This window comes from Anarhichas minor, unplaced genomic scaffold (assembly GCF_050575085.1).
Source record: "Anarhichas minor isolate MPS153535 unplaced genomic scaffold, ASM5057508v1 ptg000136l, whole genome shotgun sequence".
NCBI lineage: Eukaryota > Metazoa > Chordata > Actinopteri > Perciformes > Anarhichadidae > Anarhichas > Anarhichas minor.
The window spans coordinates 9,052,785-9,123,392 of NW_027466582.1; the positions used below are offsets into that span (position 1 = coordinate 9,052,785).

Here is a 70,608-nt window from a genome sequence, read left to right on the forward strand (position 1 = left end):
TTGACACTTTCACTTTTCCTATTGGCTTTCCAGCCCAAATGGGACAATGACAGCTTGTGTAGAGCAAACAGCTAAGGCAGTTCACATCAGGGAACAATTGTGGGACAGCTTCGCAAGGCAGAGAATAGTCTGGAGCCGAGGAATGTGATGACAAAGCTGCAAGGGTTTGGGAGGGAGGCAGAGAAGAGATTGCAGGGATTTCTCTGCAGCATCTTAACGGCCCCACTGGTGTGTTCATCTGAGGACCCAGAGCCCCCGTCCCGGTCACCGTGGGGTCCGTCTGACCTTAGATCAAGCGCTTGGGTCCATGATCACAGTCCACTCGTTCACTTATTCACTCGTAGTCACACAAAGCCACACACGCTACCAAAACACATACTAGGCACAACTACCTACAACTGTTTCCCTCCATTTAGCTCTCTTTTTCCTCACTTGCGTCTCTTCCGTGTTTTTCTTACATTCAGTTTATTTGCTTTACTGAATAATTTCATCCAACTTTATTAAGAACTAACTTGTTTTAATCCCTTTTTTTACACCGGGGCTACATTCATAAATGATATTATTCATATTAACTGCATACCTCCTGAAGTACAAGTACCCGTCTGGTTACTGGTTATTGAGTTACCTCCATCCAACCAGCTTTACATCCTCTGTCGGTACTTTTACAGTGTGTCTAGGCCATAACTTGAATCAGTAGCTTAAGAATTGAGTATGCGATAAGCACATACTTCCACAATAACTGTGTATCCGTGTGTTTGATGAAATACAAACAAAACAATCTTCTTTGTAGCAATTGAAAGTTCTTTCTGATCAAAATGTGTAAAAACAAGGTAGTATTGTGGACATTCCTTACGTGCCTGATGGAGACTGAAAGTGGGATGAACCACAAAGTTGCATATATTTCACTGTCAGATTGTTTCATGAAATAGTTTTGTAGGAAAGAGCGCCAGAAACAGAGCTGGGAGAAAGAAGAACGACAGATTTCAGAGTGAGAGTTCAACTCAGTCGCAAAATTTCTCTTTCTTCCCTTTCAGAGGTTAAAGAAACTTTATCCCGAGTGAGTTCCATCTTTTTTTGCGAGTTGTGGAAGAGGGACATCACTTTTGGCAAACTTGAACTTTTACAGAGCAAACGCAGGCCACATTTAGACAAACCATCGTCTTATAAACGGGCAGACTTGTTTTTAAAGGCTGGCAGTGTCTCCCAAATGAAACTGCTCAAGTTCGTCTATACTTGTATTCATGGTTCTGGTAAATTTGAAGCAATTCTTTGTCGTTTATTCCAAAAGCTGGATGAAAGCAATTTGTCGTTAATCTGTCTGGGTTCACACAGGCTTTTGGCTGCAGCTGGTTTCTGCCACATGAGTAGTATTTTAGAATGCAAGTCCCAAAAGGCCTGCAGGTCAGATTCAACAATCAATATCCATGTAACAATAGAGTCAAGCTGCAACCAATATGTGATAATTAACTGGTGCATTTGCAAAGCGAAAATCAAATTTTCTTATTGATCAGTAACTTCATTCAGTTCGACAATCCCAACCATCATGACACACAACCTAACAACCAAAAGGGTGCCGATTCCAGTCTCACAATTGGAGTCCGGTCACCATGCGCTTCAACTAACTCCCGGCATCCACTGGAAACCAGCTCCAGGAACAGGGAGAGGTCTTTGAAATTGGCACTGGCAAACTGGTCAGTCCTAATCACTAACAGGAAGAGCGACATCACTTGGAGGAGCGAAGACGAACCAGCTGGAAGCTATTTCTTCAGTCAAAGTTCAGTTTTTATTTTTTTTTTTTGAACATGAAACTCATAAATCACACGCGGTGTAACGCTAAAGCCCTTTGAAATCTACCGTAGGTTGTATGGACAAAGAGGTGATTGTCTTTTGAAAGTCTGTTCGAGCCAGTGGCACGATATACAACTTATATATTCATCATTTTAATGCACTTGATAATAGTTTTTTTTGCTGAGAAAAATGTGCGTACAACTTAATGTGTTGTTCAGATCATCTACAGCAGAATAACTTGGGATACACTGCCCTCTTTTGGCAACACTGCAGGGAAGCAGGGCGGATCATACGGGATGAACTATGTGACCAAAAACTATTTATTCAAGTCTGATGTGTCAGCTCAGACAGGTTCATGAGGTTTAAGCCATCTTTGCTAGATAGTGTTGAATGTTCTCCAAACACAAGTGTGCACACACACACACCTCATAAAGAGTTGACTTTATCAGCAGGGCTGTGGTTTCTCAGCGAGCACCGTGTTGTTGTTTTTTTGATTGGACTGAAACCAAATTGACGTCCTGGAGAAACAAAAATCTGAAAAAAAAGTGGAAAACCTAATTTTTTATATCCATTATGTAGCAACACACGAGATAAAAGCTGAGGATTAAAGCCAGGAAGAGCTCTTTGAAGTAGACTGGTTTCTAAATGTCTTACATTCCTCACCAAGTGTGGGGAAAAAAAGCACCGATGCTTGCATCCAAAGTCCGTAGTTTTGTTTTATTATTTTTAAATTGATCCCAGTTTAACAGCCAACAGTGATCGTTGTTGCTATATCGTCTATGCTGGTCAGCGCTGCGACGACAACAACCATGTTTTATTTTCTCTGTCACCCTTCTGACATTAATGATTCTCCATTAACAGCTCTAAAGATAATCCTAGTGTTTTATCCATCACAGTACATAGAAACAGAATAAAGCCCCAATTATCAAGCCTGTACAATTGAAATATATCTTTATTATAATACATCAAAAGCATAGACTTGCAATAACATCGTCTGATTTTAGTGCGGCGAAACTCACTGAATGTGCACTCTGGTTAACGGACACCTAGTTCACAGGAATGGGAGCCAATATTTGGTTGAGATTAACAGCAGCCGGCCTTGATGTGAAAGGAGGCCAGTTTGTGCGCTTTAAAGAAGAAGTAGTCAGGAACAGACCTGAGACAAGAAGCACTTGCAAATCATTTTCTAAGTTTGCTCTAAACTGTGCGAGTGCAGGGCTTTAAGTTTGCCACGAAGGCAAAATTATCTGGACCGACGTAGGAAATATTTTAAAGTTAATTTAATCAACTTTAATGTAGCTGATCATATGAAAGGCTGTTTACAATCTGAATACAGAAAACCCCACAGCTCAAGTGCTCCATGCAATGGAAAACTGAACATTAATTGAAACTACTATTTTACTCAGGTCAGGATGAAAAGGGACTATTTGAAGATCGGGTTCTACTTTTTGGCCGACTGAAGACGCTCGCTCACATTCTCCCAGTTGACGACATTCCAGATGGCCTTAACGTAGTCTGGCCGCACATTTTTGTACTGAAGGTAGTAGGCATGCTCCCATACGTCGATACCGAGGAGGGGGATGAGACCTGAGGGTCAGAGACACTGGAGGTAAAGATCAGGCACTTATGACACAAAGCCAATCAAAGTGGTTTTCAACAGACCTGTAGTCCCATGCAGGGGGTCCTGGTTAGCACAAGCAGCGATACGAAGTCTTTCGCTCTCCTTGTCGTAGCCCAGCCAGCCCCAGCCAGAGCCCTGCACTGCCACTGTAGCAGCAGACATCTTCTCCTTCATCTTCTGCAAGGAGCCAAAGTCCCGCTTAATGGCCTCCAGCAGCTCCCCTACAAGAAGAGACAGACGGATGCTACTTCTAAAAGCAAAAGGCTAAATCAAAAAGCATTTTCAGGAAACTTAATTCGACACAGTTTATAGACCTTTTGCCTGCACGCATATTCTGTATTATCTGGAAGAGAGATGCTGCGTCAGCCTCATACTATTCTTAAAAAACAATAATGAAAAAAGCACAATTTAATTTGAGGACGTCTCCACATAACCCAACTAGGCAGCTTCTTTGACCACTAGGGGGCAGAATGATAAAAGGAAACCACCAAAGTGTAACACAATGTAGAGATTCCCACAGCCAAGCACAGTGTTTGTAAGGGGTTATAAACCGAAAACAATGAGCTTAAAGCTGCACAGAGTGCACCTCTGCAGCTTTAAGCTCTGTTGGCTGTTCACTCAGTGGGCCCAGCACTACTAGCAAGCCTTTCATATTACAGAGTCACGTGTGCAGGTTTACGTTAACTACAAAATAAAGCAGTTTAGGAAAAATGAGACGACGAGCTGTTGGGAGTTTTAAAAGCCTTACCCTGTGGTTCACCGCCACCATTTGGGGAGAGGTTCGTCCAGAAAATAGTGTGATTTATGTGGCCTCCACCGTTGAACTTCAGAGCAGGCTGGAGGGCAATCTGAGCCGTCACATCTCCTAAAATACAAGTCAAATACATGCACTTAAATACAGAGACGCATCTGTTAAATGTGACTGATGTGGATAGAACTACAAAGACACCTTGAGATGTATATGTAGTTCATTCTTTCTTATACAAAAGCAATGTACCGATTAGTGTGGAGTTTGCGTTGCGTACCCTTTGCTAGTGCCTCCTGATATTTCTCCTCTGTAACGTTGAGGTTGTTCACATATGTGGCGTGATGCTTGCTGTGGTGCAGCTGCATGATCTCTGCATTGATGTGGGGCTCCAGGGCACCATAGTCGTAGGTCAGGTCAGGGAGCGTGTGCTTCTGCCTCGATGCAGCTACCTGGCTTATAGTTTGGCTGAGGCTGGCTGCACACCTGACAAAAAGCAGAGGACAAACTTACCAAACTTTGGAACTAAAATAGAGCCGTTAGTCTGGTTTAGAGGAGCCGACATGAAAGGGAAATTGGCACATGACTGGTTTTAAAAAGGGTAACTAGACTCTCTGAAATTCAAAAAAATAGAGCCCTAAAAACATTCTGTGGGTCCACAAAATCAGTCTCCCAATAATGGTCCATGGAGGAGCTTCAAACTTTATACTTAAAAAGCAACAAAAGTTTGAGACTGACTTTGAGTAAAAGTATCTTGTGTTCTCAATTAGCTACTGATTGGACTTCCCAAAACAAACATTTTGGGATTCTTAATGCAAGTGGTGCTCCTCTTTAGCAATTATATCTTTCCAAATATACAGAGGTACAATAATAACTAAGCTGACAGTGGTGCCTGTCTGATTAAAGTATTAGCCCAAGATAGCCTGGCACAGTCGGGTCTAAGAGCTCGACAAGCCTGATAGTCAGGTGTTGATTGTAGATCAAGGTAAGTTAACTAACCTATGAGCTGATGGCACCAGGTTAGCTCTTTATAACAAAGAGTGTCCAAATATAACAGCATTAAATTATCAGTCCATGACATCACATACGAGTACAGGACTATGCAATAAGTCAAAATCCTTCATTGTGTGCGCCACAAGCCTCACTGAGCTGCTAAACCAAGTTAGCATCCAGGCTAGCTGCATGTTAGCTCTGAATAAACAACCGTCACAAGTTCAGGAACCATCGCTGCTAGCATGAGTCCTAACTCCTTGTGCTCGTTGAGCAGGAAAAGGACACTTAATAGTAGATTGGTATCAGTTTTACCTGCGAACTTGTCCAACTCTGCACAGCATGGTCATGATAGAGCTCACAGGGCAGAGCAGACAAATTAGTAACTGCCCTTGAAATGAGCTATTTCAACTTGACAGCGCAGCCGACCGTACCATTATCTTCACGTGGGGGTGTTGAGGGGAGTGCGCAGGAGTGACATAAACCTCAACTGAAGCCAACTCTCCTCTCAGAAACGTTGATAGTCTATATATGATAACATGTGGGATGGAAATATGGTATTTCTGAATGAATCTAAACACAATAGATTATGGAGATACCTCACACAAAAAAGTGCTTATGTAGTTATAGAACTACTCTACGTGTCTGTGACTTATATTCTGTTTCAGTTTTGGAACATACAATGTCAGAGTAAATAAATCATACATAATAAAATGAAATACAGTCATAATAATTGTAAATAATTTGCACAATTTAGCACAATTATCAAAACTAACAGGATCACGTGAACGCATCTTCTCCCACAGCGGAGGCAACGCCAGAGATCGTCTATATTAAGACAAATGAATCACTCAGCGGAAAACAACGACACCTCAGTATCTTTGATTGGTGGGTCCACAAAGACAGAATAACTACCTAAGAATGCATCTGGACTACAGACTTTCATATTATGGACCAATAAGTTAATGTTGTCACGCAACAATTTTCTGCTGGCCTGCTCGAACGCCAAAATAAAAGCAGGATGCCCAGACCTCCTCACATCTCATTCATAAATGTCTCACACTAACAATACAACACAAATGTTATCATTCAAAAATCAGTGAACACCAGGGAAAGGGAAGCCTCAACTCATAATTGATGATAAACTAAAAAAATGTATTTAGAATCCCAGCCCAGCACAATACACTACACAAAGACTGTTACTATTATAGATGTAGCTTATAAAATATCATTTAAAACTGTAAAATCAGTCACATTTTCCCAGGGCTCAAGGATGTTGTTAAATGGCTTGTTTCGTCCAATAAACAGTCTAAAATCAAAAGACATTAAATGTATTATGATAATAAACTAAGAAAACAAGCAAATATTTACAATTAAGAGGCTGGAACTAGACTCATTGATTCTCAAGATATACAGTTGTTATTAATGAATCAAGTAATTGTTTCAGCTCTCATGTACACAGCTTTCAAACATGCTCATGTATGAAGAGAACCATACATTAGATAGAGATAGATAGATAGTTACTTTACTAATCCAATAACCAGCAATTATGGTACATGTAAACAATATATAATGCACAATATATACAATGAAATAGAATAATATTAAATTAACTAACTAAACAGTAGTGCAAAGATTTACCCAAACAACAAACAAACAACAGAGTAACGGTGTTGTAGTTTTGTGATTGATTTGGCTATTACAAACCGGAACTTACAATAAAGTAGAAATAAGAGCATGAATAAATACCATATCCTATTAATTTATTCGAAGTAAATAACCATTGTTTTTATTGTTACTTTATTCTGAATTTATTGATGCACGAGGAGCGTTTTTTCTCCCCCTTAGTCCTGTTTTGTATTCTGTAAACATCTGCGGAGTGAGAGCTCCGTTTGTTTCTCCGGTCTCTGGTTGTGCTCTGCAGCAACGCGAGTGCAGCAGCTCGGCCACTGTTCTCCCGTCAGTGACGAAGATGATGGTGATTACGCAGAAGCGAGCCAACTACACATAAATCCACAGCTAGTTTTAAACACACTTTGCACATTTTTGCCACTTTTGTGAAGAATCCGTGAAGCCGAGGGGATCCAGAAACGTCGAAAGAAACCGGGCCTGGGTATGTGCTTCGATGACTTGGAAGGCCCGAAAATCTGCAGCTAAGAGCCCGCTAGTTTCAGGAAAAGGAGCGCAAGGGAGGGAGTCGTTTCCTTCACCGCCATTTTGTGATAACAAGGAGCCGAAAACAGAGCAAATAATTGCATGCTGCCAGGCTGAACATAAAGGAAATATTGTTGCCTCGCGTTGTAATTTCACAGCCTTTATTTATATTTGGTCGTGAATGCTAAATGTTATTAGCACCGCAGAGTTAACCTCGGTTCGCTTATTTCTGGTCCCTCGGCATCGTTGCTGCCACACCAGCTAACAGTGGGCACGACAGCTCTTATTGACCGGTAACGTTAACTTTTACTCGGTCCACCGTGTGGTTCACGTGAGCTGCATGTATTGCTCGTACACCGAAGCATTCTTCGCAAGTTTGCAAACTTACCCTACATGTCATATTTTAGTGCGACGCGTTATTGCTTTAAAAAAGATGTTGCAGCGGCTTCTACACGCGACACCAAGCTGTGCTTTAATCACCATTTCTCTCTCATACTTGTAGAGTTCACAATGACCAACGAGGAGCCTCTACCCAAGAAGGTGATTGTCCTTTTCTAGTGTATTCACCATGTGTGTCACGAGCCCCTTCATGTCTAAACAGGAGCTTAATTGCTTCTTTTATTGAACCAGTTCTCGTTTGTTTTCGCTTACAGGTTCGCCTCAGTGAGTCTGACATGAAGACCCTGACCAGAGAGGAGTTGTGCACGAGGTAGATGACAGCTCCACACCTGCAGCTTTATTATTCTGTGTGTGTGTGTGGGGGGGGGGGGGGGCTTGATCTATTTAGGTTGAGCTGGTAATGTTTACACTTGTCCTGCTCCTCTCAGGTGGAAACAGCATGAAGCATATGTCCAGGTCCTGGAGGCAAAATATACAGAGCTATGTTGTAAGTACATCTGCACACATCATGTCTCTAGCCAGCAATAAACACTATATTTGGCTGCTTGTGAAGTGGACGTGTCTCCTGATGGATCTTTTTTTCTTCTCCCCCCCCCCCCCCCCCCTTCACCGTCTTAGCCAATGATGTGACGGTGCTGAAGGAGTCCGAGGAGAAGCTCAAGCAGCAGCAGCAGCAGGAGTCTGCGCGCAGGGAGAACATCTTGGTCATGAGGCTTGCCACCAAGGAGCAGGAAATGCAAGAATGCACCGTATGTATCTATTCCTCCACGTTCTTAATCTTGAATCATCTCATTTGTTCTGTTTACTTATCCATTAATTGACGTACTTCCAGCTCTACACTATGCCTTTTATTCATTAGTTATCATGGTATGTAGGCTAAAGGTAAATAGTGTCACGCGGGGCATCTGTAGCTCTTATCTTTAGACTGACAGCTCAGTGGATCACCCAGTGGCTTTAAGGAAGCACATGCCATTCTGACGAGAACACAACACACACATAGAGGTTTGTTTTCCTGAGTTATAATGGTTAGATTCCTAGCTTTGAGGCTTATTGGTTACGCCCTTTGCCTCTCATGTAAATATATCCAATAAGATCTGTTAACTCTATCATAGCTGTGACTGTGGCAGTTTTTCTTGTCTGGTCTTACTTTGGGTGTGTCCAGGAAAGCAACTCATATCCAACAAAAGCTTTTGATAGAGATTTAAAGTGGCTTTGGTGTAATATAGGATGAATCTTAATAGCTATGACTATGACTCTAGATGCTGTTTAAAATTGACCATACTGTTTGAAGAGGCCTTATCTTAAGTATACTCTAGGGGCCCACTTTATTCTCCCGAGGCTCGGGATTGAAAAGTTGTCAATAATCCTAAAAACGTAGAACCAGAACATTTTAGTGCTTCTGATTTTGGGGGGAAATGTGTCTCCGTCGACTGAAGATCAGCAAAGCTAAAGGACTGGTACTCATAACAGTCAAAAGTTCTTCATCAGTAGTGGTATACGCCGCCTTACTGGTCAGTAACGCCCGTTTGTTTCGTCCTGCAGACCCAGATCCAGTACCTCAAGCAAGTCCAGCAGCCGAGTGCAGCCCAGCTGCGGTCGTCCATGGTGGACCCCGCCATCAACTTGTTTTTCCTCAAAATGAAGGCTGAACTAGAACAGACTAAAGACAAACTGGAGCAGGCCCAAAATGAACTGAGTGCCTGGAAATTTACACCTGATAGGTAAAGACAATCAAAAATCAAAATAACCCCCCCCCCCTCCCAAAAAAAACAGTCAAGACTTCCTCATGCCCCCCCACCCTCACTGCAGGCATGCAGGGACTATGGTGGGGGGGGAAGGCTGACAAATGCTGTACTCGCCCACGAGGCTCAGACTTTACAGAGAAGCCAGTCACTGCAAAACCAAAGTGTTTTTGTACTCTTGCACTCTTGCCAGCTACATATCACATAACCTAAAGACAGTATGGTCAGGTGACACTTGTGTTTCAGCTCTCTCCCCTCGTGTCCCCTCACCGTCCAAGGGCCTGAAGGAGTCCGGACTGTTCCCGAAGAGGTGGTCTCTCACTTCCCAACACGGATATGCCACCCCACCGCCCCCTCAGCTCAAACCAGACAGTTCACTTATTTAATAGGGGGGGCTATGGTGGAGGTTGAGTCAGGCAGGGAGCATCCCTAGCCTAAAAAAAACAAAACAAAGCAATTGAACATTTTACAGACAATTCCCCATACTCGGTTTATAAAGACATTTAACTGTGGATTACACCACACACATACCCTGTAGTCGGCCTGAGAAAGACTTTTTTTGGACAGTCTAGATACATTGCAGTAACGTGAGGAAAGCTTCTAGGATTAACAGTAAGACTTTGGCGGGGGGGGGAGAGCCACTAGAAATGGTGTTAAGACTGTCAGCGGAGCCAGATCCTCGGTACACGGAGGACGAGGGTCCAGTCGCCCGTGTCTTTGAACACGGGCCCACTCACGGTAGAGTGTATTTACATGTTTTATTTTGTGACTTGTTTCTTTTGATTGCCATTTCATTTTGATCTTTCTCCTGTTTCTCCAAAACAAGCACTTACTGCAGTGTGTGTGAAGCATGATTTGGCTTTGATTGTTTACACTTGTGTACGTTATTTGCACTTTTATGATGAATTAAGCTTTGCTTAATTTTGTCAGATTCGTACTGAAACACACTGCTGTAGGTGCACTGAGTCCTGTTTTCAAGTTGTGAATGCAAATGTCCTTTTTAAAAAAAAAATCATGTTCTGAGTTGATGAGAATGTATTTATTGTATTTTTGTATATTTCTGTGATTGACCTCACGATCTTTCCCTCAGCTCATTATAACCTTTACTCTCACCTGTGTGGCACCGGTCTCTGGCCACTGTACTCAGAATGAAACACGTGGGGTCTGTTGTGTGTTTTCCTGTCTTAAAAAACTAAGTTACACTCCGGTCGCTCACACTAATGTGAGCTGGCAGTGTATACACAGCATGTCTCCCCAGTCCTCTAAGGACATGAGTTGTTATGATAATCACCAACTGAGAAGAAACGCAGTTAACTAATTAACTTTCAGTGCACAGTTGCATTATTATGACAAGTAAGAATACTACAGTGAGCTGTTACCACTGTGATGACTTCTTCTCGGGTACAGCTGCTGAGTTACTTGCTGTTGCTTTTAATATTTCCTTTTTCCTTCTGGCCAGACTTCTTACGGCATCTGTAGACTAAATCCATGGCAGTTAGTTCTGGTTTTACATAACATGTATGCCTGTCATTTGTTCTCAAATTTGGCTTCTTGATTATGGCTTTTTGTGAAGCATAGCCACAGATGCAGCTAATGTAAATCTATCTGGTGTGCTGGACTGTTGAGAAAGCAGCCTTAAGCTCTTTTACTGCTGAAATACTTGCTCCTGTGTGTTTTTTAAAGTGATGACTACACAAAACCAGTGCCTGCTTCTGCAGTGAATATTTCCTATTTTGCGACTTGATATTTAAATTTTAGGGTTTCTTGTAGCGTGTCAATCTAATATTACACTGTTACATTGTTTTATTCTGCTTTGTGTTCACACACGGTGATGTCGCGGGTGCGTTTTGAATTTGGTTGCTCCAGAATTGCCATCGTTTTTAAAGTGCTCTCTTTTCTTCAATATGCAACATGGTGAGTTAAGTTACCGTTAAAGAATGGATGCATCAGTTCACACAGGTAGCTTGTTTTTTTTGGGTTTCAGCGACAATGAGCAACTTATATTGTTCATACATAGTCATAATTTAGCCTTTAATTCAGCTAGAGAGAGAGAATGTTTGTACAGATACAAGAAAATCATTTGACATTCATTTGTACAGAACCGGTTTGTGTCAGTAATTTCATATTGCATTGGAATCTAATGAATCTAGACAATCCTGTTGTGAGTGATTCAGGGCCGGGCCAGGTTAGAGAGATAGCTGGGAACAGAGCAATGGCATCACTTCACCTTGTTGTGTTTGTCTCCTGGTTCACTGCGTGATGTGACACTTGTTTCCCTTACAGCCAGACGGGGAAGAAACTGATGGCCAAGTGTCGAATGCTGATTCAGGAAAACCAGGAGCTGGGTCGGCAGATGTCCCAGGGACGCATCGCCCAGCTGGAGGCCGAGTTGGCCCTGCAGAAGAAGTACAGCGAGGAGCTCAAGAGCAGCCAAGAAGGTGAGAACATCTCACAACCCCGGCCTTTTGTTTCTTTACCAAATGTGACCGCTGGTCATATGTACGTCTTTTTAACGTTCTGCTGTGGATTTGTTGTTTCCTGATCTCTGTCCCTCCCAGAGCTGAATGACTTCATCATCCAGCTAGACGAGGAGGTGGAGGGGATGCAGAGCACCATCCTCGTCCTGCAGCAGCAGTTGAAAGACTCCCGTCAGCAGCTGACTCAGACCCAGGGGGCGTTGAGCGGAGCCGGGCCCAGCAGGACTTCACCCGCCGCCTCCTGCTCGTCCGCCGAACCGTCCGCCCAGCCCGAGCAGGCCAGCACGCCTTCCGAACCGATGGGCAAAGACTACGGGAGGGTCTCCAACGGACCGAGCAATGGCAACTCGTCCCAGAGAAGCGAGACCACCACGCCCAGCCTGTACCGGGAGGTCAGCAGCACCGAGGAAGACTTTCCCATGTCCCCCGTGGTTTCCAGCCCCGGCGAGACCGAGACCAAACTGTCCAACCACTCGGAGGAGGCGTCAGGGAGTCAGACCGCCGCCGGGAGAGTTGGAGGACCTGTGGGTTTCGGGAGCCAGCTGAGCGCAGGGTACGAGAGCGTGGACTCTCCGACAGGCAGCGAGACGTCATTGACTCAGCACTCGAACGACACAGACTCCACCGCCGACACCCACGAGGACAAGGCCGCCCTGGTGACCAAGGGCACCAGGACTGCAGGGTCACGGCACACTCAGAACGGCCTGGACTCCAGCACGAGCGACAGCGCGGTTTTGTAATGTACTTTGACATGTACTGTCTTTTCCTTTTTCTTTTTTTTTTTATACAATATACAAAACAAGGCAACAAATGCATAGTCGGTAACACAGCGCGGCTGTCCCAAGACATTTTGTTTCCCCCTCCTCCCCTCGCCTATCGTGATGCCTCTGTCACATTTGTGTTGCTAAACAGGGATATAACCGGTATGGGTTAATGTTAGATTTGAATTGAGTGGATGTATGATTTAAAGCTAGTACGTTTCATTCTGCTGTTTCTTTGAGCATGTCTATGCTGTTCTCGTTTGAGCTCTTGACACTGAAATCAGGCATCTGGTGTTTGTAACTCATCGTCAAAAGTCAGTAAGTATCACTGAATTACAGTAGCTTCGCAATATTCACGGTCCTTTTTAGATGTTGGCCTGTGTTGTTTTTGTTTTTTTCTTTTTTAATGCAATTTTAATTTTTCATTGACAAAAAAATTCTGTTCAAAAGACTGTTGAATTGTGAGTAGTTTATTTGCGATGTTCATATTATTCTGACTTCAGTCCTTTTCATGTACTGACCAAATACCAATAAAGATTTTTAATACTACAGAGTGAAACCCATTATTACTACCCATCAATATACTAATATGGAAACTTAATACTTACACAACATATTGGCACATCTGAAGCATGAATATTTAAAGACCTCATCATATAATCCACCCCACTGGGCCTGCAAGGCTCCTGTAAGTTTGAATAAGAGTATTATACTTTTGTCTTTTTTCAAAGTTACTATATAATGAGAGGACGATGTATACAAATAAAAGGTGTTTTGCTTGTGTTGTTACTTAGTCTTAAATAACATAATTTGGGTGACACAAAATAAGGCTAAATTTAAGTAATTGCAGAGGTTGAAAAGAACAGGATACAGATGAAGTCATTAAAATACACATATGTAGATAAATCAAAAGCTATGTAAAGTTTGTTACCCGGACCAATGTGGTATGGCAAATACAAGCATAATATGAAAAATAACTAAAATAGAAAATGGGCATTGTGATGAATTGGACAGTCCCCCTCCCAAACTCGTGGGGGCGCTGTGGTGCGTTCCTCCAGCAGTTACACACGTCCTACTCAGAGCAGGTTTGAAGTGGTCACAACAGTCAACAGAGCGAAGTGCAGTCAGTGTTGACGGGACAGACAACAACTATTGCAAAGCGAGCGCTCCAGCTTCAACCAGCCGTCCATCAAAATGAACACCGAGCCTGTGGTCGTGGTCTCTGCCGCGCGCACACCAATAGGTGAGATTAAACATCCCACTTAGTGCCAAACACGTTCAATTCAAACAGTTCGCTAACGTGCAACTCTGCTGCGGTGGTCACATTAACTGTTGTGGGTGTTAATGTATGAATGTAGCCATCATGTTTCTTTGTTTATACCTTGTTTAATTTGGCAAAGTGGTTGATGTCATTCGTTTACGCACGTCGAGTCTTGCAGAGCTCTGATTGGCTCGCTCGTGTGTTCGGAGTGGTCCTGTGGCCAGTGATTGGCTGGCTGGTCATAGTGCCACGGAGCACGAGCGTCCTACCATTGGTTAACCACCAACGTGTTGAGGCTAGTTGGGCGTGTTCTCTCTCCAAGATGCGTCAGGACCACAATCGATAACTTCTATTAGTGTGTGTTGTGTCCACCTCAGCTGCCCTGTTAGCCAATTTACCTTGAGCCTACATACTATGTTAACTAATTAACACAAAGTATAGTGCAGGGCTGAAATGATGTCAATTAATAAATGAGTCAGCTGAGAGAACAGATGATTCAATATAATGAATGAGTTTCCTCTCCATGTAAATTGTTGGATTAATGGCGTTCCAGTGGGTCCCTGATTATGTGCTCATGCTACTACATCTTTCTTCACAGGGTCCTTGAACGGTGCTCTGTCCACAGTGCCTCTGCCTGACCTCTGTTCAGTGGTGATCAAGGATGTCCTGAAGCGGGCCGGGGTGAAGCCAGAGGAGGTCTCCGAGGTTATCATGGGACACGTCCTAACAGCAGGTGAAAGCTCAACGTGTGGATGAGATAAGAGACGGCTTCTCTTTCTTGTCTTATTTGGTGTTCACCTCTCCGATGTGTTTGTCCCTTGAGGTCAGGGGCAGAACCCGGCGCGTCAGGCCAGCGTTGGGGCAGGCATCCCCTACCCGGTCCCGGCTTGGAGCTGCCAGATGGTGTGCGGCTCTGGGCTGAAGGCTGTGTGTCTGGGAGCTCAGTCCATCCAGACGGGAGAGTCTACTGTGGTGGTGGCGGGGGGCATGGAGAGTATGAGCAGGGTAGGCAATGACACGGATAGGGAACTGCAATCACATCACATGGATAATGGAGCGTGTGGGTATCTTCTTTAAAAGACTATTATAATTAAACCTATTCATTTGTAAAAGAAATGCAGAGTTATTTTCTTTACTTGCTCTGCTTGTGTGTGTGTTCAACATTTACTATTTGAGAACTATAGGTCTTGTAGTAAACTTAAAAAAAACAGAATATTTCTCAAATTAAGGGATACAATCTTTTCAGTATCGGCACCAAAATCTGTGTATACAAATGAATCTAGTATTGTAATTGATATTTTGAAAAGATACCCACTCATAGATGTAAATTCTTTAGTTATGCGAGTGCATATGCAAGAACGTATGTCTCTCGTATGGTTCAGGCGTGTTGTGTGAGTCATTGATTGCCTCACAAGTAAGAGTCTTAATAAGAGCCTAAATCAAATATTAAACAAAGACAAACTTAATGCATAATTACACATATACAGTATAATATTCTGTTATTCTGACATCTTAGCATCTAATTTCTTGTCAGAACAGCTGCTATAAACAGCGGGACTTGAAGCTCTGCAGATTAAAATTCTTCTTTTTACTCTTGCATGACATTTTTGTGAATGAAACATGCCCACTGGTTGCCTTATATGGCGATTATAGGGGCATTGATTATAGTAACGATGGCATTAATCTAGTTGAAACAAGGGATTTTGTGCAGTAAAGACATTTTGGTGAATACAACTTGGAATACTTGTACCAAGAGAATTTTAGGATAACAAACCAAAATGTTTTAGCATGAGGCCGATTGTTTCCCAGCATGCCAAGTTAACCGTTTGTTTCCTGGTTCCACCGAAAGGCTCCTCACGTGCTCCAAATGAGAACCGGATTAAAGATGGGCGACGCCTCCCTGCAAGACTCCATAGTGGCAGACGGCCTGACGGACGCCTTCCACGGCTACCACATGGGCATCACAGGTGTGCATGGCTGAGAATACACACGCATGTAGAAACACCTGATTCTCACATGAGTATTTATAGTCATGATAAACCTTCTGACATCAGCTGAGAACGTGGCGAAGCAGTGGGAAGTCAGCCGGGAGGAGCAGGACCTGTTCGCCGTCCAGTCGCAGAACAAAACGGAGGCGGCACAGAAAGCAGGACATTTCGATCAAGAGATTGTCCCCGTCATGGTGTCCTCCAGAAAAGGTGAGTTTGTCACCGATTTATTGTTGAGAAACTGTCTCGTTTTGTCATCGGCGTGCATGAGCTGTAACAATAGCGCGTCATCTTCAGGTCCAGTGGAGGTGAAGGTGGATGAGTTTCCTCGCCACGGCAGCAACATGGAGAGCATGTCCAAACTCAGACCCTGCTTCATCAAGCACAGCAGCGGCACCGTCACCCCCGGGAACTCCTCAGGTTCGACAGTTGGCGCTCTCTTTTTATTTTACATGTATCTTTAAGTGACAACTTTTTGTCTAAGTGCATCTTTTTCTTTTTTTTAACTGTAGGTGTCAATGATGGAGCAGCAGCCACCGTCCTGATGAGCCAATCAGAGGCTGCGAAACGTGGCCTAAAACCCATGGCCAGAATCGTATGTTGGGCTCAAGCTGGCCTTGACCCGTCTATCATGGGAACTGGACCAATACCAGCCATCAGGAAGGCGGTGAGAAACCAGAGGCACTAAAATCTAACAATTGAGAAAATGCAGTTTTTTTCTATTATGTCATTCTTGTCCTCCTCTGATAGGTTGAAAAGGCAGGCTGGCAGCTGGACCAAGTTGACTTATTTGAGATCAACGAAGCATTTTCTTCCCCGTCGATTGTTGTAGCTAAGGAGCTTGGCCTGAATTTAGACAAGGTAACACTTTTCACATTTTAAATTTGAAGTCCTGTTCATCCAGAGTGTCCATAAAAAGCCTGAAATGAGTATACACGTGACTCCAGAATTGAACAGCTTAGCAACACTTCTGCCGTCTGTCCTCAGGTGAACGTGAGCGGTGGCGCCATCTCTCTGGGCCATCCCATCGGCATGTCTGGCTGCAGAGTGCTGGTGACCTTGTTGCACGCTCTTCAGAGGACTGGAGGCCATAGGGGCGTAGCCTCTCTCTGCATCGGAGGAGGGATGGGCATCGCCATGTGCGTGGAGACGGTCTGAGAGGAAAACCTAATGCTGCTTCATTGATTGCACTCGATCTCATCTTTATGTATAAGGGATACTTAATCGTTTACACTGCGGGACACGATATAAAGTGGCTTACCCGGGTACTTCAATTACTGGGCAAACGTAAGAGTTGTAATTTGGTCTTATTTAACAATAGCTTGCCATTCTCACTGTGAACTTAAATTAACCCTTCCTCAGGTTATAGTTGTGTAGCATGCGATTTAAAATGTCTAAATCTAGTGAATACTAACCGCTTTAACATGTTCTGCAGCGACTGACTAAGTGGAGAGCAAGGCCGTCCTTCAGAGGATCGGTGGTTTGATCCCCGGCTCTGCTAGTCGCATGTCGATGTGTCCATGAGCAAGACACTTAACCCCAAAATTGCTCCCGTAGCTGTGCCTACGGTGTAGAAATGTGATAGAATCTGAATTGTAAGTCGCTTTGGATAAAAGTGTCTGCTAAATGACTAATGTAATGTTCTAAGTACACACTTTACTGTAATTCGTAGTAGTTGGCAAGCTGTCAATGAAGACTCTATTATTCCCTTTAAAATAACCTGCTTTCAGTTGAAAGTGTTGCAAACGCATTATGGACATGCAACCTTCTCTAGATCTTACATATATATGATAAACATTTCAAGTGCATTCCACTTTCTCTTATAAATGAAGCAGACGACATCTTTGAAACAAGTGCCAAATGTTTAAGTATGCTGGCCTTCTCTAACCCAGTGCTTCCTGTACACGGCATATTGGTGGAATGTCCAGCTGTTTACATATCAATAAAGAATTATAAGCCATAGAGTCTTGACTTCTTTGAAACTCATTTATCGAAGCTGGCACAATTAACAAATCAGTGGTCTTCTACAACCATTTGAGCTTTATTGAGTGTCCAAAAACAAAAACAAGTCACTTACAGTTCCACTGGAAACAAGGGAGTGGGAGAACAGTAAACAGGCAAAGTGCACGGCCTACACTAGAGTACAGCCATGAAGAGCTCCTTATGTATATAAATACAGGTGAACATATCAGGGCCGCTTAACCCTCCAGAGATCCCGACTGCAGTGCTTCCTGGTAACCACCGCCCTCCTTCGGCTCTGGGAACAGTTTGATGAGGTCGTCGATACGGAGGATGGTGATGGCCGCCTCTGTGGCGAACTTGAGGCTCTTCGTCTTCACCATGGTGGGCTCGTACACGCCAGCCTGACGGTTGTCTCTAGGCTTGCCGTTGACCAGGTCCAGACCAATCCTACAAGACAAAAGTAGTCAAATACTGAATGTTCTACGCAACACATTAAGTTAAGCAAGCAGCTGAGAAAGTACAACTCAGCTTTAAACAACTCCAGAGCAGATGGCTAAATCTATACTGCCAATTCACTGAATGGAAACAAAATATTAGTTTCATGACTGGTGCAGGAAGTATAGACTCACCACTTGAGGTTCTTGCGTTCAGGGTTAACCTGAGCCTCATTGTGGAAGGCCCGAAGCTTGGCCACCAGATCAGTGGAGTCCTGTGCTGCATTTACAGCCAGCGTCTTGGGGATGATGAGGAGAGACCGGGCAAACTCTGCAATAGCCAGCTGTTCTCGGGAACCCTGAAGAAACATAAATGTTAAGAAACATATGCGCATCGGGAGAAACGGGGCTACAAAAGACACGATCACAATAAAAACAGAACCCAACCAGCTTCACGAATCAAAAGGGTTTCATAGAATATGGCTCACCATGCTGGTAGCATAATTCTCCAGGTAGATTGACAGAGCTGCCTCCACAGCACCACCTCCTGGCACTACAGACTTGGACTCCAGCACCCTCTTGACCACACAGAGGGCGTCGTGCATCGAGCGCTCCATCTCGTCACACATGAAGTCGTTGGCCCCGCGCAAAATGATGGATGCTGATGTGCGTGCTTTGGTGCTGAGCAGATTCAAAGTTTGGAGGAAACAGAACCAGTACAGTTAACATGTGTCAGACTGCATCTGCAGGCAGAAATGAGGCACTTTTACCCTCTACATATACAGATAATTAGCATTGTCCAAATTTATCACAACTTCTGCTTTTAACAATTGACTATAAAATGTTCTGATCCTACAGTTGCACGGACATAACTGTGAATTAGCAGTGTGTTAGGAGTACTTTATAGTTAACATGAGGTTTAAAAATATAGTTGCAGTTCCTACTTCTTGATAAGAATGAGCTCGTCGTCACAGACGCGTTCTTGCACAACCTCCTCTGCCTGGCCAAGCATAGTGGCCTCAAATGTCTCCTCTCCCTCCAGATTGGTCAGAGAAGGGCAGACGGTGGCTGAGAATGAACAAAGACAACCCACGTCACCACGATGTTTAACAGTTCAAACCACTGCATGTAAGGGCTTGAACACGACATTGAAACCTGCACACAGATGTTAAGACTTCCATCCTACCTCCTGTGGCCTTGGCAATGCGTTTGAGGTCCTTCTTGAGAACCCTTCTCACTGCCATGGCTCCTACATCCACAAAGTACTTAAGGCACATGTCATCAATGCCACCGGTGGTCAGGATAACAGTGGCGCCTGCTGCCAAAATCTTTTGGATCCTCTCCTTGGTGATATCAGATTCCCTGGAGCAACAAAATCCAAAATTTGATTCAGTTTCAGTTATATTTAGACACAATACTATAGAAATATGATATAGAATTGTTAAGCCCACAATACTAGTACAACAGCTCAGAGAGAACCTGCTGCCTTATATTGAGACATCATATATTTTCTCCCACGCGTATCACTGTGTAAACTATTGATTCAGCATCACAGCAAATTTTAATGGGATTATTCTTAAGGATGCGTTTGTGAGAGAGATGGTACGCACCTTTGTCTGATCTGGTCAAGCTTCTCTGGGTCGTTGATGAGGACTTGGACTCCCATCTTCATCTTGGTCTTCTGCAGGCTGAAGTCCAGGCAAGCAATCTTGGCATTGAGGACACGCTTCACCATGCCTTTGGAAAAAAAACACAAAACGGCTTGTTTAACAGGGGAACTATCCAAAGAGCAATCAAAACCCCCTATACCTTAAAACTCGACAGAATGAGGATAAATTATAAAATACTAAAAACACATGTTATTATTCTATTGTCTGGCTAGAAAAGATGTGACCCAGTTTAGAAACTACTGCGTCTAGATTCCTCTCAAAGCCAGTGTACTGTCTCCCACGCGTATCACTGCTTACGCCACCAGAGACATAGCAGCAAATTTAAATGGGAGTTTCATCAGCCGCAATGGTAATGCATGAGGCATCACCCAATGCTAAGCAAATCCTTGCATTTGAAATGTGGGAATTTCGGCAACAAGCGTACTAACAACATACATTGTGATCCAACTGTGCAGTTCACTGCATAGCCGTTGACCAAGTAGCTCTCTTTCTGGCTGCGGCCATGCGCTTTCAGCACGTTGACAGAGTTGATGGGGTATTTGGCGACCCCCTTGCTGTCCACAAACTTCACAGCGAGTGCAGCATCCACCGCCATGTTACCAAAGAAGTCGGAATCACTGAGGGTTCAGGGTTAAGGCAGATAAGGGCTTTCCTCACACAAACAATTACTCTCTGCCTGCATATTCAAGGAATACAAAAGCCAGCGACGGTTGGATCCAAAAAATACAACGTATGCACCGTGCAGAAAGAAAGGATACACTCCAATGATTTTGGAGGACATGGAGGTCTTGGCTGCATTGACCAAGCACTCTCTGCCAAGATCATCTGTTCCGATAGTGAGATTCTCATTAATGTAACGAACTGCTTCCCTGGAAGATGAAAAGGCAAGTTTGCGTGTCAAATAATTATGGACAAATCTGACCCAGCGATAATCAATGACAAACAAAATAAACAGACTGAAGAGTAGTTTCTCCATTACTTGCAAGCCAGACGATATCCGCTGATGACCGACGTGGGGTGAATCTTCTGCTTCACCAGCTCATCTGCACTCTTGAGCAATTCTGCAGCAAGAATCACCTGAAAGAATGTCACAGTACATATGTGAGTACAAGCTGACACTTGCTTCATATTCAACTTGAGAATACTTTTGTTCCACCACAGACAAAACGTTTCAAGAAAGGTACGAGCTTCATAGTGTGCCATCGTTTCATTAGGGGTGGCAGAAATGAGGCTGCTCAACCCCTTCAGACACTGACGGACAGTTTCTCTCTCCCGTTAGCATAGCCACGCATCCGTGATAAAAGGCAGATGCATGGTACTATAACAGGATATTACAACAAACTGAACTCGGTATAAAGTCTGGAGCAAGAACGGCATTTACCGAGCACCGTTCATTCTCCCCTTGAGCGACTGTTGACCCTACTCACCACAGACGTGGTCCCATCTCCGACTTCCTTGTCCTGCAGGTCAGCCAGTTCACACAAGACCTTAGCAGCTGGGTGCTCCACCTCCAGCAGCTTCAGGATGGTTGCTCCATCGTTGGTGATGGTCACATCCTGTCATTCAATAATATATGAGAGCGATGAGCAACTCAGGCCACACCATTCACCATCACATAAAATAAAAAACGACTGTGGACCTTTTAGCAGTGCTGTTGACATGTCACAGCAGGGTAAACAAGGTGCAATTGATTTAATTAATTATAGTCCCATTCTACATCCACATCTGTGTTTACCCTGCAAAGACATGTAAAGCTACTGCTGTGAAAAGGGCCTGTAAATATTGTTGAATGCGACACAGACCCCGATGTCGTCCACCAACATCTTGTCGAGGCCAACTGGTCCCAGAGAGCTCTTGACGATGTTAGCGATGGATGATGCGGCCATGACTGCAAAGACAAGAGGGAAGCTGCTACTAGCACTTCTTAACATTTTTATTTAACATTTGCTGGTGCATCCTTTAAAACACGTCTGACTTAACCTGTAATAACACTTCTATCGTTGACATGTTCTGTCATATTATTGAGTGGGATTCACAGTAAGCTAGGAGCCACACCTTCAGACCATGACAGTGTTTTTCTATCCCATTAGCATAGCCGTCCATTCATGGTGATGCGAGTGGAAAGTACTGAAATGGGATTATGACGTAACTACCGCGGTTAGCTTACGGTGCACATTGTTTAAAAAGAGCAGGCTTTGCTGTGCTTTTCAGATTTTCACTCGAGTGAGAGCAGAGGCTTAAAGTTGACATAAAAGTTAGCTAGCATTAGCATTAGCCACACGTGTGGTACCATGCAGTAAATTAAATCCCTTCTCCCATCGACCATTCGTGACGCACATAAAATACATGAAGCATAGGCGAAACACCAAGTAACAGGACACCATAACTCACCATTTTGAGTGCGAACAGATTCGCCAGTTGTTCTCTGGCCGAGCACATTTAACGGACCATCTAACATCGACATCTTGGAACAGCGCACAACCAAGAAGAAAGGAAGCGCCGCAGTGCATTATGGGTAACCCGGCATTAAGCGGAAGGTTCGAGAAGAAAATGTGTAAAAAAACAGCCTGGACATTGCCGTATAAGGGTTTCTCATTATGTAAAGGATGTCAACGTTTAATTTGTAATAATGTTTCACGTCAACCAGTTCCCTTATCAATTTAGAAGAAACGCTTTGTCACGTTATTACTTGTAAACTACATTTTCCAGCATGCCTCCCGTTTTCTTTTGGCTCTTCCTCGTGGGCTCCAAGTGCGGCCTCTGCTGTTGATTTTGGATACAAACTTCATGTTTCAAGATAAAGATATTTCTCCTTCTTTCTTACAATTTTATTTGATCTACATCTCCTTCATTTTGTTTTTTTAGGGGTTATTCTTAGTTTTATTTTTGGAAGAACTGTGTGTTTTATTCCTCTCTTGATTATTTGACTGCGCTATCGTCAAATTTTAGTTTCTCACATAATCGTATAAGAAAAAAGAAATTGCAGAACAGAAATGTTAAATATATGTTTGAGGTAATTTAGAAACCCAGTCATAGTTTTCCCAGCTTAGAGCATTGACAAAAAGCAAAATAAATATTGCTTAATTTATTATTTATATTACCGATACCATTAACGCACATTACTGACTCTGCTTCTTCCCCGGAGTCTTTGTGCTTTCTCGCCTCGCAGGTTCCCGTGGATCCTGGTTATACCTGGACCATGGTCTTGCCTCCTGCCGTGTTTCTGTCATATGCATTGAATGTGTTGTAACTCTGTTATGTTGTTCATTCTCTACACATTACATCTATTACATTTCTGTCCATCCTGGGAGAGGGATCCCTCCTCTGTTACTCTCCCTAAGGTTTCTTCCTCTTTTCTCCCCGTTAGAGGTTTTATTTGTGGGGGGGGGGGGTCCTGTTCCGATGTGAGGGTCCTGGGACTGAGGATGTCGCATGTGAAAAGCCCTCTGAGGCAAATTTGTGATTTGGGGCTATACAAAAATTAATTGAATAATCCGATTTTTTTTAAACTCTCAAATTTCAATATCGGGTTTGGCCTCAAAAATGTATTATTGGTCCGGATATACTCATCACGGAGGACATATGTAATCAATTGGTCACTATTGGGCATTATGTTGAAACCTCAAGGGAGTGTGATGATACCCACATTATATTCTGCATGATACATAAAATGTTATCCGTGTCATCCCTGCTGATAAAACAAAGATATGCTACCAAACATGCTATTAAATAAGTGGGGAATTAATTTTGTCCCTCGCTGCGCATATTCTTATTTATTAATATTTCAATGTCATATTTTCAGGCTGCTCTGCTTGTATTTCTCATAGTTCTCCTTGAAATGAAAAGCAATGAATACTTCCTTCTGGTTAACATAAGATGTGAATGGATATCAGCTGCTGCTCTGTACCATATTTATAATTATTCAATCATGAACCACAAAAAACAGATGAGTTTAATCTGAATTTATTACCTCCAATACATTGTTTTATTGAGCAATGACAACTATCGCAGTTAAAAAAATACAGCACATAACTTAAACATTAAAACATTACAAAGCATACCTATCGCATACAAGAATAACTTTCCTAAAATGTACATCTTTACAAAGTGTTTACAAATAAAACATAAAAAAGACAGAAAAGTGCAAAAGAAAAGAGTCAATGAAGACAAACAATCCCCACCAGTGAAACAAGATGAAATGTACAATGAAAAAAGAAATATCATACTTCATATTCCTAACTTTTGATGCATATTTCCTGATATTAACATTAGGCCATGATATTGTGCTTTTCAACTTTTCACTTGTTGTGATTTGGAACTTATGTTAAGCAGTGCGTGATAGAAAACCTACTTCTGAAAATATTCACAGTATTTGATTCAATTTTTGTCTGCGCCCCTAAATCTGAATAAAACCATCTTTTAATAAATACTTTATTTTACAACTTGTCTGTGGCTTCAATAGGGATAAAGACCAAAATAACAGCGATGCTTTCAAATAAATAGGACAACTTTAGTGTTTTTTCTAAAGACAGTGTGTGGTAAATTGTGTAAGAGAAAACAATTGTGTCGTATGAACATTATTAAAGTGACTGACAACTATCTCACTGTGACTTTCTGTCTGTGACTGAAGATGCAATATAGTGTGACAGCTGGGAGTGTCTCAACGTTAACAAAGTAAAAACAGACTATTCATTTGAGAGAAAATCATAATACATCAAATACAGTACTGTGGTCTTTTAACTAACTGTGTTCATGTTCTCCTTCGTGGTCCCTCTTAAAAACAAAATGTTAAAACATGTGATTTAAAAAAAACATTTTACATGATGACGCCTCCAGACCATAACACGTAAAAACATCTCTGATTTACTCACAGATTCAAAATAAATAAAACGCCCTACGGTTTCTTATTATCTAAAATATCAGCGTCTTCTCTTGATTTTAAAGCGTGATACCCTAGTGATGACAAAGGTGGCAGGTAGAGTGAAATCCTATAACTTTAAACAGACTTACAGGTCTAAGTGTAGTTATACTTAACCTATTGGACATTAGCCAACATGTTTTGTTTTTACAGCTGCATCATTTTTGTAAGAATTATTGCTAAAAAGCTGTTAAAAGTGACAATCTAGGCCTGAGTAGCAAATTTGAACTGCAACTTTGTAAAGCTGCTTGTTTAGAGCAGTTTGTTAGTGTAAGCACAATTAAAAACACGAGCCACCACTGTGGCTCACAGCTCCTACACAGGTTAAGATCAGCTCGTGCCGAGAAAGCCATTAAAATAACCTTAACAGCAAATTAAAAGAAAGGCACTCCTGACGTGGTGAGTCAAGATCCGCCAAAGATCATCAGATTGTTGGTGCTTGTACTTCGGTTTGAGATGATGGACACAGACAAGATTTTATTTCTGACAATTGGTAACAGACATCCTGAACTACTGTAACTGTACAACAGTTTATTGGCACAAAGTCCTCCAGCAGATCCAATTCATATGACCCCAATAGTCTCTACAAGGCGCACACGTAAAGCAATAAAAGAGTTTGAATTCCTTTGAATATTAAAACCCATTCAGTCACACTGAATGGGTTTACAAAGACTGAGAACATTTTTGCTTTGACCGCTGACGAAGTGCTAAGGCAGCTCACCTGCAGGCTTTTGACTATTAACAGCAACCTGTCATTTACATTGAAGTTCTGTAACAGTGAGTTTCACCTAAGTTGTTAAAAATATGGCTGCAATCAAAGAAAGTAATTCTGAACTATGTTTGAGAGATGTGTTATGTTTGTGGATTATGATTTTGAATGGTGGATGGCATTCGAGGCAAAGCAGCAGTGTCCGTTTTGTTGCTATATGCTGTATGTTTACATATATTTGGCTCTTATTTGTCATATAGACTCAGGCAAAGCTACTGGAGCTCAGACACTGGAACTTCTCCCTCAAAGACTGGCCGATTTTGGGTTGGCTCTGCTGCGGCTCGCTCCACAGGTACTTCTCCAGATGCTCACGGTCCAGAGACCTCAGCGGGTCGCAGGAGCGCGCCGGCGTGCACGGCAGACTCTGGGAGTGGACAAGACCCCGGTTCTGATTGGAAAGGACTGCCGAGCTACCGTGTCGCCTTGCCAACCTGTCCTGCTCCTGCTCGCTCTCGTCCTCAGAGCGAATCTCTACATAGTCATCATCATCTTCCCCATCGTCCTTAAAATTAGCCAGGTAGTTCTGGGTGGCGGAGAGGATGCTCAGTGCAGAAGCCCGGTTCAGGACCACCACCTGTTGACCGTCATGTAAAGTGAGGTCCGACTGTCCCTGGGTAGAGCGCTCTGGGAGGCTACTTTGCCGACCAGCGCGACCCAGACTTGGGCCATGAAATCTGTCTGTGAGCATGTTACATTTGAGTCCAGACTGGTTCTTCTCCTGCTGCTGGCTGCCCAGAGAGCCGAGTGACTGACAGTGACTGGATGGGGAAGTCTTTAAGGAGGGAGAAGACGGAGCGTTAAAGGAAGGATGTCTCTTAATGGAACTGTACACATGCTCCTCTTTTTCGCTCGGCGCCGACATGCACGAGCTCCATCTCTGGGACGGTGGGGTAGTTGGAGATGGGGGGGACATCTTGAGAGAAGGGATGGAGCAGGCGGAGGTAAGTCTGCGCTGCGGGGTAGAAGACGCTTGGGCATCATCCAACTCACTGGACGAGGAGATGAAGCTGGTCAGCTCTCCGTTGCTGTAAGTGGAGTGGAGCCACTCCTCCTCCAGGGAGGTCTCAGGCATGGACGGAGAAGACGTCAGCCCCGGATGGGTGTGATGTGGGCCAGCTGGACCGGGAGGATCCTTAAACATTACCTGGTCGTAGAGCTGCGAGTACTCCGCTATCCTTGCACCTGGAGTGGGACCACAGAGGATGTAAAGAAGGTGAGTAGGTTAAGTTTGTATTTTTCTAATATAAAGATAAAAATCGCTCAAGCCCAAAACAAATGAATGTGTATCATTGTCTTCATTTATAGTGAATGGCATAGTTTGGATGTTTTGAAGTGAGGTTGTATGAGGTATCTATTGTCGGTGTATTGCCTACAGTAAATGAGGATTTGCACGCCCCCAGTTTAGAGAAGCAGATCCATGTACTGCTGTGGATGGGGGCAGCAGGATATGTATTGTAGCTACCACAAAGAAAGGCCCACAAAGAGTTTAAGTGTACACGATATATTTATTAAATATTTATATATATTTAGAATCATTTTGCAGGTTTACGTTGTCGTGGACCCTTCAGGGAACTAAAGCTGTTGCATCCATCTATGCTCTCGCCAAACCACCAGACTCCATTGAAAAAAAACATCGTTATTGAGTGACTTTGGTGAATCTGAACTAACCAAAGTCGCATAATAACAAACAAACAAACTAACCAATCAAGACAGCAGTAGACCAGCAACTCTGGTGTTCTGCAAGGTAAAATTATTTTTTTCCCCCAAAGGAGTCTGGTGGCTTTATAGTAGTTTATAGACTGTATAGTTGTCTCTTAGCAAAGTAAATTGGCGAACATTCTGATTGACTTTTTTTAGGTGAGCCTTTCTTTTTGGTAAAATTAATTTAGCTGCTGTCCCTGTACACAGCAGTACAATTGGGTCCCTCTATTGGGAAAGAGGGACAGTTTTAGTCAGATCACAGCATGCTTAGTCACAACCATCAGTAATTCTAGAGTTCAAAAGGATTGTTTTGATAGCTAAATGTTTTGTGTTACCTATGGCAGTGCCCCCTTGTTTCTTTTCTTCCAAGATGGCTGCCAGGTCTTTCTGCTTCTTCTCAGTTCTGGCCCGAGTACAGGCGTCTCCAGGGTCCATGCTCCTCATGCGCAGCAGCTGGTTGGCTTTTTTGATCTTCTGGCTGTACTGCCGTGCCATCAGGAACACCCGGTTCTTTGATTTTTCGTCCGCAGACTCCCCCAACAGTAGAGAGGAGGAGGCCAGGGGTGAGTCCAGACCTGCCAGCTCCCCTGGAAACAAGCTATGAAGGTTCTTGAGGGGAAGATCTTTCTCAGGAGTGTTTCGTTGAGGAAGCTCCACCAGGTCGTCGTCCTCCAGGCGGAAGCTGCCGCTGCTTAGGCGTGCCAGTCTGTTACGGATGCTCTTCACTGTGCCAGGAAGAGGCTCTGGGGTGGCAGGAAGGGGGCGTGATGTGGGAGCAGGGCTCTGGGTTTCCTCTGCAGTGGGGCCTTCACTTTGAGGTTCAGGGAGGTTGATGACTGGGATGGTGAATGACGGCATGGAGGTGACAGGTGGGGGTTTAGGCTGATGTGTTGGGGGACTCTTGGTTGGAGGGCTGGCTGCTTGAGGACTAGTTACAGGGGGGCTCTTTGTACGGCTGTGTTTGACTGAGGACGCCTTCTTAGGCGACTCATTGGCACTGACAGGGAAGGCAGCCGGGAGTTTATCAGCTTTCTTCTCATTGATCTTGATGTAGTTTTCCAGATCGTTCCAGATCTCATCGACTTGCTCCGACATCTTATCCCCTTTCTGTGAGCGCTGAGAGAAGGTCTCGGACGCAGACGAGGAGGAATAATCTGGCTCAGAGGAACATGGGACAGGATGGGAGGTGTCTGGTCCTTCGTCCTCTCCAAAGTGGAGGCTCTCCTCGGATACAAACCCTCCAATGCTTTCAGTCAGATCTTGTTCAGAGGCAAGCAGACTGTCCCGCTCTTGTTTTAGTTTATCGCATTCATTCATTCCTTTAAGCTCTGTTGATGGGGGCTCCCTAAAACAGATGGTGTCATAGATGTTCTCCTCTACTATCTTGAGCTCATATGTCCCAAATGGCCTCCCATCCTGTGTGGAGGACAGATTGTTATTTGAGGAAATGTCTGGTTCAATCATAGGTTCTGAGACCACAGGAGCCTCTGGAGCATTTAGTACCCTTGCTGCCTGGCCCTGGAGACCCTGTGCACCTGCAGAAGTTTCTTTCCGTGGTTGGCTTTCCTCAGGGTCTCTTCTGACGAGGCCCATACTCTTAAGGTCCTCATAGCTGATGTTGTCATACACATTTTCAATATCGTCTATTGTCAGCTGCTCAGCTGAGGACGATCCAGATATGTCATTGCTGGAGGATTCAGTGTGGATTACTTCCAAGTTGCTGTGCGCGGCCTGGTCATCATCAGGGCTCTGTCGAGTCTCTGTAGCCTTCTCCCCTGCGCTGCTCGCCCTCCGCAGGACTCTGCTCCCATCAGGTGGAGGGTCAATCTGCACAGTGGGTAGCTGTTCGACGTGCCAGCTGCAGGGCCGAGCTGTCTTAGGCGACGAGGTGGCCCCTGACCTCTCCGAGGGCACCTCTGGTTCTGGTCCGCTTTGCTCTGTTGGGACAAACATCTGGTAGATGTCCTCGTCTTCATCATCCGGCTGCATGGTTCTCTGGCGGGTGGGGAACATGGCCCTGCGAGCACGGTGGTCGGCCCAGATGTTCCTCACAGAATGGTCGCTTTCTGGGACTACTACAGAAGGAATGGGGGTGTCTGGAGGCTCCTCCGTTACACGACGTGTCCTGAGAAGCGGCGGATGGTGACTTCCTTCCCTCACTAGGGATTCTCTGGCTCTCTGTGGTAAAAGGAAAGCAGTAGTTGTTGAGGCTGTCTAAAAATATCGAGACAGCCATAGGTTAAATCACCATGGTGTATTTGTGATTAATACCTGTAGGTCTGAAGTACTCATGTTGAAGGATTTCCACTGTTCTATACTGTCGACAGATGCCTGAGGGTTCAGCCTCTTCCTACTGCTTTTGCCAGGGACTCGCAGCCGCTTTCCGCCTCCCTGAATAAAAAGTTGTCAGCATTAACAACATGTTTGAAGGACTAGACATGAAATGGAATCATACAAGTGTGCATATAAAGAACTACACTCGTTGGGCAGCATTAAACTCACCAGGCCACTGTCATCTTCATCATCAGCATCTTGCTGATGTGGCTCTTCTTCTCTGTCACTGTGGTCATAGTGATCTCCGGGGTCCAGGGACTCCTGTGATTGGTTGATGAGGCTGCGGCTGCGACCGATGGTGCCCAAAGCCAGCTGGGACATTGGCGAGAGCAGGGTGGCCCCCAGACTTATTCGCTGGAGAGGAGAGCGTTTTTTGTGAGTGTGAGTGAGTGAACTCATGCTTCTCAAAACTGCTTGTCATCTCTGGCTATCACTTACCTTTTCGCCATCTGTGTTGGCAGCATTCTGCTTGGCATTCTTCAATAATTTGGATAGAGGTTCTGGAAAATCAAACAAATGATTGATTAATTTTGGAAGTTCAACCTTGCTGTGTGTCATTTTTTTAAACGCATTAAATGTCTTTCACGTCTTACCTTTCCTGCGTCCTCGACGAGGGGTTGGACCCTCCTTGGTCTGATGGGAATCTTTCTTGTCTCCATCAGGGCTGTAATGAAACCCGGGATGATCTGGAGAAATGACAGCAAAGACATACTGATTAAAATGCATTTAATATATGTCTAAACGTGGCAAAAGAACAACTAATTTGTTTGAAAACGATACATATATAAATAGGCACTTACGCATTGCATCCATCTCCAAAATTGCTTGTTTAGCCTAGAAATGAAGTTATAAAATGAGAGTGAGTTCAACAGGTTAGATTATGAATGAACATAGACTTTGACACTAGGTGGCGCCACATTACAGTCATCTCTCAAAAATTACGCTCAAATTTGACACTTAACAAGCGACCCCTTTATGTAGCACAGCCAACTTTCTCAGTGACCTTCACCTCTGGAGAGGAATCCTTAGTTTCCACTTGCACATGGCCAAGGGCAGATGAGGGGACAGAAAAGTGATTGTGGTTGAATGAAAATCAGAGCACATGAAAGGAAAGTGAGGAGAAAAAGCAGAGCGAAAGAAAGATGAAGATGAAGGAGAAAGGATGTGGGGGTGACATTTCCAATACATCCCACTCAAAGTCTGTGTTTACGCCACCAGTGAACAGAGAGGGAGCTGTCAGGAGATGAGCTGCTCTTACCTTGGCAGGGATTTTGGCCGGATGGTTTTCAAGTATGAGTCTCTTGAGGTGCAAGATCCACATGCGCTTGTCTTGCTGTGATTTGGCCTGAGGATAGAGCGCAAAACATCAGAGAAAAGATAATAACAGACAGTTTAAAAAGGCAGCTGAGAGGTTGGGATAAACCCTTAAACATTTGGAACATGGCTTTCTTACTTCACACAGATTATCTTGTGTTTTTTTGGGCTTGTCCAAAACACAGTAGTTAGGTAACAACAATGGCCGCCATTAGCCTCTAAACACTCAACATGTCTGAGCAACTCATCGAGGCGAGCCTGGACACCTGCAGATAATCTTCACGCTTTCTGATTGCATTCATGCTCAACGTTGCTCGTATCTTCACAGTTCAAATGAAACATGCAATTACATTCACATTTTGACTTTTGTTGTGATGTGTGCTCTCTTCCGTAATGTTGCTATACCTGGACCGTGTGCTGAAGTTTGGGATTCTTGTAGTGAAACACACTGAAACTCAGTGGTTCTTTCGGAATAACTTCCACCAGCATCAGGTTACAGCACTGCAGAGAAGACGGGTAGGAGTGTAGGTAGTGTTAAAAACACTTTTACTGAGCAGAAACATTGTGAGACGTGTCATGCTTCGAGTAGCACGACTGACCAGTATGTGAGCCTTGTACGTGTAGGTCTCTTCTCGTTTCTTGGTAATGAGCAGAAGCTTGTCAAACAGAAAGAGAGTTCTCTCGTTTTTGGCTCGCTGCAGACGAAATGTTCCTTCGAGAACTAACTCTCCATAGCCGATAAGATCAGGGCCCTTCCAGTTGGTCAGCAAGCTCTGGATTTCCTGCAGATAGCACAGAAAGAAAGAGAGTGAGGGGAGACATTTGGTTCTTTTAAAAACATGTTGCAGAAAAATAAACATTTGACCTACAACACATAATAAAACTGATCTGGTTTAGCAAAAAAATAAAAATAAAAGATGGAAATAAAAATGCTGAAAGTAGTGAGAGTGGGTGTTCATGTGCATGAGTGCAAGAGTTCAAAGATTGATAATAATAATCAACATAATTTGTACAATACTTCTTAAAAGAATTACAAGGTGCTTTACAACATGAAATCAAAACTGCATATGAACATTAAGAGATAAAAACATTAAAATAGTAAATTAATTACTGAAAAGTAATGTGGAATTCTTAACCATAACAGAAGGTTAAGTAAAGGCTAAAAAAAACAAAAAATACATGCTGGGAAGCAAAAAATAAATAACAATGAAGAGGACAAAAGAACAAAAACGGAATTTCTATCAAGCCAATCTTTTCTCTGGAGTGAACGCTTCCACACACATTCCTGCACTCATCCTACCCTTCTAGCTCCCAGCTGATAAAAGAAACAAGCTTCCCTTTTATGTGCCCTCCTGATGCAAGGCCATCATTAGCCCAGTGGAAAACGCAGCGACTTGCGTAAGACGTGGGGAGGATCAGAGTCCTGGCTGACTAGACTTCACATAACTGTTCTGCAGAACAATAAAACGATTTGGCTCCTTGAAAAGGTTTGAAAGTATTGCGTCTGTTTTAGTTATAGGAATAATGAGAGATGTGGGAAGTGTGCAGTATACATCATGGAGGAGATCACACGCTCAACATTTAATGGATTCAAGAGAGGTTTTGAGCAAGGGGGACAACACCCGTCTGTACATCAACAGTCCCAAATAGACTTAAATCTTTTGTATCAGGCATCTTTCTTATTTTGTGCTCGTCGTACCTGCAACCTAACGGCGTGCTCATGTTTCCTCTTCATGTCGTTGATGTGCCAGGCCACTCTCTGCATGGTTTCTATGGCTTCCTGCACAACCTCGTAGGTCTCTGTGTCCTTCTCCATGTGGTTGACTATCTCCTGCACGGACGACACACACACACAATGCTGGGAGTCAGCACATGCACAGGGGTGCACTCATACAGGCACCCATGTGTGTGTTTCTGCACATAAACACACACTCATGCATGCGCTGTAATGCAAAGTACATGCACAGGAACATGCATACTGAGCACCATATGTCTAAACATTTGGCTTCTCCAATGGAGATCGTCATCGGGGGCTGAGTCAGAAAATGCTGTTATTGAACCGTACACATCCATTTGTATTGGTATAACAAAAAACATTAGTGTGTGCCTGTGCTTGCATTTCTGTGGGTAAAGAGTAATTGTTTGCGTGTAAGTGTTTTTTATTGCAGAGAGCGAGAGACGACAGACACACGTACGTGCAACAGTAGGTGGTACTTGAGGATCCTCTGCACTGGCTTGAGCAGGTAGGAGCCCAGGGGCAGGGAGTGCCTCAGAGATTCCTGGCGCTCGCGAAGAAACTTAGCCAACGCCTTGTTCCTCATGCACTCTGTTAGCATGGCCACCGACCTGTGGAGACATAGTGCAGCGAACAACACATCAGGGACGTGTAGTAAACCTTAATTTGATATGACGACAAGTTAGAGTTGTAGTGTATGTCCTGATGGACAAAACAAAAAAAGTAATATTTTTATCATGGTGAGTGAAGATTAAAAATTATCCAATCCATCTGCCTCTTGCTGAAATGAATATCACATTATCAATTTGAGTTATTTTATGATATCTACATGAGAGCAAAATATAATACACTCAGAATGTGCATGCCTATACAGTCTGCATGCATTTCAAATGTAAAATCACACGAGGAATTGAAATTAAAGGATAGGATCATACTTTGTCAAGTCTGCCTTAAAGCAATACTCACATGCCCATATGCTGTAATGTGTCGTCCTGTTCATACTGACCGCTAAAAGATCCCTTCCTAAACATGTTACCCTAACTACTGTGTAAAGACAGGCATGCAAAATGATGAGCCTGTACATTAAATGTTCAATGCGATGAACTGTGTTTCAATGTCAGGTGTATTGCATCAGATTAAACTCCTCAAACATGTAGAAGAATGAACATATTATCCATTTTTAATAAAAATTTGCTTGACATTTGTTTATGCCACTGAAGGTCAATAAATAATGTTTTAGATTCAGATCTCAATCCCCAATTTACATATTCTGCTTAAACAGCAGCACCAGAAAACATACTGGTTACTGGAGCTAGTGGACCGTGTGACCTAGTGGGGAAGAAAGAGCCTTTTTTTCACAAAGAAATGGAGGCTTTGTGATACGTGTGTATGGATATGTGTCTGTGTGTGTGCATACATATGCACATTGGAAAAATACAAGTGAATGTCAGTTGAGAATTGCCCAAAACCTTCTTTCTGTGTCTTCTGCGTGTGTGCGCGCATGCACGTGTATGTCTAAATTCCAGTAAAGCTCCACACAGGCCTCACATTGTTCTGGAGGAAACCCGACCTTAGAGCGCAGCATGACCATGATACATCTGCAGCCTCTGCATGTGTGTGTGTGTGTGTGTGTGTGTGTGTGTGTGTCTCCCATGTGAGTGTGTCTGTCGTGTGTGACCTTGGTTTGGGTCACCAGCTGTGGTGTGAATGTGGGAGAAGGTCTATCTCAAACAGCTGACAATAGCCCATTCAAACACACGCACAGTCACACACACACAAAATCAGCATTCAATTAGTCATCATTAGCGTGCGCGTCTTCGCCCACGTGCCTTTCTGATCGTACACTGTGACAGAAAAAAAAGTAGCCAGAGGAGAAGGTGTGTTCGGATGGTGCAGTGCGTCTTGGCATGAAGAATAGCCTCACGTTTCATAAACAATATACACACCGACACAAAAAACTCCACATTATTCCTCCCATAGGACCACACTCAAACAAAACATTAACAGCGTTAGATATGATAAGGTGACAACTATAATACCCCGTCTGTCAGTCTGAGCTGTAACTCTGTCAATAGCCAGCGAATAAAAGAATGGAGGAAATGGGGCTCGTAGGAGGGAGGGAGGGAGACCCTGAGGCACAACTGAAGGTAGACACTTTGACTCCTGCTGAAGTGACTTCTATGGAGCATGTCAGTTTATCAGGGAGGGGGAAAAGGGTGAAGCATTGATCGAGAAACACAATGGAGCTACGTGAGACGCTGGGAAGACAGTTTGTGGAGGCGAGATCAAGACACACACACACACACACACACACACACACACACACACACACACACACACACACACACACACACACACACACACACACACACACACACACACACACACACACACACACACACACACACACACACACACACACACACACACACACACACACACACACACACACACACACACACACACACACACACACACACACACACACACACACACACACACACACACACACACACACACACACACACACACACACACGCGCACACACGCACACACACACACACACACACACACACACACACACACACACACACACACACTTTGGTGGCTGTCTTACCGTGGGTAGTTGGTGCAGTATTGGGTATAAATGTGGAATTCTTCACTCTGTAAAAAACAACAGGACAAATTATTTGACGCATTTAAGTGACAGGAAATAACTGAAGACTCAAGAGACTCCATATTCTAACAAGCTCAATAATGTTTACCATGTTCGCCAGTTATATAAAGTATACGTGCCTTGTAATCAAACGAAGCTACTGCAGTAAACGATGCAGTGGTCCGGGGCAGTTTTGATGACTGGCCCAGGTATTTCATGTTTACGGCCCGACACACTGCGAGCCCTCAGACAAGGCATCCTCTCTCCTCCGTTCACTGCTACTAATTGAAAGTCAACCCTGTGGCTTATGATTAACCTGCGTCCTGGCCTTTAAGTCTCTATTGATCCTGAGTGCTCAGATTATATATCCCCTTAACTTCATCGCCGTCCCTTTAATTGAGACTTTCCCACCTTGCATGCCTCTCTGAACATCAAAGACGTCACAAACAACATGACTTATCAAAGCTTGAAGCTCCTTCTCTCTGCTCTCGAAAAAAAACTAAACATGCTCTCCATCTCCATCTTGGCCACTCTTTCTCCTGATCTCTATGCCGTCTCCAACGTTTCTAAAAGCCATTTCTGTTCATCTCATCATGTTCTTATGGAGGCCCGGAGATGAACCCCTCTTGATTAGTACATAACGTGAGAGTAATTGAACTCTATTTGTGTCCATAAACACTCGGGGGTCGCAGGATGCGGACAGCACTCAGGAAGCGACATCATAAACACACAGGGCAGTCTGTCCTGGTTCATAATGTACACACACACACACAGAGCAATGTGGACAATCACACACATTTCCTAACATGCGATTCATAGTGAACTTACACTTTGCATATACTGTGTGTGTGTGTGTTATGTTTCTTGCTGTAGGTAAATATACATTCCTATTCAAGCCACAGCAAACAATTCAAGCTACCTACACGAACACAAACAGTGCCTCCCACCAAAATATACTGAACGCACACACACACACACACACACACACACACACACATACACACACGCAGACAGACTCATAATTTGTTAGCCTGAGGTGCTTCGTGGGAACCGTCCTAAATTGAAGAGCAGAGCTCTCCTCCTCGTCTCCAGCAGTCTGCCGCCACAGACCAGGGCTAAACACAACCAGATGTGCCACCATCGATTTCTGACGACGCACATCCACACACACACACACTCCTAATACACACTCTTAATATCCCCCTGGACCATGGACACAAGACCACAAGATGTATAAATGCTTCTATGGAGTATACATTTGTGCCGAGCATGCACGTCTGCACACACAGACTTTGTCATTAAAGCCGACATGTCAGCACACACTCTTTGAACCCAACCAGGAAACCAGCAGACCCTGAAATAGCTCCGATCTATAATATACTTCCCTTTTAGAAATATATACAAACTCAGCTAACTCATATAATCATCATATCCAAATGTTGCATGTGAGAGTTTTGGCTCTCATACATGATAAAATATATCTCTTTCCAGAGTATCGAGATACAAATTATAGAGAGAGATTTTTGCTTTTTCGAGCGGTGGCTACTAATCACTACTCAGTGAAACACAAAAAGGTCGAGTTGCATCAGCACCCACTGATCATTTTTAACGCGAAGGTCATACATCAGCAGTTATTGTTGCGTTGTCAAGACTGGACTGGTCACAGTGAGTCATCAGCTAAGCAATGAACACAACAGAATCACTAGGGGGCCCCCTCAAAAAAAAGCTTCTTGTTGTAGTTGTAATAGTGCCCTCTGTGCTTCAGTCAGCATGTAGCAACCCATAAAACACATTAAAGGCTTAATCATCACATAGCACAGTTAGGGTCTAGTGGAACGGAGAGGAACATGAGGATAGATAGCCAATTATCTGAGAGGGAGGCAGAGATTTAAAACTAAGATCTGTCTCTTCTTCAAACACTGAGCCAAGTTGTGATTCTTGGCTACTCAGACTACAAAAGTATTAACCGCAAGAGTGTGTGTGCGTGTGTGTGTGCGTGCGCATTTCACAGCAGATAGTGAAAGAGAGGTTTTGTGGTTTTTGTGGGTCTTAGCAGCCATGACTAACCAACAGAAAAACAAAAGAACTCTTGGTTACGATTCTGGTTAAACCCTTTTACCAGAAGTCAGTGTGTGAAAGTCACACACACCCACTCACACACACACACGAGATCTTCCTCAGTAGATGAATTTTGTCTCGTAATACAATTGTAGATGTCTCCATGTCTCAATATTTAAATTACCTGCTATTTCCAAGGTCAAAAAAAGCACTTTAAATCTCTTTTAAGGCAACAACGAGAAGTCTTTAAAGTGGTCAGAACATCTAAAATCTAAAATGTCCTTTGCAGAGGCTCCAGAGCAACTAATGAACCTTGTGGTGAGATGATTTCCAACTATTTTCAAGGTCAAGAATTAACTTTAAATCTCAACAGAAACATGTCTTCCTCAAGTAAACTTCAGGTTGTGTACTACCGGTGTAATGTCTGTTTTAGGTAAAAATTTGACAAACTCAAATGCACTATTTTTGGGGTTAAATCCTGGCCAGCATGCATGCACCAGATTAAACCTGCATACTGTAGCTAAACTGTATTTATGCATATGAACATGAACAGGAGGAAACACAACAGAGGCACGTGTGTTGGACAGGACATGGAGCAGCAAGTTATGAGTGCTACCGAGAAAAATTAAGGATGCTTTTAATGGTTTTAATGGACACCTGCAGTGCGAGTACCAGTCTCATGAGAGGAAAGTATTCAGAGGCAGGAGGCTCCAGGCAGGATGTGATTTGGCCTTTCAGCAGGCTTTGACCCAATGTAACCCCTGGCTATAAAGAAGCTATACTGTTTTTTATTCCAGATTAGGGGATTATCTGAGATAAATTCATCACGCAGATACATTAATCAGTCTGTAACAAGACGTCGTCATGCTGGTATGTTTATGGATCTCAGTTAATTATTCGTGGTGCTGTGGGCTGCTATAAAACCGGTTCGTCTAAACAACAGCTGCTGTATTTAGGGAGTCTGTGACGCTGACTGAGACTTGTTTTTTCATATATGGTCAGACAGTTGCTCTGTGGTGTCGGGTGTAATTGCAGTCGGGGAGGGAGGGAATGTAAAGTGTTAAAGAGGAAGTGCTGGAATGCAGCACGTTATCATGGGACATAATCAGGCAATCTTTTTTTTTTAGGGGCATGGGGGGTTGATGAGTGGAATAAAAGCTGAAACTCCTAGACAGAGGCACCAGTGATACTTTGACAAGAGTTGCTGAGTCTACTTTTTCTTGATGAAGCACTGCTATTATCTCCCTCCAGTAAAAAAAAAAAAAAAAAAAAAAAGTGATTGTATATTTGGACGGCTCTTAAAATTCCTCTGGAGTTGTCCGTCCTTCCTCCCGGTCCTCCTGCTGCACTTAAACTTCACATTCCAATCACCGAAATAATGCTACTGGACTCAATAAACTTTATGCTGCGTGATTTTTGTCAACTTATCGCTTATAATAGTGCATGGCCCGTTTCTCATCTTCTGTCATGTGTATGTCTGAACCAGCCATTTGGACAAGTTTCAACGAGCACATGGAGGAGTGCGTAGACAGAGAGACGGACAGCAGAAGAAGTACTCGGAAATACAACAATGTAAAAATATCCCATTGCAAGTAAAAGTCACACATTCAAAAGCCTACTTAAGTAAAAGCACCAACAAAAAAACATCAGCGACCATCTCTACCTTGGATACGAAGCACTCTGCGATGGCGACTGGGTCAGCGTTGCACTTCTCAAGATCATGAAGAAGATCCCTGAAACAAACAAAGAGCTCACAGAAATCAGTATTTCATGTGAAAGAAATCTGCACACACAATTTCCTGCGTCTTTATCACGCAAGAATACAAACTTCTCTCCCACGATTCATTGTTCCAGACAGTTTTTTCCAGGAGCAAAAGTCAGAGACAGAAATTAGGGCTTAGGGCACTCGGCTCTGAACAAACGAGATACTTCCATGAATTCAAACAGGCAGCTCCTGTGTGTAGTTGTGTGTGTGTGTGTGTGTGTGTATATACACACTGTGGAAAAACACATTGTGGAAAAAAAAGTCCACTGTTGGGAGTTATTGTTTCATGGCTGAAGCATGAGGTCATTGCGAGCGCTTTAAAATGCTTTTACATTTTCCTTTTACTGGCCAGTTTGTCTGCGCACGACAGCTGAGAAATTAATTGGTGTGAAGACAGAGTGTGCATGTTTGTGTCTCCGGACCACCATGGCTGATGCGCAACTAGCCACCTGGGTTTAGACCGGTGCCAATGGGGACAAATATGCAGACGGTGACTTGTTATACACACACCTGACTGCCACAACAATGCTCTTACCAGAAACCAACAGGTGGCTCAGCCCAGTACATTGTTTGTTGAGCCTGAGAGGGACAAAAGGCTGTCTGTATATTCATGTAAAGCCAGAGCTAATTGTAGTCTTCAGTCCTCATTAGCAAACTGAAAGTCAAGATCAATGTTGTTCAAAAATCATGTCTGAGTTTTGAGCATTTACTGAGCATGTTGAAATCATGGAAATAGGGATACCTCACGTCAGTCCCTGGGTAAAGGTAATTAAGCCCAATATAAATGTAATAAATACTGTGTTTTATTGTCAAAGAACAGTATTTTTAACCCTGACTCGACCGGCACTATAAAAAGTCGCATGCATGGGGATCTTTCCCATCTTTCCCATTCCATCCGTTACGATGTAAACGCAGCATTAAGTCCCCAGCTCCGTGGGCGTGTCTTACCTGTTAAAGTGGTAGATGTCCTGGATGTTGCCGAAGAGGGAGCCTTTATCCTCGGAGCTCAAGGCCAGCCGAGACTGATTACTGATACACTCCAAGTAGTCCTGCAGACAGACAGAGAAAGAACATCGTCATGTAGGAACTTTACGGCTGACGTTTTGATCGGTGTACACACACACACACACACACACTGTTTTGACAGACCACTCACACTGTGACTCCTACGGACTTTCAAAGCTCGTTACTCTCTTCGGCCACTTGACTCTACTTTGCACCACTTTGGTTGGATAGCCTTGTGATGAAGACTGTTCTGTTCCTCCATAATGACACTCTGTGAGATGTTAAAGTATGAATAGTTACTCTTTATTAATTGCTTGAAATAATGATTTTCTAATGCTGGTCTGGTCTGAGGCTGAACATTGGTAATATTCTTGTGTGTGTCTCAGGAGAATCTCAGAAACTCATGTTTTATTTGCTCTGGCAACTAATTGGCATTTGTGATTTGGTCTGGCGATGATGGGCTCATGTGTCTCAGTCCCAGTAACAAAGTAATGTGACCTTCAATTATGTATCAATTAATCAAGTACACTAAAAGCTATCGGAGGCTTAATCGTCCAGCTGTAAGATACGGTTGCTTCCAGATACACAGCTGAAGGAAGGAAGAGGTTTGTTTTTTTACTTCACTCCATTTGTAAGATAATTTATGCTTATACTACTCATTCTTTAGGTTACATTACCCAGCAATGTAAAGAAGCTATTTTTATTGGAATTAAAACTCATCCTCATACAAAAAACGAAGACACTGTTTTTTATATTTGCTTTCAGTTTCAAATAGATTTAAAGTGAGAGAGACAACAACAATTCTAGTTATACTTTGGAAAACAAAGCCAGGTGTAATGTAGGTAACGACAGGCCATTTGTGTAAGGCCCTGCCTGATCCCTGTATTGTTGTTTAAAGTAAACAGCTGGATAATGAAACAACGCAGGTCATCTGGTTTAGTGAAAATGAATACCAGGGGAGGACGAGTGCTGCGAAACAACAGGTTTAACATGGCTCCTTGCTGAAAAACCGTTATAAGTCTATTCAAGAGGACTTTTCCTCTCTGGCTCTTATCACTGTCTCCATTACTGCCGTTAGTGAGGCGTGCTTATTGAACACCAGCCTCAGGCACTCATTGTTTCTCGTGTGCAGGCAGCATCCTGATTTTACGCGACTTTGTGAGAAAGTAACACCTACTGCTGCAGGCTGGAAGTCATTTTTGTTGCACTTCATTCCTTCCAAATGTAATTAATGTGTCATTATTGCGTTCCATGTAATGTTTGCACACAATACCATCATCGTCATCGCGGTCTCGAGTCAATAAATCAGACAACACAGTTACACAGGAAGAACACTTGAAACAGCAGTGCACACACATCCAGAAAAATGATCTCAATGCGGCTGTATTTAAACCAGGAGCAGGTGTGGGCAGAGGTTGAGGAGGAGGAAGCATCCCATACACAGACACTGTTTTCAAAACCAGACCACAGTCTGCAACTGGGCAGGACAGACGCAACAACACTGAGAAAAGTACCAGGCTGCCCTGAACGCACACCCACACTGATCCTTTCAACACACGCTGAAATGATCAGTGTGTTTGTAAGAGACCAAAGAGGAGAGAGAGAGAGAGAGAGAGAGAGAGAGAGAGAGAGAGAGAGAGAGACTCCCTGCTTACTCCCATGTCTGTTTGCCTAGTTTCCAGTCTGCTATGGAGATTTCTGCTCCTGGTGGTCTTTGATGTATTTAGCTGTCACATACCATTATTACTAGGGTACAAAAGCTGAGCCTGAGCAGTCCAATACATGCGTTTGGTTAGGTAACTGCAGGGATATAAAAAGAGAAAAAGTCAAAATAATCTCAGCTAAAACAAAGACTGGAGGGATGACAGATGACAGTCACATTGGATGTTTCGGGTTTAAAGGTAAAACAAGAGCTTTAGGCCAAGATTTGGAGTTTTAAGGATTTGAGTAACAGAATAAGGCTAACGGGCGTGTTGATGGTTGTGTTTGGGGGTCAAGTCAAAGGGTCATGTTTAGAATTTGTTGACTGTCGGAGGTAATGTGTAATGTGATGCTTTATTAGCCGCGGGGTCACACATCTGACTTGGCCTGACCCGCTCAATCATCACACTCAGCCAAAGCCTGACTGAGCACAACAATGGGCAGTGTTCACACACACACACACCCATACACTTTCTGCCAAGCATCAGACATAACATGTACAAACTTGGATATTTTCTCGTGTTAACCATTAACATCCTTAACTACACACTCTTTTCCTACACACCAAACCCATCCCTTATTCAGCACCAAAGTAGGAAGTCATTCCTCCAGTGTAAACATCCAAATCTCATTACTTTCAATGTTTCTGCAAGTCAAGAGAGGTTCCCCTTGAACCTTACTGTATTTTCAAATTCCTGGTCGGCTTCAAATGGCCTGGTGATGCGTTAAGGGGAAAAGAGATGAGGAGGAGGGAAAGAAAGAAAGATCAGAGCTTTGACTTTGAGGTTGTTTGTGGATGACGGTTTGGCCTCATTACACACACCGATCGAGCCGAGGTGATCACGCAGAACGAACAAACACCCAAACAATGTTCACACACAGACGTGAACAGTGACCCTGAGAGCTCAACACCCTGCAACTTAAAGAAAGACACGCAAGTCAAAACCAAAGCAAATCAACAAAACATCTTTACCACAACAGATAAACGCTGCAAAGTGACAACCAAATACAGAAGAAGTTGCAAATCCCACCGAACACAAAATAAATTAGTTACAAAACAATGGGACACTAAATATGGCAGGCGTTTTCAGTATTTCTAGTGTCTCCTGGAAACATGTGTTGTTTTGCAACCAGTTTCCATTGTGTTCTGAGCGACTTTCCTGTATTGGTTGTGTTTTCCGTTTATGCAACATGTTTCTTTTTTTGGTTGTGACTTCTGTCTTCCGATGCGTTTCCTTGTTGTGTTTTCTGGTTTTGCAACATGTTTCTGTATTTAGTGAAGATATGTTCTTTACTTGCACTGCTGTTGTCTATTTGCATGCGTTTTCTTAAGTTAAGTAAACTTCATTGCCACCGTGGAAACGTTCATTCTTTGACCAGCCGACAAACCGTGTGATACTTGCATGTACTATGATTAATTTAAATACACACATACAGTTAACACACGGGCAGGCTGAGTGTGTGTGTGTGTGTGTGTGGACCATAACACTGCCCGCTGACAGATGAAGTACAGGTGAGCCCTTGGGAGTCTGGGTAAATATTTGTGTTGAGCCTGTCACACCCTCTTCCACTGCAGGAAGCAGGATGGGCAAAGGGATTACTGAACCGGGGGTTGCAGCACCAGCTCATATAGGACGGTGCTGATAACAGATGGGAAAATGCTGTCCAGCAGCTCAAGTTTTTTTCCTCAGTATGTGTAAACTGTCATGTTAAAAGCTCTATTCGCACAGATACAATCTTTGCATCAATCCTCTGTGCACTCACTGGAACCGTCAATAAAGGAGTGAAGAAAGGCTAAATGCACATGTCTTTTTCTAAAGTACTGGTGAAGAATTAGCTGTCTTGCCATGCAAGTGTGGTCTTTCAGGGCTGGGTGGTCTGCTTCTATAATGGCAATAGGTGGTCTGCAGAGCAGAGCGTTATTAAGTACAGCTCCTAAGCTCTGTTCAGTGTTTTCCTAACCTACTTTGGACATTGTTATCTCAGAGCTAAATCCCTCTACATACCTTCCTCTATCTCTCCCCCTTTCCCTCACCTTCCAGTCCTGAAGAGGGGAGGAAAAGGAGGAGCAGGAGAGGTTGGGACATCGATCAGGGGTTACAAAAACCAAACCTCACCCCCTCAACTTATCCCGTCTCTTGGGAATATGAGTTTCCTGCTCTCTTTTGACAACAGTCATAGACCTTTTTAACCCCAAACAACAAACGCGTACAAATACACACAGTGGCCCATGGACGGACAGCCTAGAGAGGGGGAGGACGCACTGTTAAGAAGGATGATATGGGAAAAGGTGGGCAAAGCTCCAACACATGCATGCTCATACACACATGCAAAATGCAGCAGTTTCCATGCAAACATTTTGTCATTTTACACCACAAGTCAATCCAAATCAAGCTGCAGAATGTAAATGCGAAACACACATCACATGTGTGCACCACATTTGTTCTGCACTCAATATGAATTTGAAGTTTCACAGAGAACCAAAAAGAGCCGAACAGGGAAACAAAGAGAAAGGAGAGCAACCTTTGATTCAAACCACTCCACCCAATCCTTAACAAAGCACTGGCTAGAGGCAATGTGTATCCTCGCAGTTCAAAGACAACCTCACAAAAAGCGTGTATTTATTTGAGTGTGTGCATACAGTATTGTCTGTGTGTTTAAAAAAAAACAAAAAAAAACGCCTAAAGTTTTGAATGTGTGCCTGTGCCTGCCGCACAAAGGCACCGGTGTCGTGTAACTCGGCCAAACCCCTCCCGCAAGCGCAGGTGACCTTATTGTTTTGGCGGTTCCCAGCAGGCAACGAGTTGAGCGTGTCACATGTGTGAGGAAAACCACAAAGACTTAAAGGATGTTTGCTATCTGGTGATTTAAAGCCCCGTATTTCTCCTGGCATTCCACTGCTGCTTGGGCCTCAACTGGGTCAGCCGGGAAACATTTCAAAGTTGGGACCTTCAAAAGATTTAAAACTGTATACTCCCATTTCAGTTCATGCCTCTAATTCTTCAGCCCTCGAATCACCGTCTCATTAAACATTTAAACTTCTTGCCAAATGTGCTAATACACCTTTGAATTCCTGCCAATATGTTCGATCCTTCCAATTTCTTACGCAGCTTGTGTTTAATTAACATGTTATTGTGGTTGAGGGTTCCTCACCTCCACAATGCTGCGCAGGTCCTGGACGTAGGTTCTCTCTGTGTCCAGTATCTCCTGCACCACCCGGTCCACATAGGTCCTGGGTCCCTGCATCTGACCTGTCCGCTCTCCTGGTCCATCTGGACCAACCTCAGGCTCTGAATGTTCTGTCAGAGTCTGTCCACTGCTCTGTCTCCCTTGTCCCCTCCCTGTGTCCACCCGTCCATCATTTCTGTCATCTTCCTCCCGGCATCCCAGCTGCCGGGCGGGGACCAGTTCCAACCGAATCGCCCCGGAGTCCCGGTCTGGGGTCACCGGGTTACAGTGAGGGGCGGGGACGAGGGTGGAGCGGCTGCCCAGCGAGCAGTGACTGTCCCGGGAGGACGCTGAGGAAGAGGTGGAGCTGTAGCTGATGGGCCTTTCGGCGCTGTCGGGAGAGGAGTCCATGCTGAGGGCGGAGCAGTAGCGCGAGGAGGTGTGGCGGAAGGCCGGGTTGCGGAGGCAGCGGGCCGGAACGTCAACGGAGCTCAGGACTGAGCCGGAGTCCGGGACTTCAGGAAGAGGAGGCAACGCATCAGGCAGGTAGTTGTAATCACCTAGAGAGGAGAATAAGAGAAAGAAAGAGATTCTCGTTAGTCAAGTTTATTGCAAATATGTAAATAGTGTTTATGTATCTTTCCACGCCAACGTCCTCATTTATTTCACTGGTTTGTGAGGCGGCAGAGAGCTCCAGCAAAAGTTCTTCATGGCACAAGTTGTGCTGCAATGCAATGTCAAGTACATTGGCCAAAATTGTTAAATCCCTGCTCAATGGTGCATGAACTGCTGTATTCTGTCTTGGTTTGTAATATAGCTTCACACTGGACTTCCTGGTTTGTATTTCCTCTTCTGTCTGTACTAACCTGTAGCAACAGGCCCCCACACCAAAGCAGCCCCTTGAGTTGTTGTGCTATTGTTGATCTGAATGTCTCCTAAACAATGACTCTGCCTGTTGCATTTTTTAATTTACGGTCGTTCTATTCATCATGATGCCGGTGTATAATTACCGCAAACAACCCACGGTCTAAACAATCTGTATCTCCAATACATGCAAACAGAACGGCTGTCCTCGTGGCTCTAAAGAAATGTTTGCAGACACAATATATGTTGTTGCCGTCTGTCACAATGTTTTTGGGCCTTTTACCTTTGCAAGAAACAGTCAAATATTCACATTCGTTAAGATGCTTGACATCGGACATAAATATTATATAACATGAGTTATAAGAAGTACTTTAGGGAAAGTGTAAAACGTATTTGTTTATAGTAACTATATGACTCTCAAAATGAATGTATAATGATTTACTGATGCTGTAAAGTCACACACAGCAGAGCCGTTAAAATTCAAATCAAATTCACACATTCGACAGGCACTGACCTTGTGTTTATTTTTCCCAAACTAAGTGCTAAAGGGACTCACTGTATGTAACTTCTAACAGTTACAACACCACTTTCATATTCCTACAGTGTCGTTCTGTTTAGCATCCCAATTCCTGACATTCCAGCTGACCACAGTCTGACTGACCACCCGCCAGACGAGGACCACTAGCCCTCCCAGATTTGTCCTCAGTTCCACTCAAAGAAACTGTTGATTTCTACTGTATTTGGGCGAGCGGTAAATCTATGTGTGTGTGTGTGTGAGAGCATTTTTGCAGCAAGACAGAAAAAAAGATCGAGTTTAATGACAAGATTAGGAGTGTAATGCTGAGAACACTCCACTCTGAGGCAATGAATGAAAGCCCTATATCGATGGAGGACAGACAAGTTTGTGTGTGTGTGTGTGTGTGTGTGTGTGTGCAACTGCAGGAGTCTATTTGGCGTCAAGCCGGTGCCAAACTGGCTCAAAACCTTGTGTCTGCGAAGAGAGCCGTTAAGATTCGATTACCGGCTCCCAAGGCCCCACAGCCAGGCCAGCTGAAGTGAAACCACATATGCAGCATATCAGACAGACGCCTTCCAAGTTCCCCCTCGATGTTTCCCAAGGTCTAGCTTCACAGAAGGGCCAGCTTTGACGGGAAGAACGGGGAGCAAATAAACAGAGCGGACAACATATGGAAGGACTGCATATGAGGGCCTCATACCAGCTCTGTGGGAGTTTGACACCAGCCTTTATCATCAAAGCTTGATATACCGGTGACCCGGCAGCACCGGTGTTGTGGCAATATTGTGTTCCGATGCCTTATAGGACAGTGTCGCTCTCTCGCTGCCAGCAAACCCCGGTTGAGGCTAAACCGGTCTCACTTCAAAGCCTCAAAGATCACAGACCAAAAACATGAAACTGAGAACAAGCTCAAAGAATCCCGCTCTCTCACCTTTCAAATAGGTACCTTTGAGGTCTTTTTTTGCCATGGTGACACCTCTTTTGAAAGCACTTCAGCAGCAGGCTTGCCTGTTTGACTGGTCTGTGATGGAGAGATCACAGGTTGGATTCTGGCAACCACGACGGTACTGATACCAAGTTAAGAAAGTGAACCTGAATTGTCCTGCTCTAGCTGGGCCTGTAATAATCTTAGTTTAAATTTTGCCGGCCACTTGGGGTAGAGGAACAAGCTTAAAACACCACATCTGCCGTAGAATCACCCGGCAATTTGTTATGGCAAATGTGTGAGCATATTTACACATTTAGCAGACATTAGGTCAAAGAATTGTGATTCACGTGGAGTTGTGTTTCTTACCACCTGTTGGTTATTAAGGGAATAGCCTTAAAAGCTATAACATTTTCAGGAAAAAAGTGGTTATTTGTTTTCTTACTGAGATTTAGATGAGAAGTTAGTCCCGGGATGGTGTTTAACTTAACATAGCATGAAGACTGAAGCAGGAAGAAAAAGCTAACATGGCTAACTCACGAATGAACATGTTGGTTTTTATATGCACACAAACATGAACTGTAAAAATTAGAAGCTAGGGTAGTGGTCACTAGCTCATTGCTAATTGTATCTGTCTGCTGTTCGATGCTGGGCAAGTGGCATACGGTTTATCCATAATGTTAAGTATTGATTAGTGCTGCTTTAAGTCCAAAAATCCCACATAGCAGTTTACCCTCAGGTCCATCCCTGTTCACTGAACCCTTACATGTTCATCACAGGAATACAAAATGAAACAAATTCCTGGTTACATAGTTTCTCAGAAGGAAACTAAAGTGTTGCGCTGAATCAAAGCTTTTGTTCCACTGCTATGCCAAGAAAAGCAGGAAGGAATTGGAGCATCCAAAAAATGAAGAGGCACGAAACTGTATTTTCCTCAGACAAGTTTGGAACCGATTCACCAAGCATGTGTCTGTGTCCATCCATCCAAATGTTTGCACTCCTAATCCTGACCCACTTTTTAACAATTACAGATCAGAAAGGAGAAGGAATCTGGTGGGTGGAAACAACACACTCACACAAACCAACAGCCTTGGTTTTTGGATAAGCAATATACTGCTTTCAAGTCAGCGTACACAATGCACAAAAGCTTTTATTATATTACATACCATGACATTAATGGGTAACTTGCCATTTTCTTTGCCCTTTGAAAAATCTATAACATATATCCTTCCTTATCACAGTAAGTGATGTATGTACATCTATACTGTGTGTGTGTTTCACACAAAATGCATTCAGTTTATCACTCCCAAGATAACACTAACTGAGCTAATAACTTAATGGTCCAACACCATCAATTTCGGCTAGATATGAGTGGGCAGAGTGTGCACACGTGCAACTTGCACGCACACACACACACACACACACACACACACAAACGTGCAAGGAGAGCAAATACAGAGAAACCGCGTTTCCTTTTGCTGTGAAACCCAAACACCACAAAGAGAGATTGCTCCATCTTGTGTTTGCCCAGCCCCTCCTTCCCACCTTCCAGCTTCATGTTTGGGGCACACCCTGGCCGTTTCCTGGGTGAGCTGGCTCTTGTACACACAGATAGACAACTAGCACCCCCCCCCCCACCCTTCTCCTCAACACACACAGACAGAGAGCAAAGATGTCCGAGTTTCAGTTACCTCCTGTCCAGATTATTTTCAACCTGATCCTTGTAAATGATCTCTAATTATGCTCCTTACCATGCAGGTTGGGACTGTTTCTCCTCAGTGTGTGTGTGTGTGTGTGTGTGTGTGTGTGTGTGTGTGTGTGTGTGTGTGTGTGCGCGCCAAGGATTAGGATAGTGTGTGAGGGCTGTGTGTCCTGCCAGACTAGACAGAGAGAGTGAATCAGCGAGTGCCTGAAAAACCTGGCTTCAATCTCTGGCTTTAATTTAACATGAAGACGACAAAGAGCTGGGGCGCTTTATCATTCAGTCAAGTTTAATAAGTTGAAATCAGGCCTGTCTGGAAGGCAAACAGCGAGAACCACGAGGAACCAGACTGAAGACTGAGCAGACAATGTACACAGCGGGTACACAACACTGGCAATATACTCTGAGTCACATGTGGTGTTTTGCTCTTTAGGTTAAAAGTAAACCCAATTCTTGTCATTCATTTTTAGATTAACAAAATACGTGCAATTTAAATGTATGCGTTTATTTTGATAAGCAAAAATTGGTGAAAAATGGAATTCAAACAAATGTATATTCAAGAATCTTGAAAATAGTATTTGACCAAATAATCACAACACAAGGTCCATTCAGTAGCTGTTCTGGAGCTTTTGGTCATACCACACCAGCTACGATCTACAACGCTGCAGTCAGTCCGACACGCAAGCCTTACTACCAGTCCATCCGGGTTTAATGAGTCATGCTACACTTAAACCGTCCATTTCAGTCGAGCACTTTATGGTCACCTGAAGTGCTCTTTGTGCTGGAGTGGTCAGCAAACAGCTGTCGGCACCCTTGTCTCTTTACGGCCCTGATGATCATCACTAGTAGCTCAAACAGCCCTGACAGTGTTTCGTAATGGGCATGTGAATATCCTATGTCGACATTTAAACCACAAACAAGTTTAAATACTTTAAAGTATTATGTCATATGCAGATGGATACAAAAGAGTTGCAAAATAAATCCCCGTGTGTATTTTGGGTTGCATGGCTTCCCTAATCATTGGGTTTAAAACAAGTGTAATAAACTGTCAATGTGTAGTATTCTGGTTCCAGCAACAAAACCTACACGCAACTTCCAGGGAGTATCCCTCAGCAATAAAAAACTGGAATATCAAAGAGGGGATTTCATACTGAAAGGACTAACTTTGGAAAATACCCACTTGGTTTGGCTAACTAAACTAAAGGCTCACATTAGATTTAGCTGAACTTTGGAAGGCATTGTTGCAGGGACGACTGTCATGCAAGAGAGGGAGCGGTTCAGGGTCAGTTTGGAGAGAAGGAATGATTATGGTGACCAATGAACGGGCAGATACGCTGTGGATTACGACACATTGACCGTGGGCTTGCATGCAGTTCTACTAATGCTACATTGGTGGTCTGCGTTTGGGTGTGCACGGTCCATGCAATCATGAATTTTGGGCTGCATTGGGACGGTCAGTGCGGACCCTTGCAAACATTGGTAGTTGACAAAATGTGCATCAAGCATGTCAACCATGTGGAAATGCATAAATTGAAGAGAATTCCTAACTGTGTTGACACTGCTGACATGGAGGAAATATAAAGAACCAGGAAGGTCCAAAATGAAGGTAGCTGTCATATAAGCGGTCTTACACCATCCAATTTTATACAACTCTACTCTGGCGAATGAGATGCTAAGAGAGCTTTCCTCTTTATACCCATTTCGCCACCGACAAAATTAACCACAACCAACGGCAGCGAAAGCACAATCCACAAGTAGTCACTACATTACCGAGCCGTAAAACCACTTATTTTGTGCACAAAATGAATGCACGGGAACACTTTGGATGAGGAGGAGAAAGAAATACTTCAACATCATCATTTACAACATGACATCAGTGTGGAGAGATAAAGACAACAGGCCATGTCAGTCAGTGAAAGACTCATCTTCCCAGCTTTCTTCTTGTCATCTCTTTTCCTTCTGTTCAACTCTCATTCTCTCTCTCCATTTGCTCACTCATTCCCTTTTCATTAATATCAGTTACATCCAGCCTCTCTGTCTTTATTCTTGCCATCTCCTTTCCCCCATCCTGCCATTCATTTTTTGAATTTGAGGAAAAAGCCTTAAGCTTTTGTCCCAGACAGGACTTGACCACACACCTCGTACAGCTCATGGATCCTTTAATCAACCTTGTTTGTCCGTGTGTGTTCTTGTTTATGCTGCAAAGGCCTACCAGATGGCAATTGAGTTAAATTCCATGCAGCTTATTGCTGACTTTACAGTCTTACGCCACAACAAGTGTAAGGATAGATTGTTTTTATGCACATACAAAAGGATGGAAGCAAAAGCAGCTCAGCGAGTTATAGTCCAGTGGTTTCTGTCTTCACTTTGGCAACATCTTGGGAACACTATGTTTAAAAAGACAATGTAATGGAGAAACATGGTGGGAGGAGGACATGCGTAACTGTTGGAGAAGACCCGAAGGAATGAAAGTAGGAAGGCGAGATGAGAAGAAAGGTCAAACGGTCAATCATCACCCACTGCGTTGATTTTTTTTCTTTTCCATTTCCCACTTGCTCAGTTTCATTTTGAATCCAGTCTTTTGTTTTACGTTAACCCTTAAAAAGTACTCTACCAAACTCTCTCATCCTCTTTAAAGCATCCAAAACAAGCTTCTGAGAGTGTTTGTTCCCCGCAGGCTTGAGCAGAGAAACAGCAGCACAATGAAGCACATAAGTCCTCCCCGTTTGTTTAGTTACGGCCTCATATCTTCCGCTGCGTCCACTTAGAGGTCAGTCTCCGTTTCTGATAGAGACGCAGGCCTGATCGCAACTGACGCTAAGGACCTTAAAGTGTCACTCGGGATTTCACAGCGCAGCCAAACGACTGCAGAAAAAGAGAGAGGGCAGAGGTGGGAGAGACGCGAAGGATGGCGCCGGAGACAGGAGGCATTCTTTTTCATTAGACCAACAAAGAGCTGCGCTGGCTGGGTCGGACATTATAATGCAGATGTTTGGGAAGATGGATGGAGAAAGAAAAGAAGCATTTCTTCATTGCTGTGTTGGCGCAGAACAAGCCGCACAAGCTCCAGCTGTCTCAAGACTATTTCAAACATCTCAACACACGCCACGACTGGTAAAGACAGGAGTTTAAACTTGAGGTGTGACTTAATAGACTCCTGTGGCTTTCATTGCCTCACAAAACATGGTTAAAGTACACACACACACACACACACACACACACAGCTGGGAGGCTAATTAGCAACAAATGGCTTTTTCTCACAATAAACTAAAACCACTGAAACATCTGCCGTGGGCGGTGGCATTCACACATTTTCTATATACACAGATTAACATCCCCTTATCTTCAGGTTGTGTTTAAGAGATGCGAGTATATGGTTGAGATTCTCTGTTTGTCATTGGACATCAGCAAGGAATGTGCGACATAGTTTTAGCTGACAGCACCGGTGTTTAGCCTCTGTGGGAAAAAATGTCCACCTGCAAACTTACACTCCCTATTTTCGGACACACACACACACACTCATACCAAGCCTTGGGACACCCATGCGAACCATGGCTGCACACACCCTCGCCCTCCCTCGGACCGGGACACACTAGCCTTGTTATTTGACCCGCTTGGATTGCAGCCCAAAGTGCGCCGCTGGACTTTCTGCATCCACTTCAGTCACTCACCGTTAAGTCCTGAGTGGACACTGAAGCATGGGATTTGAAGAACTATTGATTACATTTCTATATTAGGCAGATTACTCGAAAAAGGGATCTGCCCCCTCATTCTGCATCCATCCAGCCTCTACAGGGCTGAAGTTCCTTGCACGTGAGTGCTCAGAATGGGGGGCAGATGTCCTCTCAGAGGACTGGGCTAGCAGGGTGGGAGGAGAGGGACGGAGGGGTCCATTGTCTCCGGCACCTCTAAACCAAAGAGTTTGCTCTAAACAGTAATTATCCCCCCCCTCCTCCTCTTCTCTGTTCTGCTCCCCTCTATCCCCATTTGTAGCCACCCCCAACTGCTGCCCTCAAGGCTCTAATTTGGGTCACAGGCTGCAGAATGGCATCTCAACACTCTGTCAAACCTACACCCAGCAAGGGGAAACTGACACATGTGCTGGCCCCGAAGAGATACGAGATAGAAAGAAAGTGGTCCATTTTATTTGTTGTTTTCTTAAAATTCATGTACCAAACATTTAGCAAAATAACATACCATATGTTTCTTTAGTTTTCTGCAGAGCCTGCATTTAAATGACATCTGTTACTACCAACAAAGTTAAAATGTACAACCACCATGATCGCGAAAGCCGCGTGCCCCATAATCTCAGAATCGTGAAGAACCCGCAAAGTCTGCGAGAAAGCAAACGCGCTCCATTCAACACAAGAAAACAACCAGGAGACGCTGTTCATACAGCTGTACTGCAGAGACGGACGCTGCAAAGGCACTTCACACAGCGCTGTCAGCCGAGGAAAAGAATATCACACACACCGCACAAAAGAGCCACTAAGACAAACAGCCATCACTGGCTTGTAAATGGATCTTTTCGTTTAGAAGTTGCTGTCTGAAGTTTGACCAGAATTTCCTTGATATTTTTTGGGATGCCATACGGGATATCTTATTCTGATCATTGGCAGCTTCTTGAATTCACTAAAGGAGGCATGCAACAACAGGATATTATTCTACATGGATATGGTTTAAGCCTGTTTGATTAGGCTTGTAGACATGCAGCACCTTTGACAGCAAAAGCTAGTCCCACCACATCACAGAATCACTTGTGCGAGTGTGTATAATTTGCACATGCTGGGAAACATCATTGAACATATTCGAAGAAGAAGAAGAAGAAGAAGAAGAAGAAGAAGAAGAAGAAGAAGAAGAAAAGCTGATGCTTACCGGTAGGCATTGTGGTTTGGCTCCAATTTACCAGAAATTAGAGTGAATGAGTTTTAGTTTTTTTTTTTTTTATTTTATTCAGACGCAGATTTAAAGGTAAACGGGACTTCCTGAGCAGGTCACATATCCAGAGTATTCCAAACAGTATTTTGCAGCAAAAGCCTGGAAAGATTCCCTTAGACTTCCCAAATCATTGTGAGTCCTTTCTTCTGGGAGCAAAACGTGCAGTCCGCTCCACCAAAATACACACAGGAGCATAGACTCTCAGGTTTTCTCCTGAACACACACACACACACACACACTCAAACACACTCCCCTGGCTGATGTCTTTTCTTTCTCTCACTTCAGTTTGCTAAGGATCTCCTGTGTCTGAATGCCTCTCTCCCTCCCTCTCTCCTTAGGCAACACATCCACCGCATGCATGTGTGTGTCTAAAAGTGTTCGTGTGTGTGTGTGTGTGTGTGTGTGTGTGTGTGTGTGTGTGTGTGTGTGCGCGTGTGTCAGAGTGAATGGCCTCTGCTCTCTGCTGCTCCCTCCCTGCTGGGTATTCCCCTCCCCTCGACTCCTCCTCCCTCTCTCCCGCAGCAAATTAGAAGGAGCTGGGAGTTCCTCCTCTCTTTTTTTCCTCTCTTTCTTTCCCTTCTTGTATCTTCCCCCTCTCCATTTCATTACTGCCTCCTCTTCGCTCCTTCCAAAATCAAACTTTTCAGCTGGGTTCGTAACGCTTGCAGGGCCGGCGACACCTTTTGTGTGTGTACGTCTGCTGCACGCTCAGCAGGCAGCTGAACTGCTGCTGTTGGCGCACAGCTCCAGAGATCACACACATACATACACTTTACAAGGAGGTGGGGGGGGGGGGGAGGTTACGGCTGATCAATAGAGCGAGCTCAAACAAAAGCTCCTCATCCACCGCACCGCTCATTGTGTCCCACATCAGAGAAAGGCTGGACCGAATGAGCACACAAGAATGCCAGAAGTGGGTTCCCAAACGGTTTGGCTTTTTTCAATCACTTACTTTGGGAAATAAATATGTTAACATACTTTTATACATATACACTTTTGTATTTAACAAAACATGCCAAACTTGTCAGTGCATCTGTGTTTTAAGGGACACCACTGATTTTACAAATTAAGTTCATGTTACTCGTCACAGTCATCATCAGGGCTTAAGACTTAAAGGGATACAACCAGCTTTCCAACCAGCTGTGCATCATTACAATGTGGGCAGTGTATGCAAATGGGTAATATTAAACTTCCCTCCATGTTGGCAGCACCCAAAGGCCCCCGTTCATTTGCTCGAGAGCCGTTTGTCCGGACTACAGATTGTACTTCGGTAATTTCTGCTTGCAATTTTAAAATTGTAGTGCTGGAATCTAACAATCAGGTCTTTTTGAGCTATGGCAGCCAGAACACAGTGCGGAAGAATTTTGGCGTATAAAAGGAGGAAGAGACTTAAAGAATGCAGGCTGCGTTACAAAATGGAGGTGTGGATCCGGGGAGGGTTTAATTAAAGATGATACGGAGTTGGATTATGGTATTTGTTTTGAAACTTGACTCGTACAAGGGCGTTGAGAACATCTCGGCCATTGTGAAAATGTCCTAAATCTCACTATGTCTCTTGTAAGTCCCCAGATTTAATGGAAGTGCAATATTAAATCCCTACAGAAACCCAACATTGTGTTAACACAAGCAGCCAAACAAGAACTTTGCTCAAGTAAAAGAGAGCCTACTTTAGTTATGATTTACAACAGGAGATATTTAAAGTACTGGATTGCAACTTTTGATACTTGATAGTTTCCAAAGCGGTTAAAAAAGCAGTTTGGTTGGTAAGAATTACAGTTTAATACCCAGCCCTATGTGTGAGTGAGTAAAGGCCCAAGGAACTAAAAGGAAGTTAAAAAAAAAGCTTAGATTAGAGGAAAGTTTGGCAAAATAAACAAATGTCTAGCAGAAATAAGTCCTTAAATCTTTTGACCCCTCATAGGTGTCCCGATCTCCAGGTTGGCAACCTCTGCTCTAAACATGTATAATTTGAGAAATCAGTTCAGGACAGGCTATGTGTCCCATAAAGAAGACACACGTGAGACAATGGGCCCTCAGTCTCTCGCACTAAAGCAAATGCGTCGACTATTTGTCAACCCTCTTTAAAGACAGGGACTGGTCCCAGCAGCATGGGGTCCTGCTAACACCACCCCCCTCTCCTCACCATAAAATAATAGAGACCCACTGGACTATCCTCTCTCACTCACACACAGGACCCCAAGAAGCACAACCCCTCTCTCTAATGGTCTGAGGGTCCGTTGACCCACGAAGCGCCTAAATCTCCACTCCCAATCCACACACACACACACACACACACACACACACACACACACACACACACACACACACACACACACACACACACACACACACACACACACACACACACACACACACACACACACACACACACACACACACACACACACACACACACACACACACACACACACACACACACGACCTGTTGATGACAGAAGCATACAGCAGCAGTCCGGCTTATCTGATGCCCCCTGTATGCTCCGAAGGCCTCCCTGCAGGAGATCAACCAGTAACAATATTGTTCCTCTTTTACTGCATGTGACAAATCTCCATATGTGCCGCTACACATGTAAGACACCGTTTTAAAAAAGGTATGAAAGGGGAGACGGAAAGGCTGAGAGTGTTGATCTAAATCACAGATTAGTTCATTGTTTTGATTACAGATTTGATCCAGCAAAAGAAAACTTCTTTAAACAGGTCTTATTAAATACCTTTCCCTGACGGATGAGAGAAACATTCCAGCAGCTTGTGATAAGTGCTCCAATGATGATCATTTTCATTATTGATATAATGTGTTGATTAGTTCTTAACAGTCTGTAAAATGCCTGTCACAATCTCCCAGAGCCCAAGGTGACGTCTTCCGTGGTTTTGGCTGGTAATCTTAAAGAAATAGTGCAACATTTTGTTAAATACGCTTATTTACATCACAGAGATAAGAAGATTGATACCACGTTCATGTCTGTACACTAAGAAGCTAGAGCCAGGAGGTGGTTAGCCTAGCTTAGCATAAATACTGGAAACAGGGGGAAACAGCTAGCATGGCTCTGTCCAGTGGTAAGAAAAATAATGTAGGATCCATTCTGGTGGTTGTTCCACATTAAGGATACAAATTCAGGATCTCTCCACTACATCAATTTTGAAGACTCTTTTTTAAATCGGTCCATTGTAAGTTCTCACACTGTATAGAGGTGCTTTGCTTTATTGTGGGTGTACTCTTTGAAATGATTAATCGACAATCAAATTTTAAAATCGACTAATAGTTTCTGCACTACTTGCAGTCAAGTCAATAATGTGTTTTTCCCTACGCAGTGCTCCTCTCCGCCACCCTAACTCGGCTCTGCTCCCGTGTCATCCCTCTCAACTCAGACAGCAGATTTCCCAGCAGGACTCTCTGCTTTTCAAGGCTCACAACAAGCTACGTGCAGACAAACACCCTCTCAAACTCACTCGCCAAGCACCCAAAGTCAGAATTGATGGTTCGAGAGTTTGCTCGGGAGCCATAGCGCCATGGTGGTCACTATGACGACAGTGAGGCATTCATCTCCAAGGCAGAGTGGCATGTGGAAAGACAGTGAGCGAGGGCGGGAGAGAGGGAAGAAAATGCTTATTGTCAATAAAGCACTCCATTCCTCATAACACTTGGGCAGTGCAAACAGTGAAGCAGGGCACGGGGTTCATACACACTCAACTTTTACTGGTGTGCGCACGCACGCACGCACGCACGCACGCACACACACACACACACACACGCGCAATCACTGGTTCTCCAACAGCATTGTAAACTCCTACTTAAAAGACTACAGCCTCTTGAAAATGTTTTAGTGCGTGTAATCAGAAATAAGAACTGTCCCCATCCACTTAAAGATGTCCTGGAGGGAGGAGGGCTGCAGGCTGGATGTTATTGCTGTGAGCCGTGTGCGTGTGTGTGTGTGAAACCAGGTTCAATGCTCAGACAGCCTGACAGCTTCTTAATTTTCTCAGCTGTCCACAGTTTAAAGTGAAGGCTGTTTCTGCGGTAACCTATACAGCACACTGGAGGACTAAACTGAGAGAACCAGATTCAGACTGAGAGAGACTGTGACTAATGACAGGAGTTTGTGGGTGGAGGGGGTCATTCATATACAGTTTCCCCCTCCCTCTGTGACCGTGTCTGTCTTTGTCACTGGCATGATGGATCATCTGCAGACACACACTCTGTCTTTCACACACGCACACACACAGATTCCTTAAGTGCCACAACTCCTAAAGCGTTTGTTCTTGCCGCCTGACCTCTTAATTAACCCTTTAACACACAGTTTTGCACCCTTTCCCGCCTTAAGTAAAAGTCATTCCTCACTGACAAACTAGTCCTCCAAATGTAACGGCGACACATGGAATGTTTTCTCCACAATGAATCACACAAAAGCAACGCTTTAAAGCTTGTGTTTATCAGAGATGCGTTCATAAGTTTCTTGGAAATAAGTCATTGGGCATGAAAAAGCATTTACAGATAACTAATCAACCAAAGAAATCTTAGTCGACTAAAACCAAAACGTCCAATTAGTTGACTTATCGACTAAGAGGGGGCAGCCTTAATAAGCCAGCTGTCTTGTTTGGCAGGGGGATATTATCATGCTATTACTAAGCAATCAGTAGTGAATGACTCATCTGTTGACAAAGAAGCAGTAGTGGTTGCTAGAAGCAGGTGACATTATAATACATATATAATACATATATAATAGGCCAATTTCAAGGAATAGTTTGACATTTTGGGAAATACACTAATTCACTTTGTGGCAGGGAGTTAGATGAGAAGATCAATACCACTCTCATATCTGTCCTTTAAATATGAAGCTATACAGCCAGCGGCTTGGTTAGCTTAGCTTAGCAAAAAGACTGGAAACGGGGGAAGCTGCTAGCTTGGTAGCTGCTAGCTTGATGTAAGAAAGTGATCTTTTGTTGTCAAGTTATGCGCTGCAGCACACTTGTCGTATTAGATCACCAAAGTCCATAAATCATAAACTGAGCCCTGAACCAGTAACAAACGTTCTCTGTGCCGTGCCTAATTCCATCTGTGAAAAATCTACAATCCTGATCAACTCTGCAATATCCTGTATTGATTTTTCCATTTCCCAGATTTATGAGGTTCCCAGATTCACGGACGGTATTCCCTCCGGCTGCAGCCGTCTAATCACAGTGCCAGGACAAGTCCAGGAATTTTGGACTCTTGCCGGCCATAAACCTCACTGAGGCAACGGCTTCAGGAACGTCCAGGAAAACAAGGAGCGTCTTCGCCGTTTCAGCAGACCAAACAACAGTGACACAGAAATAACTACAGCTGCTACGTCAACAACAAACAAGGTCAACAGCCGCAGCTAATGATAGAGCAGGGTGGCACCACGGCCATAGCAGAAAAGTATTTACTATGGGAGATAATGTCAGTATTCTATGCAGAGAGTTGGTATTCACATTAACAGACAATAAGGAAATCACCAGGAGGAGGAGAGGAGAAAAACAAGTGGTATCAAGGAACTATAGCTTTCATTTTTTTAATAAGTGAATATATTTGGCTGTGGGGATTGTAGATAGATATTTCTCTACTTATCAACACTACAGTATATATAGCAATACATTGTCAATGTTCTTTCTATTGAGTCTGTGTAGTATACAGTACATCTGAAAACTGAAATCAAGTATTGTGCTGTGTGTGTGTGTGTGTGTGTGTGTGTGTTTGCAGAGTTGTTGTGTGTTGAGTGAGCATATGTGGCGGATATACGGAGGAAGCTGTGTTTGGCCTCAGATTAAAATGCAGGACGAGGGTCCCGCTCCAGGAAAGGAGACCAGCAGAGCGCAGACATAGGGACTTTTCTCCCATCACGTGACACACTAAAATAATACAGTGCATATACGGTACTTTTACTATATTAGCAATACTATGAGAATACAAAATACCTTTCTTCATATGGAGTAATGTGGTAAATATGCACACTTATGGCATGGTCTTTTTAAGAGCAAGATAATAGATTTACAAAGGATTCACTAATATATATGCACACATATTAAGATGTGCTGCATATGGCTCTTATATTTATCTTACATTTAGGTTTTTGAAGTAACCAAAAACACGGTTCTGTTAACAGTTTAAATATAAATATCTAAGGAGGAGATTTACGTTCATCCCTGTATTCATGAGCACTATAACATAAGGTTATCATCCATAATATCTGAACCAGTTTTACTCTTAGAAATACTGGGAAATGATCCAAATGCACCCATTTGATACATGGCATAGCCTAGAAGGGAGAACTTGGACCAATATATATATATATAAAGTCTGATCTATTGTACAGCCAGCACACAGTACAAGAAACCACCGTAAAAAAAAATAAAGTCAGACGACCAGCAAGCAGGTGACAAAAAACATCCTGTCATAAATCTTAATGATTAAGAAATACGACATGAGTCACAACAAATGAGTCCATCCCGTTTTATCCGTCTGTGTCCCTCAGAAGCTGGGTGCTCCAGTTAGAGCTCCCAGAATGAGGACACACCACAAAGGAGAACACACGTGTGAACGCGCACACACACACACACACACACACACACACACACACACACACACACACACACACACACACACACACACACACACACACACACACACACACACACACACACACACACACACACACACACACACACACACACACACACACACACACACACACACACACACACACACACACGTAAAAGCTGACAAATTAGATTTCTGTTGTATTCAATGTTCCCTGTGGAGATAAGGCTGCAAAAGCTATGATACTTCTGAGACTTAAGCTATTTGAATTTTTCGAACCACTGCGCACGTCAAAATTGCACTAAAAACATTGTTAAATCAAGTGTCCCTTCCAATCGATAGATGGGTCTTCAAACATGAACACACGTACAAACAGCATGTTGATCATCATCTCAGAAACACAAAGGTGAAAGTATTATTATATGTCCATCCAGCATTGACTCACAAGCTTAAGCCTAAATGATTGTCAAATTACAGCAGCATGGTTCCCAATCAGACAAGTGGGCAAAGGTGCCATTAGAGTCACACCAAATTGAGACTTTGGACCGAGTAATTGGAGGTCAGACCGGCTTTGGTGGGGTCGACCTCTGCAATTATGATTAAATAAAGAGCCGGGCTGTTAAGAAGGAAAAAAAAACCCTCTGCACTGTGTCGTCTGAGCAGAACCATTTACAGTAAATTAAAGATTGCACATCAAAAAGCAGAGCCCCATCTCTGTGTCCTGGCAGTTTACAGCACCACACAAATACAATGACAACTCACCGCAGAGAGACCATCCCCACGATTAGCCTGTTCTCAGCCGCTGGTATCCCAGTGTCCTCTCATCACGGGTTACATCCTTAGCCAGGCACTCAAAAAGTTTCACACTAAACGTACAGTCATAGAAACGCTGACTGGCTTCAGAGCGGTGGGGCTCGTGTCGAAGCGGGTCCACCCCTCTATGAGATCAGTTCAGAGAGAAAGAGGGACACTGATAGGAAAGAGAGAGAGAGAGAGAGGAACAGATGGAAGCTAAACACAACTGAACTGACCTGCCCACTGGGAGGGGAGGGGGAGAGAGAGAGAGAGAGGGCGAGAAGAGCTCGCACATCCAAGCAGCCCACTTCCTGACCAATTACTGCTGCAAGACTAGCCTCTTTCCCTCTTTCCAACTGGGCCCTCGCTCTCTCTCCTCGCTCACTTTGCGGAGTGGGTTAGCCGCAAGAACTGGAGAGCGGCCAGCACTGCAGGCGACGCAAGTGACACAAGTGAAATCAACACTGGAAAAAAAAAAAAAAAAAAAGCGAGAGCGAGCTGTCGCTGAAACTGTGACGGGGAGAGAAGTGGGGGGGAGACAGCGATCAAGAATTAATGTGAGATAATAGTGATTAACAGGAGGGAGGTGTGGGTATGTGTGACCGAAAGCTGATGCAGAAGGAGAGGAAAAGAGGGCAGCGCAAGGACGGGCCGTCTCGTCCATCCCCAAAAAAAAAAAAACACGACAAGTAGGTCACATTACACACAGCATCAGTTCAGAGCCTCTTTTTCTGCCTTTCTCCTGGTCTTGACTCCCTAGTGACATCTTCAATATCACAGCTTCTTTGATATAAGGGGTGGGGTCAGGGCAAAGGGTTAGACTACCCAAAAACAGCCAGCGGGCAGAGATCGCAGGGCTCAGAGCTCAAAGAGCAACCTGCTGTGAGCTGGTCTGTATGAGCACACACAGAAAATATCCAAGCCAGTGGTCATTGTATGTGTGAGTAATTTGGTCATTGTTCTGCTTCCTAACAGAGCAGGATGGAGGAAAGTCCCCCTTTCTCAGAGCCAGTGGCAATTGTTCCTGCCTCCTGGTTGCAAGGCTTCCTGGGATTGATGAAGCAGCTCCTGGCCCTCTCGGCACCACACACTTTCTCACTTCCTAGTTTTCCCCGGTCTTAAGTTATTTTTCCAGGGAAAACAAAACTGCACGGGTTGCTGTGCGATCTCAGACGGTGGCAAACATTGACCTTTGATAAGAAACCAACTAAGATGTACTTAACGCTGAAAATGAATGATCTAGATCTTCTTAAAAACATACATGAGTAGCGCACACACACACACACAAACAATGGAGCATGCACTGACTTTTAGCATACGTCAATCAACTCGAGGAGCTTTTTTAAAACCCTGCTTTCTGTGACCTACTGTTGCAGCGACCAGTAACCATACAAACAGGGCTGATGTGGGTCAGCGACTTGCTGCAATTATCCTAACCTGGATAAACCCACAAACACAGTCCCGATCCTTTGTAAACCAACACCACACCTTGCACTTTAAAACACACGGCGACAAAGACAGACGATAGCACCGTGTCGGAGGAAAAACAAGCGGATAGCTTGCTGCCAAACTGGACGCTCTTATCATTCTTTTTATTCTGCTTCGAGGATAAGACGGGTGGAGTTTGTCAGGTAGCTTGTCCAACACAGAAAAATGACCTAAATTGACTTTTCAACCGTTTCCTGTGATTGTTTGAGAAATGTGATAGTATGGTTATGACAACACCTAATGGCTGAGGTATTGCTTAATGTCTTGTTTATCCTGTGACTAGGTAATCTAGGTAGTGAGGATATAAACAGTAGACGAACAGCATATAGGCTGATTTAGCAGAGCTCTGGACACCAGTAAAACCCTCAGAGGTTACATGAACGCTATTTGAGGCAAATTTAAGGTCAGTTTATTATCCATTTATCTGAAAAAGATCTGCTCTGAAATTCAAAAGAATCATTTTAATAAGACAAGTGTCATTCTACAAATTGCAAAGGCTCTTGCCGGCAATTTTTCACTATTTTCTGTCCTATTTATGAATCAACTAATTGCGAAATGAATATGAAGACTGATTGCTAATGATTTTCTTAGGTGCCGCCTCACAAAATCCTGCGCTACATTAAACGCTGTGATCACTAAGAGGAAATCGGTCATATCCCATTACAAATAAACAGGAGTTGCCTCTCCCAAAAAGCCTGAAAATCAGATCAAAATAACTGTGTGAAACGGAAAAAGGAAAGAGGGTTAATATATTTTTGTCTGAAGCGACTGCTGGATGCTATGGGATCATTTAAGTGTTGACAGATATGTTTTCCCCAAAAGGAAACCAAAATAAAAGTGGAAATGTGATTTAGATAGTAGCTCAGTCCTCCCCAACTAACAGCAGAAGGGAAACCCCATTCCCTCTTCCCCACCACCATTTCCGGCTGGTCTTGTTTACTGATGAAGGACTCAAACAGGATGTGATATCATCGGGCAGGTGAATCATACTCGTGTGATGGTTTTGTCATCACAGAGTCACCAAACATTACGTTTTTATCTCCTCCGCCCAGAGGTTTCCTGGTGGCTCGAAATTTACAGCATGGGAAATGTTAATGAGTGAAACTTATTTCTAGTTTGTTTATTCTCTTGACGTGATCTTTGCTTCTCTGATGTCATCCGGGTTCAACTCATACCGCTAATCAATTACTCATTACATATGAGTCATTGAAAAAGTATCAAATTACTCACCAACAAAGGATTAGCTGGTGACACTACTCTGTCCAGCTCCATTAAATGTGCCTTTAAATAACGGCAAAGCCTCCACACCTTCACGTTTGAATCAATTCCTTGGCGAATAAGAAGAGTTGCGGAGCTGTAGTGAGATAACTCGCTGTAAAGGACTAATAAAGGATCATCTTATCTTCCACTTTCACCTGCGTTGCTGGATCAGGAGGAACAGGAAAAATTGAATACGCCCTTAACCAACTCTTTTTTTTCTTCACATACTAAAAGTACAGGGAGACATTTGACTTTAACTCTTCGGTAAACTCTTTTGGTAAAGGCTAACCACCTCGCCAAACCTGCACCAGGCTAATGCTTAAGTATATTGAAAGTGAGAAGCAATGAATGTTATCCGACTTTTGACAAAGTGTGCTTCATGTGGGCAGCTCTGAAATACAAACCGAAGTAATATTTCTGGGTGTGGTTTGAAAAGTGTAACTGATACTACCTCCACTAGCATACATATGAATGGGACATCTTCGTCAGTGCATGTGTTCAGCATCAAGATAAAAAAGATTTACACTATAGTTAGAAACAGAGGAGAGGCCACAACTCAACCGCTGGGCTGCTGTTAGAAATAAGAGCCAAAACACATTAATGCTCAGACTAAGATAAAGCAGTGCTGGTGTGTGTGTGTGTGTGTGTGTGTGTGTGTGCGAGTGCGTGTGTGTCTGCTTATGTGGGTTTCAGTGGGATAAAGAGCCAGGAGTGCGTGTGTTGGCCGGTTCCCTTTGACCTGTGGAGGCTTTATTTCTCTCATATTCATATTGGGCTAATACTCTGCCTTTCCCATGCCAGTGAAAACCCTGGAAGCCGAGCCCTCTCCTCTCTTTAGGGAACCTAAGATGTCACCGCACACAAAAGGAGCCGTGAAAGCCGTCCAACTCAAGCAGGGGCTATTATTTACAGTACCAAAAGAAAATCGCTCTTCTCCCGAACAGTACCCTCCCTCTGAGCGTCAGACGTCTGTCTCCTTGTAATGCTTCCCCCTATTTTGCCCTTTTCCAATCCCTTCCTTTCATTTTTCAAACTTTTTTTCTATACAACTTCACTTTCCTTCAGTCGTCTCTGACTCTCTCTCTCTCTCTCTGTCTGTCTGTCTAACCCTCTCGCCCCACCATAATAAAGTAAATAGTGGGTTTCGTATCCAGTAAGCCCAAAATTAGGAGTAAGCCCTAAACCGTGGCTTTGCCAATCTTCATAGAGCCATTCAAAACAGGCAGAAAAATCCACACTAATCATACAAGTCCCTCTGAGACGAGAAACATTTGATGAACTTCCAAAATAAATAAATGGAACCTTTCCGCAACAGCCTCCCATTTCTTCCTTCGGGTGAATTAATATGCGCACACAAAGGCATGCACAAAGTAAAGTTGCAGACATGATGCAGATTAGGCCAATTACAACCTTCAAAAGGCATCCGTTCACTTTCCATACAACGAAAGCAAATGCTTCCTATCCTGCTTTTTAATGGATCTCAAGGAAGTTTGTTATGAATGCATTTCAATAATGAATCTAAATTAGAAGGACATTTGTGTTGAAAGACAACAATTGACATACGTCAAGCCCTGGCATACTGGTGTGAGGCTATCTGCACACAGTATTCATTAAGGTGAATGTCTCACAGATGTAGTTATGGAGAGATTAAACTGTGGAGTGATATTCATTTCAGATATTAGCAGAACAGGTTTTTAATAGTTGCTTAGTAACATGAGCCGTGGCCGGTGCTTTTCCAGGAATCTGCAGCCTCTCAATTACAAGCTACTGTATAAACAGCAGTCTGAACTGTGGCCCAGCTGACAGAGAAAAGTATGAGGTCACATGTCGTTGTAATAACAGCTGGACACCAACACTGCAAATACAGCTACAGTCCTTCGAAATGAAGTTGTTAAAAAAGGGCCCTGGGACTGGAAAAAAAGTTCCTCCCCTCGTGTTTACAGATGTTAGTGGCACATCTTAACTCGACCCAGATGTGACCAAGAGGAAGGAAATACGTCAACACCCTCAGACACCCTGATAGCACTTTCTACCCCCAAGAGAAAAGAAGATGATATTATGCATCCACAGTCTCCAACACAGATCACTTGAGATATTAGAGCACCATGGCTGTGGTCCTTCTCGGAGAACTATATTTGGGTTGTTTTTTTTTTGCATTAAAATAGTAGCAAGTACACACAGAACAACTGAGGCAGATTTACTGAAACCAGCATCCGTTTCCAAATTATTAATCTAAAAGCAGTATTTCCAAACTGATTTGAATGGTATTTTAAGAATGCGTGGTATTACAGTACATTGGGTCATGAGGATGTCATCGTGGGGGCAAAGTCAGCAGCTGAAACTGTTCTCTATGCGCTGACGGTTGAACATGTCGGACATGTTTGTGCTGGATCTAAAGCTAAAGCTGATCTACATCATTACTCAACAAAATAATCTTTGAAAAGTCCCACAGGCCCAAGTCTCACGATTTTAAATCAAACCTGAGATACTGACATCTTTTCCATTCCACTAGCTCCTCCCTCTCTTTCTGCGATCTGTCTTTAGGTTCCCTGCAGTGTTCGCCACCTGTATTATGTTTCAGCTAAAGTGTGCTGCTAATAATATAGGTCATCACTGACTTCAGTGGAAACACACAGCCGGCCGAGCCGAGCTGATTAAAGCATACAACGCCGTCCCGACCGACGGCATGGTCATAGAGGCGTAGCACCCACCCTCCGGTTCCCCCGCAGGGTAAACACTGTTAGCACTGTCAGCACGGTTGCCCTTGTTTGCACTGTTAGCGCTTTTAGCACTGCTAGCTACAAGCCTCCGGCTCAGCTGTAGCCATGTTGAGAGCTGTTGAGATACAATAGATAAGCTCGGAATTTTGTATTGAGCACCTTTAAGTTTATAAAATGTCAGAAATGTATCACAATTTCACAGCACCAAAGGTGACTATTAGAAGGTGTTATTTTGTCTTACCAAACAGTACAGTGAAATGGGTCATATGTTGAAGGTTTGCTTGATAGATTACTTGATCAGAAACCAAAATGTTAATTCTTCTTCCCTTTCTTCCGTCAATGAACTCATCATTTCAGCACGAATGGACACATGTATCTTGCCTCACAAGCAAAAGTGACTGAGCAAGAACACATGGGTCTTATGGACATGTGTGAGATGATGACGTTGGTGAGAATGTATGGCCCTGGTCTATATGTAGCCTGGTTACACGAGAGCCAAGGAGAGAGCTGGATGGAAGAGGGAGGAGGGTTCTGTATTTTAAGCATTGTTCCCCTGCGCACTTATCGCCAGGATGTGATTTAGAGACAAGTTTTTAACGGAGCTTCACTGCCCATAAAGACCTGCCGTGAGGCTTGATGAAGCGCTGTAAAGCAAACCATCGCATTGCTGACGGATGGAAATTAAATATCTGAAAGTAGAGCTTTGGAGCAGCTCATATTCTTGACTTTGAATAACTCAACAAAAGAAAAGTTATTTGAAAAAAAAAAAAAGAAAAGACATCAGTTACAAAAACAAAGCTATACGAAATACCGTTGTGCTGGGAAATTACAACAGCAAACTGTACCTGTGGAGAGTCAAAACAGTGCAACTTCCTAAAGTAGAATTCATTCACATCAAACAGGATCACGCACGCACGCGCACACACACGAACTCCAATCATGCAGACGTAAGAGGCTATTTATACACCACTTCCTTTTATTTACCCTGCTCATTGTTCAGACCACATCAGCTGAGGGCCAAGGGCACAATGGCCAGTCCATATAGCTGACCACACATACACACACACACACACACACTGCAGCACAAAGACTAAGGCAGCAGCTAGAGACACAAGCCAGCATTCAGAAATATCCACAGCTTTTGTTCTTGGACTGAGTGACCAACTCCAAAAGCTGATACCACCTGTTACACAGCCTGACATTCTTGCGCACACACACACACACACACACACACACACACACAGGAGCTCCGACCCACGAACAAACTCACATATCCTAACATGCATTTATTCACACGTGCCTTCACACAAAGCTGCACAGATGCCGTATGCTAGTTCTATTGGCACAGCTGGACATTTGGCTGAGTGCTGGAGATGACGGCTCATTACAGCCTGTCTGTTTCATGTCAGCTTTAATACAACAGGAAGTCAAGTTTGGGACTTTAAAAAAGCCACCGGACAGCTCATAACCTTCAAGGCTCCGAGGCTGTCGGCTCACAGCACACACGTCACATTTAAATAAAACAACAAGTCTGTAAGCTGCATAGGATAAATCTTGTAAGATTGACTCCGCTCCAAACAAACAGACATGCAATGACCTTCATTTCCCGTAATTCTAAAAACCTTGCCGGTGCTTATAGCCATTTAGTAGTTATTTTCTATGAGGACAAGAGCTGCTCAAAATGGCCCCTATGGGGTAAACAGACATTATCTTCCTAACTTTCCAGCAGCAAGCCAAGGGGGTAGAGTGGTGGAGCAGACTCAGGGAACAGGAAACCACTTTGGTTTCATTTTCAAACCACTGACCAAACCATCTCACCACAGATATCCGTAAATCAGAACCAGGTACACAATAACATGTTGTTAAAGTCTGCACTTTAAGGTAGTTTACACCCTCCACAAGTTCCTTCAACTGCAAGCTAATTTGGCTTTACTTATAGGCTTTTACTGTTGAGATAAAAATTAGTCTAAAAAGGTAAAATAAGTGCAACAATGTGAAGAAAAGATGCACATTAAAGAATAAATAAACAGAATCTCAGCAAAAGACCTGTTGAAAAGGACTTTATGTACTGTAGGAAATAACCTAGTAATGACTACTTTATGAGCTGAAACCGGATCAACAACAACATGAGCAATGGGGCATTTAAGGAGAGAATAATCTATCCTGCACTGTACATAACATTTCCTCAGTAAACACACTTTGACACGAATACAACCTGGGGCTCTTCCTATAGGACATGCTGATTGGCGGTTAGAGGGTAAACACACATCCCCTGTGTTTTCATGAGGGTGCTGTACTTTTTGGCTTGTACTTCAGGAATAGAGTCTGCTCAGGATTTTTCGCTCTACATATTTTCTCTGTACAGGAAACAGTCGTTTGTCAACACCACACATAAATGATGTTTGTTTCCTGCATTTGGCTGGGGATTTTTCGGCCGTTTCGTCAGCAGCATGACAGATCTTGGCGCTGACATGCGATACATGTTTTTCTAAACTAAGCAAACTATAAAAATATAGTTTGGGGGAGGTGATATTTAGAGAAAATGTTTTGTAATTACAGCTTATGAGATCAACACAAATCGGACAAAGCGGTCCGAGTAGTAACCAGGTGTGAGAAACACAAACTTAACATTCAACATTAAACACCTTTTGACACAGTATAACAAAATAACTGGACTGTAATTCTGCAACCTCACAACAGAAGTGTGTATTCAACTCAGTTCCACATCTGAAACAGGTGTTAAATGCGGGTGTGGGTGGGCATCCACGCTGCTACACCCCAGCGTTCAGAGGGGGGGGGGGGGGGGGGGGGGGGGGGGTCGGGCCCCTGCCCCACTACAGGCAGGGTGTTCCCCCTGCCGAACGCTGGGCAACAATAAAACAAAGCCATCAAACTGGGGCCGGTTGGGGGAGGTGGGTGAGCATGCAGGGGTGCAGGGTGGGGCGGAGGGAGGGCGGAAAGTGAGAGGAACAGCTGCTGAGTGGGAGAGTTGGATGAGGGGGAGGACACGGGAGAAAAAGAAAGCTGGAGGACGGAGGGGGAAGTTCTCTCTCTTCTCTCTCAGTGAAATAAATTACTTTTATGTTTGCGGCCTGTTCAGGCTACGCCATCGTTGGGGTGAGAACCCCCCCTCTGGTCTCTTTCGGCATACACAAATTGACAAGCGCACAATGACGCAGCTTATAGCTATACTGTTCTCTCCACAATAATGGCTCAGTGTGCAGAGTTCAGTGGCTCAAAAAGCTTTACCACGCAGACATGTTGGCATCCTAACGCGCACACACTCGCACACAAACAGTTTTTTTTTTTGCCTTACAGATTCTCCTGTCCCTCCGTCCCCGAGGGATTCTCCTCCGATTAGAATCAGTGTGTCACTCCATGGCCCATTTTGCAGAGTGCTGACAGACTTGCTAAACACAGCGAGGGACAACTAGGAGCTGCTGTCAAGTCATCGAGCTGGAGGCTGTCCAGCTGTGTTTTAATGTGTGTGCGTGACAAAGGTCTACAGGTCAGACTTTAACATTTGCCTCCGTTTCTGGAGTTACTTATTAAAGGTACTCTGGCGTTTTTAACCTCTAGTGGTGCTACGGAGTAATGTTTTCATCTTTCTCTGTCGGGGGCATGAGCCCGCAGGTGACACAATGCACATTCTTGCAGATTATGTTTTTGTTATTCCAATGATCAACACTCGATTGAAAAAACTCAATGC

At 43.7% G+C, this 70,608-nt stretch overlaps 5 protein-coding genes and 1 non-coding gene across 6 annotated transcripts; 2 read left to right on the forward strand and 4 right to left on the reverse strand.

Annotated features, from left to right (window-relative positions):
- Positions 1–2,722: 2,722 nt before the first annotated feature.
- On the reverse strand, positions 2,723–5,598 carry sod2 (superoxide dismutase 2, mitochondrial). The gene is made up of 5 exons (XM_076083936.1): positions 5,460–5,598; positions 4,435–4,640; positions 4,158–4,274; positions 3,451–3,630; positions 2,723–3,375 (listed from the first exon to the last, which is right to left on the reverse strand). The coding sequence occupies exons 1-5, from the start codon at positions 5,492–5,494 to the stop codon at positions 3,230–3,232; spliced, it is 684 nt and encodes a 227-aa protein (XP_075940051.1). The 5' UTR covers positions 5,495–5,598; the 3' UTR covers positions 2,723–3,229.
- Positions 5,599–7,058: 1,460 nt separating this feature from the next.
- On the forward strand, positions 7,059–13,226 carry wtap (WT1 associated protein). The gene is made up of 8 exons (XM_076084870.1): positions 7,059–7,257; positions 7,801–7,838; positions 7,952–8,007; positions 8,126–8,184; positions 8,316–8,446; positions 9,240–9,418; positions 11,723–11,877; positions 11,998–13,226. The coding sequence occupies exons 2-8, from the start codon at positions 7,809–7,811 to the stop codon at positions 12,654–12,656; spliced, it is 1,269 nt and encodes a 422-aa protein (XP_075940985.1). The 5' UTR covers positions 7,059–7,257; positions 7,801–7,808; the 3' UTR covers positions 12,657–13,226.
- Positions 13,227–13,746: 520 nt separating this feature from the next.
- Positions 13,747–17,890, forward strand: acat2 (acetyl-CoA acetyltransferase 2). The gene is made up of 9 exons (XM_076084871.1): positions 13,747–13,920; positions 14,537–14,671; positions 14,762–14,943; positions 15,788–15,905; positions 15,993–16,136; positions 16,224–16,346; positions 16,439–16,593; positions 16,677–16,787; positions 16,914–17,890. The coding sequence occupies exons 1-9, from the start codon at positions 13,872–13,874 to the stop codon at positions 17,082–17,084; spliced, it is 1,188 nt and encodes a 395-aa protein (XP_075940986.1). The 5' UTR covers positions 13,747–13,871; the 3' UTR covers positions 17,085–17,890.
- A 56-nt stretch (positions 17,891–17,946) lies between these two features.
- On the reverse strand, positions 17,947–22,536 carry tcp1 (t-complex 1). The gene is made up of 12 exons (XM_076084869.1): positions 22,384–22,536; positions 21,795–21,880; positions 21,420–21,548; positions 20,972–21,069; positions 20,751–20,861; positions 20,428–20,609; positions 19,933–20,059; positions 19,509–19,684; positions 19,267–19,390; positions 18,811–19,003; positions 18,518–18,681; positions 17,947–18,335 (listed from the first exon to the last, which is right to left on the reverse strand). The coding sequence occupies exons 1-12, from the start codon at positions 22,454–22,456 to the stop codon at positions 18,125–18,127; spliced, it is 1,674 nt and encodes a 557-aa protein (XP_075940984.1). The 5' UTR covers positions 22,457–22,536; the 3' UTR covers positions 17,947–18,124.
- Positions 21,992–22,132, reverse strand: LOC142942996 (small nucleolar RNA SNORA29). The gene has a single exon (XR_012952050.1). It is a non-coding gene; the product is annotated as a small nucleolar RNA SNORA29 (small nucleolar RNA).
- A 1,348-nt stretch (positions 22,537–23,884) lies between the features above and the next one.
- LOC142941909 (pleckstrin homology domain-containing family G member 1) lies at positions 23,885–47,465 on the reverse strand. Its single transcript, XM_076084032.1, has 17 exons — positions 47,429–47,465; positions 45,102–45,676; positions 40,191–40,291; positions 39,141–39,210; positions 35,381–35,427; positions 33,224–33,374; positions 32,728–32,859; positions 31,628–31,810; positions 31,434–31,529; positions 30,973–31,059; positions 30,515–30,548; positions 30,308–30,400; positions 30,153–30,214; positions 29,883–30,068; positions 29,652–29,771; positions 27,716–29,558; positions 23,885–26,861 (listed from the first exon to the last, which is right to left on the reverse strand). Exons 1-17 carry the CDS (start codon positions 47,463–47,465, stop codon positions 25,882–25,884), a joined length of 4,797 nt encoding a protein of 1,598 aa, XP_075940147.1. The 3' UTR covers positions 23,885–25,881.
- Between the last annotated feature and the right edge of the window lie 23,143 nt (positions 47,466–70,608).

What these genes read in the sequence shown, in the direction of transcription:
- wtap (XM_076084870.1), top strand. Translation starts at nt 7,809, where the DNA reads ATGACCAACGAGGAGCCTCTACCCAAGAAG. An exon ending in AGGAAATGCAAGAATGCACC is followed by an intron (nt 8,447 to 9,239) that starts GTATGTATCTAT and finishes TTCGTCCTGCAG; the next exon opens with ACCCAGATCCAGTACCTCAA. An exon ending in TGGAAATTTACACCTGATAG is followed by an intron (nt 9,419 to 11,722) that starts GTAAAGACAATC and finishes TTTCCCTTACAG; the next exon opens with CCAGACGGGGAAGAAACTGA.
- tcp1 (XM_076084869.1), bottom strand. Translation starts at nt 22,456, where the DNA reads ATGTCGATGTTAGATGGTCCGTTAAATGTGCTCGGCCAGAGAACAACT. An exon ending in AGAATTATGCTACCAGCATG is followed by an intron (nt 18,682 to 18,810) that starts GTGAGCCATATT and finishes ATGTTTCTTCAG; the next exon opens with GGTTCCCGAGAACAGCTGGC. An exon ending in GAACGCAAGAACCTCAAGTG is followed by an intron (nt 18,336 to 18,517) that starts GTGAGTCTATAC and finishes TTTGTCTTGTAG; the next exon opens with GATTGGTCTGGACCTGGTCA.
- acat2 (XM_076084871.1), top strand. Translation starts at nt 13,872, where the DNA reads ATGAACACCGAGCCTGTGGTCGTGGTCTCTGCCGCGCGCACACCAATA. An exon ending in GCATGGAGAGTATGAGCAGG is followed by an intron (nt 14,944 to 15,787) that starts GTAGGCAATGAC and finishes TTCCACCGAAAG; the next exon opens with GCTCCTCACGTGCTCCAAAT. An exon ending in CATGGTGTCCTCCAGAAAAG is followed by an intron (nt 16,137 to 16,223) that starts GTGAGTTTGTCA and finishes CGTCATCTTCAG; the next exon opens with GTCCAGTGGAGGTGAAGGTG.
- sod2 (XM_076083936.1), bottom strand. Translation starts at nt 5,494, where the DNA reads ATGACCATGCTGTGCAGAGTTGGACAAGTTCGCAG. An exon ending in AGAGTTGGACAAGTTCGCAG is followed by an intron (nt 4,641 to 5,459) that starts GTAAAACTGATA and finishes GCTTTTTGTCAG; the next exon opens with GTGTGCAGCCAGCCTCAGCC. An exon ending in CCCCCTGCATGGGACTACAG is followed by an intron (nt 3,376 to 3,450) that starts GTCTGTTGAAAA and finishes TCTGACCCTCAG; the next exon opens with GTCTCATCCCCCTCCTCGGT.
- LOC142941909 (XM_076084032.1), bottom strand. Translation starts at nt 47,465, where the DNA reads ATGGCAAAAAAAGACCTCAAAGGTACCTATTTGAAAG. An exon ending in CAGAGTGCTTCGTATCCAAG is followed by an intron (nt 35,428 to 39,140) that starts GTAGAGATGGTC and finishes TGTTTTTTACAG; the next exon opens with AGTGAAGAATTCCACATTTA. An exon ending in TTTGGAGATGGATGCAATGC is followed by an intron (nt 30,401 to 30,514) that starts GTAAGTGCCTAT and finishes TCATTTCTCCAG; the next exon opens with ATCATCCCGGGTTTCATTAC.